The sequence below is a fragment of the Melospiza melodia genome, chromosome 11 (assembly GCF_035770615.1).
Source record: "Melospiza melodia melodia isolate bMelMel2 chromosome 11, bMelMel2.pri, whole genome shotgun sequence".
Taxonomy (NCBI): Eukaryota; Metazoa; Chordata; class Aves; order Passeriformes; family Passerellidae; genus Melospiza; species Melospiza melodia.
The window spans coordinates 17641429-17692554 of record NC_086204.1 but is presented as its reverse complement, the minus strand read 5'-3'; the positions used below and the strand labels follow the sequence as shown (position 1 = coordinate 17692554).

Sequence of the window (51126 nt, the reverse complement as noted above, 5' to 3'; positions counted from 1 at the left end):
TTTCTTTGAGCTACTTTCCACATACAGCTGTAAGTGCTTTTTCATATTTACCTAATGAATAAGAAGGCACATAGAGTAAGTTATCTCCTAGGGCAGAATTACTCATTAAGATTAATTTACTCTGTCTTAATGTGATGTCTATGATATGGCACAGCTGTATAGCTGAATTATAAACAGGCTCAAATTTTTTTCTGTTCTATTTCTGTTATGCTTCTAAGTATGGTCCTGCTGGAGCCTCATTGTTCTGAAGGACTGTTAACCCCAGGCAGACTTGCAGCAGCAGAGAATATTTACACTCCTCTCTCTGCTCTCCAGCTGCTACAGTGATGCACTGACTGTGAGGTGCCACCATGCCCAGAAGTTAATCCAATTCTTACAGTAATTTCAAGACCAGACTAAGTCAAGAAACTTTTATTTTTTGCTTGGCATATAAAAGTGATTCCCGTATGAAACAGAAGTACGTAACTAGCATACAGTTCATCTGGAGAGGTAGATGGTAAGAAGTTTGACGACAGTAGCACTTTTAGAGTTAGATTTGGCACGTTAAAGCTAAGCTTTTTTACAGACTTCAAACCAGGCCACTCCTTGAGGCACTCTGCCCATACACACATCAGCAGGTAGGAAAAGATGCTAAAAGATCTGAAAAACAAAACCAAAATCTAGTTAGAAAGGTATCACTGCTGAATGAAGCAAATCAAAGAATGCATATTTCAAGAGTATGCCATGGACAGCTGTTTAGGAAAAAATATCCTCTTTTTCCACAGCTGTTTTATTAGTTTAAAAAATAAACTTTAAATGAAGTCATGCTCAAAGATACAATAAGATAATCAAAGCTCTTACAGAAGAACTGAAGCTTAGTGTCTCCTTGAAACCAAACTGCTGAGTGGAAGAAGCAGCTGTTCCCAGTCACTTTCTGCTCACCAAAACACCAGGTTTCTACTTTGTCTTTGAAAAGCAGGGAATTTGTTGCGTAACTAACAAATTACACTTCCTCCTCAGTGAGGTGGTGCTGACTGTGCAAACACAAACACTACTGGCTCATCAAGAAAACACAAAGAATCACCTCTTTTCAGGAAGTGCCTGCAACAGATACTGCAAAGTGAAGGAGTTTCACATAGAGATAGGAAACATTGTTTCCCTACATCCACATCCAGGAATTTCCTAACCTTGGCAAACCTCGGTGGGGAATTGTACCTGTCATGGATTAAGTAGTTTATTTGGCTTTGTGTAAGTTTTCAGTTTACACTGCTTACAGATGATCTGATGTCTTCCTTGGATTAGTGCTTACAGCTGAAGCCACACTAGGGTAGGGTCCGAGAGGTTTTTTTTAAATAGCAGTAATTGGCAAAAATTCACAACAGAAATAATTGTAAAAGCTACAAGAACTGTAAAGCACATTTCAGTTATACTGTTGTAATTCACAGCTCAAAACAATGTGGGCTGTGGTTTTGCTTGTTAAATAGTTAAGGATCAACTTCTATACTGTTACTATTCTAGCCTTTAAACGTGGTTATTCTGCTAGCACACACATCTGTACCTTTTCTACAGTCTGCTTGAGGGGAGAATAATTTTATCAATCCAATCTGACTGTGGTCACCCTTCTATAAAGCTGCCTAACAGCACAATTTAAATCTAGCAAACTACAGTTCTTTGGATGATAGAAGTCAGCTACACAACCAGAATTTTTCAAGGTTAAGACTCACCATGAGATATGTAAGGATTGTGAACTATGCTAAACTGTGTATCAGGTGCTTTGAAATAACGTCTGTGCTCTCATCTCCAACAGATCCACGTCAAGGGGCAACAGGAAGAGGGAACATGGTAAAATCATCATGCATTTACTGTGGTCAAAATAACCAAGTTATTTGGACTCTGAATTTTGGTGAAACTATTGTGCATCTAAAACCCACCTTGCTAAAGAGGTTAGCCTAAAATCTAGTCACCAAAATGGCAGGTGAGTGAGTAGTCTTCCTGGTGATAGCAGCAGTGCTAACGAGCCTATGAAAGCTCAGGAATGAAAATCCACATGAGTATTCCACTGTTTCTAGTTATTTAAACTGCTACTCCTGTAGTAGCTTACTTGAGTGGCATGTGGAGTGAGTGGCAAGCTTACTTGAGGGCATCTCCTTTCCACAGTGGTCAGTGCTCTTCTTGGGGACCACCATCACTAATCTGTTTTTGGAACTGTTCATTAGAAGTTTAAGAACTGAAGTCTGTTTTATCTGCCACAATTAGGATTCACCACATTAATTCTAAGTGAGAAAAGGGAAATAATACCCTTATAGAGAGGAAGATACAGCACAATTACTGTTCAGCTGGGTTAGTCCAAAGAGCAACTCAGTAGTAGCTGGTCCCACCATTCTGCTACACAAACTGGTGGAAGCTGCACCAGCAATGTGCTGCTCATAATACCAATGGCCAGCACGTGTCCAGTACAGAGCTGTGACCAGAAAAAGGGAGAAGGGACCAAAAATGGGATCTAGACCAACACCACCTGCACAAGTCAGATGTTTCTGAGTGCCTTTCATAGAGCCTGTCTCATTTAAATGATAAAAGAGTTTATGAATTGTAATTCAAGAACTTACCACTGAAAGATACTGAAGTAGTTCACATAATTACAAAAAGGAACAAACTTTCTGGGGTCTGAATGGATTTGTACTTGATGATACTCCCGTCAGTAGGGGATCGTGTTGCGCATTCTGCAGGCAGAATTGCTTCAAGTCAGCTGCAGCTTGAGAAACCTAGTTATAATAAAAGCTGGCATTAGAATTCACTGAACACTCTTTACTGAGGATGTGTTTTTTACATTGAAAAGTACAAAGAATACTACTAAATTATTCTGCAATACAGTTTATGTAGATTTTATGCAATAATTTCATTGTAGTTTTTTTGTTTCTTAAAGACAAGAAGATGAACAATGTAAGAATGAGAACTAATTTGGAAGTTTTAATTTCCATAGTAAACTTTTAAGTATGAAGGGTGACAGATGAGCAAGATCTTGTAGATGACTTTATTACATATATGAAGATCCTTGTTCTGGCATAAGCAATTCAAAAATACTGTCTATGTTTAACATGTTCTACTCCACTGAACTCGCATTTCAGGCTCCCTTGGAAAGCCATCCTTATGATGAGATAACGGGGTTCTGAGCACCCTTATAAGGGGTTTTTGGCATGCTTGTGCCTTGCTAATAACTGATCAGTGAAAAAAAATCTTGCTTTTCTTTGCTGTAACTCTGAACTCCTACAATAGAGCGATCGAAGTTTCAAAAAGTTGCATCTTCCGCTGACACGCGGTAGGTATCTGCAGTTTGCCCGGTTTCTCTGCCGTGCCAGGCGCGGTCTGGCCCCGGCGCGGCAGGAGTTCAATGCACTCGGTGTGCCTGGCAGCGACATCTCCATCTTGCCGTGCCGGGCCAGCCCAGCCCGTTGCGCGCCCCGCCCGGGCGGGCTCCCCGCAGAGCCCGAGGGAAGGGCGCTCCTCGCTCCGAGGGCACGGCCGGGCCGCGTCCATCGCCCCGGGGAGCGCTTCGGCCGGGAGCGGCCCCGAGGGGCGGCGGGGAGCGAGCGCCCGAGCCCCGGGCAGGGGTGGCGGCGGAGCGGACGCGGCTGCGCTGCCGATCCGGGCTCGCCTCGGCCGGGGAGCCCGGAGAGAAGCGCGGTGGCCGCCGCCCAGCCGGGTCGGCGGGGCGGGGCAGGTGGGAGCCGGCGGCCCCGGCCCGGCCCGGCCCCGGCGCGGCGGGCGCGGCCCCGGGGCGGTGAAATGGCGGCGCGTCCGCCCCGTCCCGTCCCGTCGCGACTCCGCGCTCACCTTCACGCGGGTCACGCTGGCCTCCAGGCGCAGCTGCTGCACCACCTTCTTCATGGCCGCCACGTTGGAGGAGCCCGACATGGCGGGATCGGCGGCGGGCTCGGCTCGGCACTCGCAGCACTCCCAGCACAACTTCCCGGGGCGGCCACAAGTGCCCGGAGCGCGGCGCCTGCGCAGCCGGGGCCGGGCCGTGTGCCGGGACGGGCCCGCCCTCACACGCTCATCGTGGGGGCTGCCGGGGGGGCTGCGCTCGCACCGAGGCTGCGAGTCTTGGTAGTAATACCCACTGGGTTCCAATCTGGGGGCCATTTTGAGGTGCAATGAATGAAGTTCCTAACTTAGTTCGTGCTAGCAGTTTGAGTGTTGACTGTAGCCTGGAGGATCAGTTTTCTGGTGCTGTTCATTGCAGGAAGTGCCCGGGAGCGGCAGTGAAGCGGGGCACGGGGTGACATCAGGTACAGCATCTTCCCTGTCGGCGGGAGCAATGGCAGCAGCCCGTGCTGTGCCTGCCTGTGGCGGGCAGTGACCGGGGCAGTGGTGGGTGTCACACCCGGGCCATTTGAGGGAGCTCGCAAGTAAAGACGCTGACCCTGTTAAGCAGGTATTTCCCACTGACATGAGGAAATCTTAATTCCACAGCACCAGGGTGAGACTTGGAAGGTCTGGTCACTCGTGCTCAAAAGCAGGTGAATTAGAAGTAGCTGGGGTAGAGGCAGGAGGAGTGGAGAGATCTGCTGTTGAGAGTAGGAGAACAGCGCCTGAGTTTAGTAGGTGAAAATCCAGAGGAGGTTTGTAACCTCAGAGGGGCTGGAAGAGCCTTCAAAGAGAACACCAAGGAAACTCCTAACAAAAAGAGAAAGACAGAAACGAGCATTTTAGCAGGGCCTGTTGCAATAGGACCACGTGAATGAGTTTGAACTAAGAGAGGGTTGATGAGAGGTGAAAGGAAGAAGTTTTTTACACTAAAGGTGGTAAAAGCTTGGAACAGATTAACCAGAGAGGTGGGAGATGCCCCACCCCTGGAAACATTCAAGATTGGTCGTGGGGGTCTGGGCAACCTGGCCCAGTGGGAGATGTCCCTGCTCACTGCAGGGCTTGGACTAGCTGGCCTTTCAAGGTCCCCTCCAACCCAAACTGTTCCCTGATTCTATAACATGTTAGGACAGAACCACGGTTATAATTTATGGAAGTATTTTCCTGCCATGGTTGCCCAGCACAGTCACATTTCCTCAGAACACTGCATTTGGCTGGCACAATGTGTTTGCTGCAGTTCACAATAATCATCACTTTATCAGATCCAGGTCCTGCAAGAATCTTGTTTTATGGGGATTTAGGTCTCTGTCTTTAGGAAAACAATGGAATTGTATAGAAAATTGTATACTACCAAATTCATATTTTTATGAAAGGGGAGGAAATGTTAAGAGGAAATGCTCTAGGGCAGATCTCAGAGGCTCAGGGCTATGATTTAGCAATTCCCCCAGTTACTTAGGTGACACTCACTTGTGTAGAAGGTGTGGTTGGTTCTGTTTGCAGTTAGCTGGAAGCTTCCTGCCTCAGCACACGACTTCCGTTTTCATAAGTGGAATGAAGATCAGTAAATGAAAAAAGGATATTTATGGAGTAACTTCTGTCACAACAGATTATCATGAAACTCATTCTTAAAGAATGCTTCAATCAAAAAGAAAATTAGAAAGCCTTCCTGGCATTTGCTGTGGTCACACAGAGGGACCAACATGTCATTGAATCAAATGAGACCTCGAACTTCACAGGTGAGAGATTTTGTGCTTTTCCACACAGATTTTTTAGATTTCACAAACAAAATGTAAGAATACATTAAAGTTCTAGAATACCTGCTTTTAAAATAGTATATGTAGAAAGAATTATTTTCTAGTTCATATTAAGTAACTCAACACTTGCGGAAGTATTTAATATAGATTATTTGCATGGTTTTTAGTTAAATGGAAGTATATCACCCTTGTCAATACTATCTGAGTTTTACTAAAAATACCAAGAGCTGGAAATTAGCAGTACAACAACTGCCACAGGTCTCAACACAGCCCAAATGAACCTTGCTCAGAGCCAGCTTAGTTATTCTTTTTGCAGACATTCGCAGGAATATTTTTGTGTTTCCAAGGTAGCTAATATTATTTAAAACAGTCAGAAATATTTTAAAATTTTTTTTCTTGATTATACAGTCAAGCTGTGGTGCTATTTGAATCAAGCTTTCAGGGCTTTGCATTTTTTATGAGATGAACAAAGGTAGGATTTCAGCTGAGGGATTCTTGTAGTCATGACACTCCAGAGTGTCAACTGGTTTTGGTAAGATCTCTCCATTGCTGTCACAGTGATACGCAGCAGTAGCACAGGCTCTCCATTATCTCACTTCCATTGGGGAGCTTGTTCTAATGTGACTTATTTCAGCTGGCACTCAGTCACAAATTGCTCTGCTGTCACTGTTGTCACCATCTAGTCATCACTGTGAGACAGGGCCTCACTGTTCTAGTCCCTGTGCTAGTACCAAAGGAACCATTCCTGCTACACAAATTGGAAGTCCACCTAAAAAAACCAAAGTGTATAGGAAGAGGATGATAATACATTTACATCTGCTCTTTTTTCTAGCTGTTGGAACTTCATGTTTTTTGTGTCCCAGCAGAAGTGTGGAACTTCAAGCTGAATACAGTTCCTGTAGCTCTTACTAGCAAATTTGTCTCAGCTGGATTTATAAGGTGAGTGGGGTTTTAGGTTTCATGTACATGGTAAGTCCTTCACACTGTCCTTCAGTCCAACTTTTAGTCCAACTGTTGCTCTAGAGAGCACAATTACATCTGCAGCAGAAACTTGTTGTCTAATGAAATGTCTGGAGTGTAAGTGGTGACCATAACCAGCATTATGTTAATTTGTACTGTGTCAGGCATGGTGTAGACATTGAAAAGCACTTCCAGAGCAGTGTTAGTATTTCTGTAGAAAGATTTATATTGTAAAATCATATCTTACATTCTTTCTGTCTCCTTGAGTCTGATTATCAAAAGCTGGAATTCTTCTGGGCAATGGGCCAGCCTTCAAGAGAACGGCTTGATGAAGATTGGATAGCCTGTCAGTTCCCAGGAAGAGGGGTAGGGTGATCTGAGCTCTCTCAGTCCAGAGAAAGAGCTGAAGCCTTGTTGCTCAAGGGAAAGCCTTACAGCCCACGAACCAGCAGCATTTCCTCTTTCATCTTGAAAGAAGAAAGTGAAAGGCTGTGCACAACGCTGTGCACTGTGTGTGCTCTCAGGTAGCTGTTTAAAGGACTTAGTGAAAGAATACCCTGGTTCCCAGTCCTAGGCTCAAACCTGGCACAAGGAGGTGTATTTTTCATCTGTCAAAACTTTGATTTTTTTTTTAATACTCCTAAAACACTTTGCTCACAAAATTCAGTATCTGGTGTGGTGACAAGTTGTAGAAAAATCAAATAATGTAAAGATGTGTATTGAAACTGAGATTTTACATACACCTTGTCTACATCTGTGCAAAACCTGTCAATTCAGCTAAAAGTGCAGGGAATAGAGGTTTTAATTAGTTTAAATTGAGTCTTGTATTGTCCACTTGAGACAATATACAGTGTAGCTGAAAAGACTGACAGAAATCAGGTAGGAGCATGTAGGGCAGAATGCATTCATTCTCACAGCTGCTTCTTTTGAAAGGCTGCTCAAAACCAGAGAAAATAAGAGCATAAACTCATTTTGTTTGCTGTTCTAGTCTGCAGCAGAGGTGCAGAATACAGGTGTGAAGTGGTAACTTAATTTAATGTCATAGACATCTGCCACTGCCCTATATTTTCTAGTGGAAATTTATTTCACTGAGGCATGAAATTAAACTAGGATTCTCACTGATTTCAGTGGGTTTGTATCTACCTGGATAGTGTTGCTTGCTAGATAATTGCTAATTAATTCTTCTAGGGGTACTATGCAATGATAAAGGACATTAGCATCAACATAACTCGTACCTGGCCAGTGAATCACTGTCTTTAAAAACAAAAAAAATTTTAAAAACTTCTTTTATTATAATCCAGGAGAGGGAATTACTGGTACTCCTGTGACTTGGACCTGTTGATGGCTCTGTTGTTCAGTCAGCTTGACAGTCCCAGTGCTGTCTGAGTCAGCTTTCCAAAGGATTCTTAGGTCAAAGTACAGGCCACTTCCATTAGCTGTGAAATTAGAGGAAGATGTTAAGGGTGTAATTTTCTATGGCCCTGAGTTCTTGTTCCCATGAACTTGATTTCTTAGCCTATGTGAGCTTTTTTTTCCATTCCTCATTCCTCACCACAGAAGCCAAACTTTTATTTTTTCTGGATGAGATGCCTGCAATGAGCTCTAGTTTGCATTGCTTTTAAAGGGACACCCTGAAGCAAGTGACTTGTATGTGACTGTTTTGTGCCAGCCAGTGGCAGCAAGTGACAGACTAATATTATTGCATTTTCCTAGCAGCTGCACTGGCAAACAATTTTGAGCTAAATTTCTGCCCTATATCTCAGGATCTGGATACCTAGATACTTTTCCCCCATTATAAATTGTAGATGTGTCCACTCTGCAGACATTTTATGATCTTGAGGAGGGTCCTCTAAGTCCAGGGTATTTGAAATAATACAAGGCAAGCATGGTGTTCATGAGATGAAAATGGCAGTGTTTTTACTACATGCTTGAGCTGTGAGCTGAAGGCCTAAAGGGCTGCTTGCAAGTGCAAACAAACCTTGACAGGGTAATGTTGAAGACCTGGCAGGTTCTTGTCTGTACTGTTTGCTGAGAATGGCACGTGCTGTCCCCCAAGCTGTGTCTGTGCATTGCTTGAGGAGTCAGAGCTGCCTGGGCCAAAATCATCCTGCCACTTAATCAGAGTGGGTGATTAACAGTCTCAGGCCTGCATTTGTTCCCTGGTTTCTTATATGGCAGCTTAGAACAATTAGAATTGCTTGTGCTGTGCTGCAGTGCTTTGGTATGCCTCTGGCACATTTGGATTTATTGTGCAGAGATGCTTTTTATTCTGTAGTGATCTTTCTACTGAGCTCATTACCTAAATATTTGCATACTTTCAAGTAGTACATTAAATGATGTAATTCATATTTGTGTCAACATTCTCATCCTCAAATCATGGTGGAAATGTTCATACTGCAGTGTTTGGTTTTTATTTAAAATACATTTGCATGCACACATGCACACACCCAACTGTGAATTTGTGCTGGAAAAGACAAAGCAAAGGAATGTGCCTGCTGCTTGAAGTGGACAGTGCTGAAGGCTCCTCTGGCCCTGGATGCTTGAAGGGAATGTTCAACAGTCCTGGTCCAGCCCATGAAACTGTGTCACTTGTATGGAAGTGCATGACTGTAGCTTCCAGTGGTGTTGTTATTCATCTGCAGATGAGCAACAGCATTCTGAAGAAGTAAATTTCATGTTTTGTCTGCTTCCATGTGTTCCCTTTGTGTGTACAAGGTGAGTCTTGCTGGTTAATGTTAGGACAGCCCTTAGGGTGCAGTGTTCTGAGTGCCACCCCAAAACCCTCTGGCCTGTCTGTAACTGGCTTCAGTTCTAGGACACAGCTCCCAATTTGGGTCATTCTGGCTGTGCAAGCCAGCATGCACAGACCTTTACCTTCCCCCTCCTACTAACTAGCCATCATTATTTGGTCTTACAGATGTATTAATGAATGACAACATTCTAGGGTGTCTCCTCACATCACATTACGAGTGCTGCGGGAGAGGCTTGGAGAGTACCTGGGTGGAGTGACAGTCGCAGATAAATTCAGATTTTTAAAATGCATTGGGAAAAAACTAGCAGTGGTAAGTTAATTTTTTTTCTTTAATGCTTTTCTGTTATATAATGTAAAGCAGAGATTTCATTCCTGCAGATGAAATAATATCACATAAAGTAGAGATAATTTTAGGGGCACTGTTAGTATTTCTTTTAAACATGCTGCAGCCTAAGCTCTTATCAGAGCATATCTGCTTCCCCAAGTGCAAGGCCAAAGCTGGACAGTTGTATTACAAGTACCCTTTAAAGCAACAGGTGTAATTAGTCACCATCCAGGGAAAATATAATGGTTTTGGTGAGTCCATGGGTTAAATATGACAAATCTGGTTGCATTAAAATAAACCCAAACCCATAAGGCCATTACTACCTGTACAAGGTTGGGGATTATTCAGTTGACAAAGTGCAATGGAAGGTCAGTCAGAGTTCCTCTAATGGCTCCTGCTGTGACCTGTCAAAAGCATTTAAGATATTCTCTGAATGAAAGCTTCTCTGGAAGTTCCACTGTTTAGTCCAATAATACAGCCTGAGATGTCAGTAATGAAACCCCTACATGTGTGAATCATAACTGTTCCTCCATCAGTTCTACATATATATCTTACAAAATATAGCTAAAGATTAAATAAACTTCAAAATTAGTCCAACTGAAAGTTTGTTCATGTAACACACAAAGATATAAGTCATTTATGTAAGTATAGAATACCTTTTCCATGTCTCATTTCACCTCTTTCTCATGAATTTGGAAACTAACTACAAGCAGGAAATTTGGTGCCTTTCTTTATTTCATTTCTAGTTGAATTATCACTGAAATCACTCTCACAGAGACTAGAATAAATACTAAGTGATTTGCAAAAACTAGGTGGAAATACATGAAAAGAAACTTAAAAGAGTGTGATACAATCCAAATTGGAAAGTATTCATATGTTTCAGTGAATTGAGGCCTTCTTAACTGGATGACAATAAGTAAGATGATTCATTTTCATCCCCACATAGTTCAGAGATAAATGGAGAAATTTTCCTGCCTTTATAATGTCAGCAAATGAATAAAATATTTTATGTTAATAGAGAATTAAAGGTACTGGTAAACTACATGAGGATTTATAGAAGAGACAAATGAAAGATACAGTTTTTCTTTGAGATATTTACAGTTGCTTGATGTTTAACTTTATAGCAAAGTGTAAAGCAATAAACCAACTGCTTTATTTGTTGTTTAGGGTCATGGTAACCTCATTGAATTACATCTCCATGATCAAATATTTGTTGAGTGTTCTCTCCCCTTAGTCTTCTGTTTCACAACTCTAACAATGTAAGCAGAACTAAGAGCTATGCCCTACTTGCAAGCAGGGGTCTCTTAAATGAAAAGATAAACATAAACTAAAATCATGTTCATTTGCTCTTCCTTTTTTATATAGAACCTTTGTGTTTAATTCAATATAATTATTTGAATGTAAGCTCAGATTTCTTTTCCTTACATTGGAGCACATCTTTCAAATATATATTGACTATTTTAGACTTTGTTTTCAGGACAACTGTTTAAATGTGAAAGTGTATGTCACAAAAAGAATATGAAGGAAAATGATAAATACAAGAAGACATAGGATAATATTTGACTTTTTTTTTTCCATATACATTCCATATTTTGCATTCCTGTATTAGGGAAATAGAGAAAATTACATGAGACTCAGCATTTCTGTCCAGATTCAGCTTGAAGCAACTTTTGATAAAGAAAGTTGCAAATTTTCTTTTCCTGGGACTGTTGGATCAGGTGCAAAGGATAAAAAACCATTCAGTACGTGCATGTAATCTTGTGGGTCTGATTAAGATTTTGAAAAATAGACAAAGTTGCAGAACTCTGTCAGAAAATACAAATTTACTCTGAGATACTTTTACTCCATAAAGCCACTACAGATTATGGTGATGGTTATAAAAGAATGCAGTATGTAAAAAATGACAATAGATTGCATATGTCACATGCAACACTATTGATGAAAAAAGTATTTTATTTGTTATGTTTCTATACTTTATCTTCTGAGGTGAAAGCAAAGCAGGAAACAGAACTGGAACTGAAGTCATTTGCTCCTCCTTATGTAAGTACTGAGTGTAAGGTACCATTTTCTAAAACTTTACATTGCACATTTTCTTTGTGTCTGATGGATATAATCTGCAATTTCAGGCACTTTATCCTGAATTATATTTACTACCTGGAGTGGATTATTTTGAAGATGTTTATCCATTGCTATCATCACCTCAACAGAAACATCACATTAGTGAAAAAGTTAATAGGTTTGGTCATGGATCAAGATTATCCAGCCTTTCCCAACAGAAACCTAAAAAAGGCAAACCATTTTTAGAAAGAATACAAAGCAGGCATCAGGTAGAAAATGTGGAAGTGCCCAGTCCTGTGAAATGGGGTGAGAAAGAGCCTGTTCCAGTTTCACACACAAACAATAAGCAAGACAATAACAACAGGATTCCAGAAAAACAGTTTGAAGAAAAAGGTAAGCTTAACCAGTGTGGTGAAGGAGGGTGATGAATGAGAAGAAAAATAAATATTATGGTTAACATTTACAGTAAATGTTAACCATACAGTAAATAATATCTCTGACATATTATCAATTACTATACAGATCAAAGTGGATCTGATGGATCTCTCTTCACACCAAGTCATTCCAATCCTGCAGACCAGGGGTCTGGAAAGTGGGACCTGGTATTACAGACTTCTGAGCAGAATCATCTCAGCCAAGATGAAGAAGACTGCAATGCTCCTAGGTGGAATGACAAAGCCAAAGGAACTGCTCTCACTCATGTAAACCAGAGTGATGAACAAGACCAGGGTAACCAAAGACCCCAAAATCACGTTAAATATCAAAAGGGTACACATGTTTGTTATTGTCTTTTTGCTAAAGCAAAGTAAAGCTAAGTTTTAAGAAATCTGTAATTAAAGTGTAAGTTGGAATAGCACGATGAGAGCAATATTCCATTTTTTAAAAATAATGATGATGTGTTTCAGAGAGATGTGGTCCTTCATTAGCACTGTGTGCTGATATAGAGAAACACTTTACTGTAGTTGATACATTTGCCTAATCACCGGAATCAGTCAGATATAAATTCTAATAGCAAAAATACCTTTTTTTCCCCCTTGATTTCTTTCTTCTGTTATTTATGGAGCATTTCCAAATCCTAGAGATAACACCACTTGCTGTGTTGATTCACTGAATTTCCAATACAGGTTGGAAAGCCCAGTCATTGACAGTCAAACCAGCCTGATTTTTGCAAGTGTAATCTATGTATTTTTGTCATCACTATCCTGTCACAGAACTAGCAAACATGGAAAATAATGAGCACCAAAAAGATACCAAATTAAGAAGAGGCAGAATACAGGGTGCTGAAATTCTTAAAATAAGGGAAGACCAAACTACAGATTATGTCCACAAAAAACAAAGGTTAGCAAATAATACATCTCCTAAAATAATGGATAATATTAATTCACCAATACAAACTTACTTTATAGACTTCAAATAAATGAAAGAAAAGGAGGGAAAAAAACATTTTGGTGAACTTTCACTTGTTTTTTTGATTTTATCTTAGCTTGCAGCAAAACAGAACTAAGAAGACTAGAGTTGTTCTTGGTGAAAAACTGGATAATCAGGTATGTTTTTCAAGGTAACATTCCTAGTAATCTTGAGCAATAAATATAGTCCTCCACCTAGAAACAGTCTCATTTTGTAAGACTGGTGACTCATTATAAATATGAAAGATTTGAGAATAATTGAGAAAAGTTTATTCATGCTGTGCTACTTAGCTTAGATTTTCTAATGAATATCAACTATCTTTCTAAACAATTAAAATCTAGAATTACAGATTTTAGTTTAGAAGTTGGCAGGTTTTGATTTCATAATTAACAAACCAGGTGGCCATTTTAAGGCCCTTAGCTCCTGGTCTTGCATGGGACTATCAGTAACTTGGGGGTTGTGGGCATGGACAAGAACCAGTAGCAATAATCTGTAGTTTTGTCTGTGTGTTCTGTGTGATGAAGTGTTCAGTACTCTCATTTTGTTTGCAGAGATCCAGCTGTTTGTAATTTAGTGGTCATGGGTACTGGTAACAGACTAAAAAATCCTGCCTGAAGTCAAATTCAGCCCTCTCCTTCACTCAGGCCACTTTCAGGGCATGTATCTAATGTAACTATTCAGGATTATGGTGATGTACTTATAGTTGTGTCTTTTGACTCTATAGGCAGATGAAAACAAGCAAAATCATCTTACTTGTCCAAAAGAGTGTATTTCAGCTCCTAGTTCACCTTTTTTGGCATTTACTGTAAATCCAGCTCAAGTTCCTGTAATTCAGGCAGCAAGTGAGTACACGATTCCAAGAAATTACAAGGAAGTGAACTTTTAATCAAGACTGAAGACTCAACGAAGACATAAATACCTACACTATACATGCATTAATTCACAGTATTGTTACAAATTTTTATTTATTAATGGAAAATTCCAGGTATTTATGATTGCATGGACTGTCCTAGAGCTTTGCAGGTTCCCAGCACTAGAAAACCCAACTTGTCAAGTGGATGGAAGGAGAAAAGGAGGGAGATCAGATTAAATGCTGCAGGCTCAAGTGAGAATGTAGCAAAGAAAACCACAAGTAGTGTTGCTGAGGGGGACGATAGTGAGAAGTTAAGTGTTAGACCTATTGTTGCAGACTAGTGAAAGTCTCAGATATTGTCCTGCAAGCTGGAGTTTCAGGCAAGATTTCTCTACAGTTTCTATTGCAATGTATTTTAAGCAGGAAATAGTCTTTTGGAGGCTTTTTAGGCTTCATTGAGAAGAGTTTGCAATGTATGGAGTGAATATATTTCTTGCTTACATAGTTTTAGTGATACATTGTCTAAACATACAGAAATATGTTTGTTTGCATGTGTGTGTGCATGCCTGGATGCATGCTGGATTTCCCCCTTTTTCTAAAGCACCAGCCATTCTGAAAAGTTAGCTTAAAATGAAACCTGATTAAAATGAAATTGTTTCTATTGCTTGTTCTGACAGAGCTTTTGGCATTATTTGTGATGAGTGCATTACAAAAGTCTTGACTGATCCTTTGTACTTAGAGTATTCAAATGCTTGCTAAATATAATTGTAATATCTTTAGAAAACAGGATGGCAGAACAACTGCAACAAATGAAGGAAGACAGAAGGCGCATGGAAAAAACTAGAGAAGAACTGAGAAAAAAAGCTAAAGGGCTACTGGAGCAAAATAAGCTGAGGGGATACCATGGTACACTTTTAATTTATTTTGGAATTTGGATTGATTGAGAAATTACAGTGAAACCAATGTGAAAATATTTGTCTCCTTGTCAGTGAGCTTAATTACACAGAGATCAGTCTGCTAACCAATAGCTCCAAGAAGACTAATTTTGTGTAATATCATGCTAGAAATATTCAAGGTTGCAATGTTTCCTTACACTTTTTTTTTCTTTGTGGCATGTCTTATAAAGTTAAGGTTGTTCTGGCTTTCCTAAACTATTCAAGTTCTGTCTCATGTATGTGCAGTGCTCAGAGAGCTACTACAGGCTTTTCTCTGAGGCCCAGGGCAGCCTGGCATTTTCTAATCCTGCCTTTAGCTTACAAGAGGCTTGTACTGTGTTGATAGGGCTTCAGGTAAATTGCAGCATAATAATTTTTGTTCCTCCTATGCAGTGGTATTCAGCTTATGACATGAAGTTCCAAGCCTGTTGTGACAAGCTGGACAAACTTTGGTTTTTAACAAGGTCAAATCTCATTGAAATTTTGCATAAATATTCTTCATAAAATTATTTTCAAGTTTATACTTAAAACTGTCTTCCCTAAGTCACATCCCAGTTATACAGAAATGAGATTTAATAATTTTGATGTTTTGAGAGCTTTCTCTTTGTGCTTAAATGTCACTAAGTCATTACTAGTCTCAAATATTACTTGTAGCTCATTGAAAGGAGAGATCATTCTTTCAGTTATTCTCTAAGGACATGGCTGCACAACCTGGGAAATTTGTGTTTAAAAACCCCACACTTGGGTGTGTGAAGCAGTAACTCTGTAATAGCATGGAGCTGCAATTCAAGGTAGAGATAAGCCCTAAATGGCACCTGCATTGCCTTAAATTATGTTATCCAGTTAGGTAAAATAAAGGTTATTTCACAAGGATTCAAACAGCTTCTGCAGGTTGTGCAACAAGCATCTGTACCTCTGAATTTATTTTTTAATCAGACCTGAAGAGTTTTGTAAGTAAGGGCACATAGCAAGCATGTTTCTTTACAAGGTATTAAGGAAAGAGCATTTTCTGCAGTAACAGCCATCCAAGCCTGTATTTAATATCCTCCTAAGAGTGCCATGCTGACAGGCACTCTCAGTTACCTGGCACAGAGTCATCCTCCAACAGCTGAGCTGTTTTGGGTAAGTTTCACTTGTGCTGCTCCCATAAACTATGCCTTGAAAGAAGGGATTCATTTAAGACACTGCAGATTTGCAGTGGCCATAAGACTGCCACATTCAGGGGCATTTATGTGCCACCTCTTGATAGCACACTGACAACACAGGGAGAATCATAGTGAAGTGTAAAGGTAACTGACTGTTCCCTATAATTTGGGATGTCAAATTGAAGCTGTTCCAAATCTCTGTCCATGAGGAGCATAAATTTTGCTTAAATCTACAATGCTACATTTTCTGGTACAGTAGAGCTGTGGAATTCAGACTGTGCTGGGCATACCACTCTTCACAGGAGCACCTAGGTGCTGCAGAACAGCCAGGCTGAATAAACTTTGGGTTTGGACCCTGTGTTTTATCTCAGTGGACAGACAGAGCCCTTTGTTGCAGGTTTATGTGAAAATTCAATTGCATTTAGAGAGAATGTAACTTGAATGAAGATTTTTTTCGCTACATGTCTATTTTAAAGAAACCTCCTGCCAGGTTTCAGTGGGTGCATTGGCCAGCTGAAGCTTGTGGGATGAGCTGTCATGCCTGCCTTCAAGCAGACCTTATGATAAGGTGAACAAGACCAAACCCTGTTACTGTTCTCCTGTGCAGTGCGTGAGGAATGGAAGAAGAAGTACTTTGAAACCAAGAAAGCTACAGTTTCACTGGAGGACGCTTTAAACAAACTGCAACAAGATTTAGAGCTTTGCCACCAGAAATTGCTCTTGCAACTGGAAGCCAGAAATAGCCAAAAACGACCAAACAAAACAACAACCTCCAAGGTATTTGCTTGTATTATTTATTATCTCTTTTTTCACAGTCCGAGGGTTTTTTGTATAAAACATAAATTAAAGTAACAGATTTATCACCAACCAATAACTTGTAAACTACCTTTAGCTCAATGATCTGAGGGACAGAGTTCCTTCAGGCCATTTGTCTCCAAAAGACTGCAGAAGTGCTTGAGTTTGAGCATTTGTTTCTTTCTGCTTTCTGTTGGTACCTTTTTGTAACAAAATCCCCTTCTGTTCAGTGTAGTTAATGGATTGTTCAGTTCTACTTTGTTTCTATCATCCAAGATTTCATACAAGGAGGTAGTGAATGTTTGGAGCACAGAAAACACATCTGTAGCTTTTGAAGTGGTTGCACTTCAACTATTGTGCAACTGTGAGTTTCACAGGAAGTTCAGAGGGATTAAAAAGAAAAAAGATAAAAGAAAAGGAGGAAACACCCTTTCCAACACTTGTGTCTGCTAATTTTCTAAATGCATTAATGGAAGCAAGGCTGTTGAAAACAAAACTGAAGCTAGCCTAGGAAAAATAGATGTCCCTTTCTTGCATCTGAAAGATGTGTGCATGTACAATCTAAGAGTGTATATTATATACAAACATGTATTATTGGAGCTATCTTGAAATATCTACGAAATAAAAATAGGAGTAGGGTTGACATTGTGTTGTGGCTATGCTCAGATACATTATTGGTCCTTTTCTGTAGTGGGCAGCCCCCTGAGAAGGGAGCTGGGATTTGCAGAGCGGTGAGGCTGAGCAAAGGGTTCTCCCCAGCCCTCAAGGGCGACGTGCAGCCAGGCAGGCACCAGCCAGCTGGGCAGGCAGGGAATTTGGAAAGAGGTTGTTAGAGGATTGTTTCTGAGTGGTGAAGGAACACCCAGTGAGGGACAGATGCACTAATGCTGCACCTCGAGGTTTGTTGTTGTTTCACACAGAATTACACAATCATCCGGATTGCCACAGTGCAGCACGAACTCCATCAACTGAGGAGGAAGCTAGAGGATACAAAAATGAGACTCCTCATAGAAATTAAGGTACTGTGCCTTTTATTAGAACAGTCAAAATGTGGCAATGTATAGAAAAAAATTAGAACTTCTCAATTATTAGATGATGTAAATATTTGCTAAACAGTTTTTGTTTTATGCTGTTAGTATTAAGGTGTTAGGTGTTGTGACTTTAGCATTTGAGCTAAATTACTCCAGGACGCAGGTTATCAGATGATTTGGAATGTATGGCATCCAAGCAACTTAGATACTCAGTGTACTATGTAAGCTAAGGTTCACAATCTTGTTCATGAAATTCCCATTTCATTCAAAAGGTAATTGAAGAAATACACCTGGTGTGGTGAGGCACTGAGCAATAATAAATAGACCATGGCTAAAAAAAGAAAAATGGTATAAAGGGAAAAAAAAAATGAAAAAAGTCCCCCAAAAAAACTAAGAAAGAGAAAAAGCTGTCTAAGAAGATTGCAGACCTCTTCATCTGCTTTATTCCATATCAGTGTTGACTATGACCCTTTTTGGAGGGAAGAGGTGGTATAGGCCTTCACCCTGGACAGCTTTCCAGCTCTGAAAGCTTGAAATAGGAGTGTTCTACATCACAGAGATTGCCCATGCTCCTGTTCACTGGCTACTCCAGGGTGGTTGGAATTATTATGACTCCTCCATTGTCTAGCAAGGAGTGGAAAGAACAATTATTTTTGCAGTTGTTTCCAAAACATCAAGGCAAATTATAGAACAAAGTGGTGCTAGGACACATAAAATTTCACAGATGAAAGATGCATTCTGTATTCAGCCATCCTGTATAAAATTCAGTCTTAGTTATATAAACCTATATGCATGTCACCTCCAAAAAAAGCCTTCTTAAATTGGCATTCCTTAAATGATGGGTTCTTTTGCAGATGAGAAAGCAAGCAACATCTGATTTACAAGCACTGAGAGCAGAACTGACCCAGAAGAAGATTCATTCAGCTTTAATTCTCCAGTCCAGAAAATCAGGAATTTAAGAAGATGACATGGGTAACATCTGTGAAATGTACAGCTCTCTAGTGTATGGGAAAGAGAGTTTCAGAGCATTAATTTGTATGTTCTTGAAGTAATTTTGTAAAAAGGCATTAACTATATAAATGTTGTGGAATTTGTATACTAGGCTACTGAGGTAATGCAGCTCACTTCTTTTTAAATCTCACTGTAAGATCAGTCAACTACTTAAACATACAGTTTAGGCTAGTAACAGCTGAAACTAAGCTGTTATTTTTAAAGTGCAAATTAGTTAATTGTGTAACATGCCAGTGGCATGCTGATGTTCTTTGATTAACTACATACCTACCAAGAAATAAACCTAAAATCTATAACCTCCTGTCCTTTTTTTCAGGCTCACACATTCTATTTTTTAGACATTATTAAAATATAGTTTCTGTAGAAATACAGCAACACTTTATTTGGCTATTTACTGGAGAATGTTTTTGTCATTATAAATACATCTATCTATAAATTACCAATGTATCATTACTGTATTATTATGAAGCGTAAACAAAATCTCAGATAATCTCACTTTTTTCCATATCTAGCTGGTTTTGTTCCCTCTCTTATTAGGAAAGGCACAAAAACATTAAGTGTATTCTGTAGTTTGAAAGCTTGCCTGCAAGCTTTCTCTTGGGCCAGTAAAATGATGATCCTGGTCCAATTTACACTCCTGCATGTTCTGCCTTTCCTTAATTCCAAGATCACGCCTGCCCTGAGATTAACAATTCTCTGAAAGAGGAATTAGAATCCTCTTCATAGGAATTTTTTCTAGCTCTGCTGTTTGCCTCTTTGCAAACCAGATGTTATTATATTGAGCAGAAGAATAACATGCTAGAAATTAATCTCAGCTAAAAAGCTATCAAGGCTGTATTTATAACTGGAAGTGAAACACTCATGGGAAATAAGTTATGGGATAAGAAAATTATGCAGCTCTCAGAAGAACTAAGTTAGAAATGTCTTGAGTCAAACCACCCATTATCCAATTTATTTTCTTAAAGATAGGACTTAACAAAGATTTTAGTGCTAAAGGATTGAATAAATTATTAAAACTACACCCACTTTTGCTTAATTCAGGGTTGAAGCTCACATTCTCTATTTAAGAATTGTGTCTTATTTAAGATATGAAAGCAGGCTACCAGCTACTGGAAAATCAGCACCTAAATTTAAAGTATAGTATTGTTAATTCATGATTCTTGACTGCTACAGGGAGGAGAGTTTTGTAATTAAGTCAGCTGGCCCTCAGAATTTTGCAGGTCAGATATTCATAGCAGAAGACTCTCAGTTCAGCAAATATCCATTGCACGGTATTTAAGCATTTAAGATTCTGAAGTGTATATATATATATATATATATATATATATATGTATGTATAAAATGTAGGAGTTTCTCTTAAGACTTATAGAGTGGTGTTCTAGTGAAAAGCCACCTGATTTATCAAGGGAATTTTTTAGTTTCTGTAAGAGCAGCAGGCTTCACCTTCTGCTTTCCATCCCCTGTAATATCAAGCAGACACTTCAGATGAAGTCTTCCAGTCTTGGCCCCAGTAGCCATTATGGTAATGCTGCCATACTGTGGTAACTCTTTAGCAAGCAAAAAAACCCAACCAACCAGACAAAAAAACCCCAAGCCCCTCAGCCAAACCAAACAAAAATCCCACCAAGCCCACAAATGACTACATCTACCTAATGAAATAATTTTTTTTAATTAATGGAGTCACTTAAGCAGGGCCCAGTTGCACTTTAATCTGGTTGTGAAACAGTTCTGAGAAGCAGACAAGCAGTGTGGGCTGTAAGCTGTAAAACAAGTAAAGCACAGACAGAGAACATTGTTTACAAGCATTATCGAGAGCAGCATTTTATTCAACAAAAAAATCCTGTAAATACCAGCTAATCTTTACATCACTATGTGTATTTTAAAAAGTTATACAACTTCTTTAGGCAAATGATTTTATGAAAATATGAACTAGAAAAAAACCATAATCTCCTGTTATCTCAGATGCAACACCCCATAAAAACAAAAAACAAGCTACTGAATAAATCTTAGGGTATGTGGGAAAATAGATAGGCAGTTTATTAAATGAGCTTCTGAATTCTAGTTTTCAGGAAGTAAAGTAGTTTGAAATGGAAGGAAACATCATCCAAGTCACCTTCATATTAATGCTTCTTCTTCAAGCTAAGGTCAGAGATTTTCAGCTTTTGAAACTGCGGAATTTATGTGATACATAAGCACAGTGAAACTGGAGTTTATTGAATATTCCTTTCTAACAACAACTTTGATATAAATCTTAACAGCAACTAGTTCATGTTATGTAATTTCTTCAGTCCATAAAAATCTTTTCATCTAGAAGAATAACCAAGCTGGATATAATCAATAATCTGTCTCTCCAGTATTCTGTTTAATCTGATTCTAGAGTGACTTAGCTAAAATACTGTTTGGGTTGGGAAGTCAGAAGGCTGAGACTGCACCATGTAACACAGGAATAAGTATTTGCTGCACCTGGCAGCTTTTGCAAAGCATCATTATGAGACTGCCCTGTAAATCCATCAATTGGTCTTGTTACCAGACACACACCGGGTGCAAGCATTAACCAACTTACAGTAAGTGTGAAAAATTAAAAAGATGAGCAGTCTTAAAAAAACCTACTGATACAAGGATTGTTGTTCCAAAGCAACAATGGAACTTTCTGAAGAATGAAAATACAGCTTTGCATATAAAACAACAAGATTGATTTGCCTCGTTTTTAAAGTTTTTTTAATCACAATATATTTATATAAAGTTAAAATGTGTGATATTGTAAGCCAAAATAAAAAATTACCAATTTTCATCATTCTAAATCAAGGGTTTACACAGTTCTTATGGTGTCAGAGCTTGCCACATTGCTTGAGTTTGTTGTTCTGCTGCAGCTTCCCTGGAATAGTCAAGACTATTTCCATTCCACGTGCCAATGCCCCTTAAGCCTCGACTCTTCACATATGCTGCTTTTAGAGAGATGCTGTGAGGGTCATCAAACCATACCTGGTGGAACTGACCAACAGAATCCTAGAAAAACATTTAAATACCAGTCTCAGTGATCACATTTTCTCTTGAACACAGTTAAAAGTACAACTAAAAACTGAGAGAAACAAGCTAGGTAGATTTATTTAATATTTTCCTGATTTATCAATTCTTTGTCACATGGGACAATTAAAAATTCTAAGCCAAATATTTGGATTTTTTTAAAATTGTAGAATATTAGTTATAAAGCAGTGACACAATTTAACTGAATCTATTTAGATAAAAAGGCTTATCTAATTTGTATTTTAATATTTTTTAAAAATACAGCTAAAATTTCAGATACAGTATCTAAGATAACAGGTGAATTTAGTTTGAGATTGTGGGTTTTTTAAGCAATAAGCGGTTTTAGAGGAGGTTATAAAATTTTATCAAGGTTATGCTGCTTTTACCTGGTCATTGCTTACAACATCTTTTTATCACCAACATATGAAACTTAAATAATGTTTAAAGAAACAAGACAAAATGGACACACTGTGGTGTTCTTGTAAGCACAGTCATTTATGGACTCTTTCATTGTGTCCATGTAGAAAACAAATGCAGAAGAGAACATGCACACAAGGCATCAAGCTAGACAAAATTAAGAGCATCTCAGAATAATTTTTAGTTTAAATCATTTATCAACTCATGAAAGTAACTCTAACAGTGAAGGATGGAGCTATAGGATGTCTTTGTGCCAAAATGTCCTTTTCGACATGATGCAGTATTTCAAGAAGACTAGAAAGTAATAGAGATTGTTATTATTCCTGTAGTCTTCAGGCACTGCATCCCTCTCTCAGACTAGGAATTCAAGACAAATTTGCAGCAATCCTTTACGGTACCCAAAAAACCAAACCAAACCAAACCAAACCAAAACGTAGAAAACATAAAAGGAAGAATCTAACCCAAATAACTTCATAGTCAAAGATCTGTGGTTCATGAATGTTTACTCCACACCTCAGGGGCTTGGAAAAAGACTCTTACCTTGTACTCATAAAATGGAGCCTTCTGCACCTGATCCCACAGCAGCCCTGAGAGAGAACTGTTCACCTGCTTCATGATGGCTGCGTAGGGCACCTGGCTCCCCGCAGCGTCACTGCAGGGAGCCCCACGGAAAGGCACCTTGGGGAGGGAACAAACATGCTCCTGGAAAACAAACAGGGAGCCACGAGTGTCAGGTGAGATACCCTCAACTCCAGAACAGCCAAGAACAATTCACAAAAGGCGTGAGGGCCACAAAAATTCCAAATCTTCAAGCAAATTCAGCAGATACTATTTGTAGAATAAAGTAAATTAAAGCAGCTACATTTTCTTTTATCTGCAGTAATGCAGGACTGGATGGATGCCCTTCAGCTTAAACAGTTGTCTTATCTTTTCCACCTTTAATTGACCCTTACATTTTTCATAAGTAATATTTGAGACCTCATAAACTGCTATGCTGTAACAGTCGTAGGTTTGCTACAGGTTGTTGCAGCTGTCTTTACAGTGGTGTTCAGAAGGCACATACAAGTGTTGTAGGGCCTTTGGACTTCATCTCTTCTCATAGAGATAACATTTATAGCTCCTTACCCAAACACAGGGCTTGGATGTCATGGGGTTCAGGCTGCCTAAGGATCTAAAATGTCTCGTAACACACTGCTCATGAATTATCAGCCAAGCAAAAGATTCTGGTTTGTGTCCCAGCTTGATGCTCTTATCCATCAGACCACCGTATTTCCCAGTCCAAAAACAAGATTACCAAAATCTAGTTACATCTTTCCAGGGAAAAAAAATTAACAGTTTGATTGCAACCAAATAATCTTCACCTTACCGTGGATAGGTTTTGGCAGACATAGTCATAGCCATACCAGGGGACACCCATCACAAGCTTCTTAGGATCAATGCCCATAGCAATGTACTCTTCATATCCTAGTTTTGAGGGAAACAAAAATTAACATGCATCTTTACTTTTCCTATGCTTTTTATTCTTACAATTAATTTAGGGCCAGAGCCACTGCATGATACCCAGAAGCCAAGGTGCAAGCTGTCCTTTGCCTTCACCTGCACTCTCCAGTGAGTGAGAGGCTTGCTCTACTGAGATCCCAGTAACTGCTCCAGTTTCTCACACTTAAAACCATCTGCCCTGAGCAGAGGTTCAAAAGATGAGAGAAATGTTTCAGGTTCTCTGCAATCCCAGGCAGACACCACTGCTGTGGCTGCCATTTGTCATTCCAAAAGCGTTCTTTGCACTCCTGAGGTTACAGGGACCAACACACAAGGCTGAAGGTCTGTCTGTCTGTCCCTGCATAAGGACCAGGGACACTGTCTTCATACCCTGACAACACACATCTGAACACACTCAAAGCCTTACTGCAACAATAGCAAAATAAACCTGTCTGAGAAAAAGCCCTCTTTTCTATCTACTCATGTGAGCAAATGGCAATGTTCTGACTCCTGGGGAGATGTTCTGTCCTCACCAACTAAAGTCTGCAGGTAAGGAGCATTGGCTTTTGCAACACAGTCTGTCCAGATCTGGCTCTGTTCATCATATGACATCACAAATAAGAAGTCACAGGCATCTGCAATCCCAGTGTAGTTGTAGCACCTTTTATCTATGCATGCTGGAGACCAAGCCACATCAAAGGTTACCTGAAGGAAAAATGCACAATTTAGTACCAAGTATGGCACTTAGGTGCCCTTGTTATCTCCTAAAAAAAAACCCAAAAAAGCTATGACTTTTAAAGACAGTATTTCCCAAATGGTAGTTTAACACATCTTGATAATAATGAACTATAGAAGAAGCTGCTCATATGATCAAACAAGCAAGATAATAAAGTGAGTACCCCATTAGTGAACATATACCACCAAAGAAAATATAACGTGAAAACCCCCCAAAATATGAAGCATGGTGCAAATCTTGAAAACTTGCATGATAGGTTTACCAAAAATCTATCAAGGTTTTGCCCCAGCAGGCTGTATTTGCCCTACTTTCAACAATTCATTAAGGGACACTAAAAACTGCCAGCTCACACATAGCAGTAACATTGTATGTACAAATCTCAGCAAAGCCCATCTCTCATTGAAATTCACACAGGTCAAAAAGAGTGATTCTTACAAGATTATATCACAGCTAACATCCATAATTAAGCATTCACTAGAATATTATATTTAGATCTGCATAAACTTTTTCATCTGCTAAACAGCACTGCCAAAAGTCCTTACATTTCATAAGAATAAATTTAATGTTTGCATAAAGTACATTATTATTACCTGTGATCCAGCTATTTCTCTGTGAAAAGCATCTGTAGTTTCTTTAACAAGTTCGGTCAATGCATAATACTCAGGGGAGGTTTCATTAACTTCTTGCTCTATATCTAAGTTAATTCCATCCATATACTGCTTTTTTGCAAGATCCACCTGTTGGGATATCCATGCTGCTCTTTTAGCAGGATCAACAATTTCCTGAAGAGGTACATCACCTGGACAAGAGGCCTTCAGGAGTTAACATGCATTTGCACCACAGTAATAGTAGGAAGGAAAAGTTTGTCTTTAGTTAACCAACAAATTTAAACACAACATTAAAAATGCCCATATCAATACTGGTAAAACACAAAGGAGTTCATTTTTTCCTTGAGCATAATTTTGAGAAACTACCCCAAAAAAGATTACCAAGGTTCTTTGAGAGAGTGGTGTTAAAATTAAGTTCCTTTCTTTTTCTATAATTTTAATCTTCTTGCTTCTGCTTAATATTCTTTTAGCTATTGTAAATTACCTTTCTTGAAATCAAAGTACTTTTAGCATTTGAACTGGTCATATTTAGAGGAAAGCTACTTTTGTGTTTAACATTTGCTGTTTTCCACAATGTAGTCCTGGATTCTGCTTTTTCTCAACAGAGCCAAAAGGTATTTACAACATGTAAGCTAATGAACTTTGTCTTTCTAATCAACATTTGTACCTGCACAGAGTTCCTGAGTAAGCACGTTTTAAAACTCAACCACTTCCTAATACAGAGGGATTAATTTAAGTGCAAAATACTAATTACTTAAAATCCCTTTCCTTACATTGTCTTTTGTGTACTCCACATAAGATCCAGAATACAGACCCAAATATCCGGCTTTTTCTTTCCTCCCTCTTTCCCCATAGCAATGATGCTCCCTGTTAAGAGAACTTTCATTAAGATGTCACTGGGATGGTTTGGTTACTACTGTGGCACAATCCACTGTTGGTTTCAATACCCTGCATACCAGCACGTGCAAAATGTCAAGGGTTCATTAAAGCCTTATTAATTAATTCTCTTAATGATTTTAATACTCTGCATACAACTGAATGTAAAATGTCAAGGTAATATAGCCCTGTGTACCTTATCTTATTCACGTATCATAAACACCCATGTTTCTCCAGTGTAACCAACCTTTCAGTACTACCCTCGCGCCTTTGGAGTGGGCATAGCACACGAGCTCAGGATCGTACTTCCCAAAAGCCGCCACAGTGGTAATTTTGGACCAGTCATAGGATTTCCAGGCTTCCTTCCCCACATCAAACACGAATACCTGGAAAAGGGGTAAAAAGCACCCTGGTTATCCCTGAACGCTTCTCAGCAGGAGCAGCATTCTCCCGCGGCTCCCGCAGCGGCACATCCCCGCTGGGCACGGATGGCAGCCGGGGCCGAGTGCGGAGCAGCACCGACCCAGGCACTGCCCGGAGACACTGCTCGGCCCGGGGGCACTGCCTGGGGACCCTGTCCGGCCTGGGCCAAGCGCAGGGGCCCCGTTCGAGAGCGGCGCCCGGGGCGCGGCACTTGCTGCGAGCGGCGCTGCCGCCGGGCCCGGCCCCGCCTGCGCCGCCAGCGCCCGCCCGGGCCGGGGCGCGCACCTCGAAGCCGGCGGGGCCCGTGACGGGCTGGCACAGCCGCGGGTCCCGGCAGGGGCAGGCGCCGGCAGGGCCCAGCAGCTGCAGGAGACCGACGGGCAGCAGCCACCCGCCCCACGGCCGCCCCATGGCCGCCTGTGCCGGCCCGGCCGCGCAGCCTCTGCCCCGGGGCGGGCCCGGGCGGAGCCGGGCCCAGCGCGCCGCCTGTGCAGAGACAAATGAGCTCGGCCAGCGTTGAGAGAGCAGCTGTTTATTGAAAGGTCACCCCGGGGCCGGGTGCCCGGGTTGTTTCCAGGATCCCCGGGAGAAGAAGCAGAGCAGAGCGGCCTCCCCGAGGACACGGGGCCGATCCCCGCCGCCCGAGCTGAGCGGGGCCGGAGCGGGGCTCAGGCCGGGCACTGCTGCTGGCACGAACACGCCGTGTGAGCGGACACCGAGCTCACGACATCCTCGGATTTCTGGTCCAGCCGAAGCTGCCCGTCCAGGCTGAGAGCGGAGTCTGGAGGAGAAAGGAGAGCGGGGTTGGTTTGACATCGGGGCGCTCCTGTGTCTGTGCGGATTTTCACAGAACCCCGGTGACACAGCGTGGCGTGCACAGCTCACCAGACTCACCGGCTGGAACGCAGTGGAAGCCCACGGACACGGAAACAGTCTGGGTTGCTGAGCAGCCTTTCACACAGCGAAGGACTGGCTCCACGGAGAAACATTTTTCTGCTGCCTTCTCAAATGAAAGTGGCTTCTCACTTTTGACAAGTTTATGCTGCAGTTTACAAGCTACAAAACATGAACCCTCTTAAAGCATGCACAGAGTTTAGACAAATAGCTTTCAGTAGTTAATTTGTAGAACTGGCAAACACTAAGACCAATGGATGAACAGTGTGACACAGCTAGATGAAGGTAATCAGGTTGAAGTGAATCAATTTTTTGTCAAAGGCTCAGGCTTTGAGAAAATGAGGCACGTGGAGCACAGTTGCAAGGACAGAGATGGGATCTGGGTGGGACACTGATGTCCAAATCCGAAAAGATCCATGTGAAAACCTTGGTCAGCTGACACTCTACTGAAACTGAGACAGCACTTCATTTTGGAGCAGCAGTGGCTCCCAGGCATATCCTCTCTGTACTGTGAGCAGCACCACACCTGCTTTGCCGTGGCTGAGTAGCTTAGTCCTTAAGTCTATAATCCAGCCAACCCAGAGAAGCTTGATCTAAGAAAACATTACAGAAAGGCCAACACATGCCCGCAGGGTTGTGTTCCACACAAAATGTGTAGTGCACCCTAATGTAACCAACACATTCATGTTTTTATGTAGGACCTGGATGGCAAGAACAATCAGTCATTCCCAGGCTGAAGTTTTCAGACTGTGTTAATCTTCAGCCTGAGGAAATTAAACCAAGTTTTTCCCACCTCAAATGCCCTCTAAATTTGATAGTCAGGGCTAGATATGATATTTTAAATCTAATATAAAAGTCTGTAAATAACAGAATTAAAATAAAGAATGAAACTGCTAAAGATAACATAAAATTACTTTTGTCAACAGTCAAACTTCCTCCTTTTCATACTAAATTATCAACTTAGAGAGTTTTAAGTTGAACACACAAACTCCAGGTAACTATACAGTGCATAAGATGTTGATATAAAAGCCCAAAAAAACTAGAACTTGCAGTGAACTACCAAACTCAGGAAAAAAAAACAGATTTTTTTTCTTCATTTAGACTGTGGCCACTAACCACAAAATTAGCAAAAAATGAGATGACTGTGCTACAATTAATAGAAACCAACTATTCATGTGATTGATTGATTGATTGATTAATTATATGAAGGCAATTACATTAATATATGTTGAGATCTTAGTACCTCCAGTACAGGGGTCTTCTGAGACAATCCAAGAGTGACCAAAACTCACAGCATCTTTAGCTAAATATCCACTGGGTGTTTGATATTCTCTTTCTATCTCAGCATCATATTTTCCACAAATGCCACACGTTTTTCCAGCCATCCAGAAAGCAACTTGAATCTTTGTGGAAATACAGAAAAGATGCATGTAAATGCTTTTCTTCTAAAACTAAACCCACTGAAAGTAACTTAAAAATTACCTCAAGTCTGTGCCCATCATAGTATATTTTATCTATGCCATAATCTGGGGCCTTTAGTGTCAGTCCTTTCTTTTCACTGCTGAGCAGCATGCTTGCAGCTGCAACAGAAAAGAACAATGTGATCTTTCCTAAAATGAAGTTACTGTTTTAGGATCCACCCTGAACCTTTTGTTAATTTCCTGGGGACATAATGCACACTCTACAGAATCCCAAAAGAGATGGTGGGAAGTAAGAAGACTACTGCTCCCTGCCCTGGGAAGAGCTGAAGCCGCTCACAGGGGTGGCTGTGACAGGGGTCATCTAAATGCCTACTCTGTGGGTCTCTGGAATCAGCAAAACATACTGCAGGCCTGCATTTTTGGTCTGTGCAAAGATGCACAGGACCAGCATCTCATTCTTTGCTCCTCTTTCTTGCCACCCATGAGAAAATCTTGCATGAAGGCATGTTAAAGTCTCCTAACTCTTTCTCAAATTAGTCTCCTAACTCTTTTATCTTGTGATGTGTCTGCAGGATCATGTCCTCTCCTTCATCAAAGGATCAGGAAAGATTAAACAAAATCTAAATATGAGTCTCTTACCAGTATTAGATGTGTATGGAAAATCTTTTGGGGCTTGGACACCATTAATCTTCAACTGGATGAGTCCATTGGAAACATACATGTCAATCTCACTTTAAATAAAGGAAATTAGTGTAAACAAATGCTTCTCCTTTGCCCTACTCAGCTTATAATTTGCTGTTCTGGCAGAACCATCACTGCAGGATGCTCGTATCACCCTGGCATGAATGTGCCCTTTAGGGGGAAGGCTGGGGGCCCAGGTGAGTGTGCCAGCAGGAGGGCTCCCAGTGCCCTCCCCTGGCTGTGCCCATCTCTGGGGGGCTGCTCATGGCCATGGCACAGGCAGGGAGACACCAGGCTGCAGGAGCCTTGCTGCAGAGCCACCCAATTGCTATTACCTTCACATAAATGGAAGGTGCTTTACATTTCAAAGGAAGATTGGGTTTCCTAGGGCAGTTCTCTTACAGCCTGAACAGGCTGTGTATTGTAGTATTTTCTTCAGAGCAGTGTTTGCTCTAATAGAAGAAATATGAAGCTCAAGCACATCAAAAGCACATCCATACAATTACATGAAACAATCAGGCATGATTCAGTGATGAGGAATGTCTTTATCTACAAAAGATACAGTCTATAAAACAAGCTTCTTTGTGTTCTTCCATAAAACAGGTGCAGGGAATACTGGATTCCCTCTGTTTCTTTAACACTATGGCACAGTTAGGCACACATTTTTCAGAAATAAACAATTACTTGTAATGAAACCTTACAGATCAAAGTCTATTTATGTGCTTTGAAGAACACTCCCTGCAATGATTTTAGTATGCATAATCCCATGCAATTTAGGGGTGATTGCTCCAGGCTGAAACAAAGTGTATCTTAAATGAATTTCAAATAGATTAGAATATTATGTACCAACTGAGAGATGTCCTAAGAGAGTGCCTCTAATCTGGGATAAGTAATGCCCTTTTTAGCTATGTCCACTTTTCAGCAACTCTGTGTAATGACTCTGGGTTCTAATTTGTTCTAATTATTAGCTTAGTGTAGAAGGCCAGACTAATGATTACAATTTATGTGTCTGCCTAACCACTAAGTACTGAAATGAGATGGTTAAGTTCTAACAAATTAATGAAGAATTTGTGGCATTAAAGTCTTGAGGTTGCTATGAACCTCAGATATATTTCAGAAGCACTTTTAAAAGACAAAGTCCCAAATTTCAGTGACACTCCTAGATATCTTTCCATTGACATCAGTACTTCCTGCATGAATCTAATGCTGCCCTGCCAATCTGATCTTCATTTATAGCATATTCAGCTTGGCATCTATTTTTTATTAAGTTTTCAATTACTTACTGGCTGGCGACTCTGACATTTACTGCTATAAGGTCAGCAGCCTCTTCAAGTCTTTTCACCGTCACCAGGAATTTAAGCTCTGGACTACAGTCCTGCACCAAGACATGGTAGCACTTTACCGGCATTGAATAGTTAAATTCAACACCATTGAAAGTTGTGATCTTATTTTGGAAAACTGTACAATGACCTGGAAAAAAAACCAGTAAAAAGTAAGCATTTTATAATTTATATGAGACAGATATTTTATTCTAGTTTTGTAATTAAAGGAAAAAAAATCTCATTCTGCATGTTCTGATGTAGAAATTAATTAATTCTGTCAGATGAAATTTTAGATTTTTAGTAATTCAAAAGTAAAACTTTTCCAGTCCCCAGGCAGCAGGACCACACCCCTGTGATTCAGGCATTGTGTGAGATGAATTGTGCTCACAGCTGGTGCAACTCTCAGTTTGTGGCATTTTGGCTTTTCTAACTTTGTTGTAATCAAAAGAATTTCACAAGGGTTGATAACAATTCACATACCATTACCACTATAGAAAGTTTACTGAAATGCAGATACCTTTATGGAGTCATAACCAGGATTAGAAATAGAAGTTGGGAAGGAAAAAATACCATACTACATTTTTGTCTTTTTCACTGTGATGGCATTTTGTGGGAAATCCTACCACAAAGTTTCTAGCCCTGATTAGAAACTATTTTGCAACAATTGTAGTTAATACAGATTAGGTCTGGTGTTTACCTAAGAAATACCACAGAATGGCTCAGGCTAGAAGGAACTTTAAAGATCATCTAATTCCAATCCCCTTGCTATGGACAAGGACACCTTATAAATATGCATGGTATGATATTATCCCACTGATTCCATGCAAAATGTGACTCCTTATTGCAGGATTACATAAAGCTTTTCATTTTAAAACTTACCCTAAGTAAGTATAATGTGATTAGCTGTTAAGACAGCATTAATAAAACAATAATCCCTTCAAACTCAAAGTGCAGGATTTGAAATTAATGAGTACACTTTTGGAGCTGTTTCAGCTTCAACATAACAGTGCTAATCAAGCAGAGCACCCTAAATCAGTGGTCACTTAGATGTTCCTCTCACAGATTTCATTTTGTATTTTCATCACAAACAATTTTTGCTGTGAAGCTGAAATGGATGCATTTGGGAATGGAAGTATTTGAAAGTATTATTTGGCATGGAACTGAAAGTTTAATCTTCCTAGTATGTCTCCATTTCTTTATATCTTTGCTGCTTCACAGATTTTCATAGAGATGTTTTGTTTCTAACTGACATCAACTGATTTTTAAGTGAATAGATAAGTAAAAAAAATTACATCAAAAGTGTAAATCATGTTTACAAAATTTACAGAGTCAATCAATGGTTGTGCAGATAGTTACTTGCTGACCTTTAAGACTTTCAATGAGTGAAAATGTTGCTTGGGAAAAGCCCTTCCAGCCAGAGGATGGTGATGCTGAGATGGCTGTGCCCGGATGTGAAGGGACTGGCAGGGGCAGACTGATGGCTGTGTCGTAAATTGTGAGCTGAAAATCAGGCAGGAAACAAGCATGAATGGGAATGGAAATGCAAAGTACAGTATAGAGATGAGGTAGCATTTTCCTCTAATTTTCCGAGACAACTGTGCTGACTGAAATCTAAATTAGCATCTGGATTTCTGTCAGAGAGAAAAAGAAATCAAGTCCTCTGTCTACAGCATGAAATAGTTGTACAGTGTGACACATCTGCAACCAGTGGAACAGCAGTGCTAGAAATGAATTTGGATAGTCACCAATTTGCAGCTTTTTGGGTACCTGGACATCACATTTGTTCTCAGGCGGAACAGTTTGCTCACCTGAGATACACACATTCTTTCTGCCTGTACATCAAGTGCTGCTGTTTGGCTGTCTCAACAGCCTGGTTTTGCTGTCTTTTCCAGAACACAGGAACACCTGTCATCTTTCTTAAGATTTTGGGAGGAGTGGGCTTTTTCATAAGTTATTTTTTAACTTGCTGTCAATCATGATGATTATTTTCTGTTTATTTCATATGCTTGTAAGCAAATGAAATAAGCATACATGCGAAAGACAAATATGTTGTAAGATATTTTCATACTAAAACCAACTGCATGAATATAATGTCTTCTGAAGGCAGCTTCTTTATAGTTTTGATTTGTTTTTTTAATCAGCAGGTTAAAAATCCCTTAATAATCCATTTCCTAGGTATTGAGTGCTTCAGGATAAAAGATGATGGAAATTGTTACCTCTGGCAACTTAAAGACAACATCACAGGTTCTTGGGGATGTCAAAGCCATAACCAAGGTTGCCTGGTGAGAGGGACTAAGCTGTTGCCTTTGGGAAAACCCAAGCAAATAGGCAGCTCCTGGGAGAAATGAGTAAAACCTGGGGGAAAAGAAGGAAGTTACTAAAATGAACTGTCTTTGAAAGAAATTATTATTATTTGTTCACACTAAAATACCTCTGTAAAGTAATATGCATATGTGTTAGCATCAGGGCATGTTTTGCATCAGGGTTTGGTGATACATGATGTTGTATATTGAAGGAGAGGCAGCAATTTTATTTTTTAATTGGTATAAAATTGGTACAAAAGACTCTGGATGGGAGAGTAATATGAGAAGAAAAGTGTGGCAAATTTGTTTTAAACACATTCAGACTTGAAATAGGCATCAATTACATAAGCCACCAAATACTAACATGCTAAAAATATGCTAAATTCACTTTAGTAGGTCAGTCATGTAGTGGTAACTTTAGGCAAGGATCCTTTCCCCACTAAGACTGTCAACAAGCTGATGGAAGGATCTCTATGAATGAGTTTCCAAATAAGCTTGGGACTCAAACAGAGAAATACGGAAAATGTTCCTTTATAAAAAGGCTTAATCTCTGAGCAGAAAAGAAAAGGTAAGTTCTGTGGCTTTGCTCCAGTATTGTCAATTGGATGGTTTAATCTCCTCTAATAAGAGTAGATAACAGCTTTGGGTAATTCAATCTAATGTAAAAAGCTACCTTCTTCAGGAGACTTTAAATCAAATCACCTGTATGCCTTTAATGTGAAAACTTGTGTTGTAAGTGTATTTAGTTAACTGAGTTGCTGTACATGACTGTATTTTAGTAGCACTACGCCAAAAAAAGAGGCCTCAATGTGTATCTATATGTTATTGCAGGCAGATGCATGGAGGGATACAATGAATGAATGCAACAGATATTTCATTAAAAAGGTGAAACACGTGAATGGACCCCAGAATGTAAAGTTTTCAGTTTTCTTACATTAACTGTCATAAAATATTTGTTATTTAATGTGAATAAATTTTATGAGAAGTATTTGTATCACCTGCTTTAGAAGCCAGAGGCAAGTGTCTGCATTAGGAAATTAAGCAAGAGACTGATTTCATCAGAGACCCACGGTCAGGCTTCTGCTCTGAGCCTCCATGAATCAGGAAGCATGACAAGAGCCATCTCCTAATTCAGGCACTTAAAATTACAAGTCTGCAATAGATTAGGTGAAATCCCATCATCCCAAGTGGTTTTCTTGCATACAAAAATGCAGTAATTATGCTTTGAGGGAATGAATACAGAGAAAGCAAACATTTGTAATCTGATTTTATGAAATCCTACTGATTGAAGGGATTTTTTTCTAGCTTGGAAATTGCAGAACTGAATCTGCATTTATTTGGAGCACTGAGATATATTTTTCAAAGACTAAAGTGAAATCTCACCATCTTGCAGTAGTTCGGATTATTGAAGGCACTTTCAGCCACTCCAGCTTCATCTGCATAGCTGGGTAAGCAGCAAATTGCCCTGCTGCAATCTGAGTAGCAATCTGGTAGTCCTGGCAATTTTTACCCCATTTAAGAGAGCCCTAGTAAAGGAAAATAAATAAATTTTTACATAAAACATAGCAAGATCATTATGTTTCATTTAAATTTGGGCTGATTGATATTTTAAACTTACTGATATTTTTCGGTAATTTATTACTGAAGCATCAGCACAGAGTTTCCATCTGCTTGGTCCTGTGATGCTTGAACCAAACATCTGTATTCTCCACCTCTTGGGCTGTGTGTCAGTGTACAGGACAAGCTGAAATCCTGTTGGCTGCTTGTTTCTGTAGATGGCACGAAGAACTGCAGCCAGTATTGGTGGCTTTCTGTCTCCCAGGAATTCAGGCTTTGGCGAGTAGAGAGGAAACAGAGACCAAAGACACAAAGAAGGCATTAGAATTACCATAGTAAAACCACTGGCATGACCAATGTAACTAAGACTATGATGGGAATTTTTTTGTAAATTTTTTTGTAGTTTCAATGCCTAATGAACAAAAGAGTAGCAGAGTCAACTCCTAAACTTTTACAGAAAGATACACAAGGAAAATATCCCTGAAACCAGCTTCTGATCCAGCAGGTCAGCACTTCTAAAGTGTTCTGGTTTTTATAGTGAATTATTTGCTGAGCAAGACAAATTTCAACATATACAGCAATACATTCATGTTTCATTCAAAAAAGTAACCTGTATTAAATGAATATTAAATTACAGTCAGTGATTATCCAACGTGCTCACCTTTATAAAATGAGAAACAGTTCAATTTCTTTCTATATACCTTTTATGCTAAATCATTGTAATTTTCCTATCTGTTACAAATATACAAAAACTGGAAATGCAAAGTAAATGTTTGGGTTTCTTGCAGATTAAGACATTCACCTGAGATATGGCTCTGGAGAAATCTTCATCACTAGCTGAGGAAGAAGAAGAGCTGATGCTGATGTTCAGGATTTCCCCTCCTGTGTCCTGCAAAAAGAAAGAATCACCTTGAAGCAGGTGCCTACCACTGGAAGGTGTTGCAAAATTAATTTATCATATTTTCACTCCCAGAGAACTAGGATCTAATTGCAGAAAGACAGCAAGACTAGTTGTACATGCTGCATGCAGTAAATGTACCTGTTCATCCACTGGCTTAAACAAAAGCTGGTAAACAGGTGGGTTTGCCTGTGAAAATAGATAGTATGTAAGATCCAAGGGAAAATAAAGAACTAATTTTTGAAAAATGCATTAAAAATTTCAGTTCTGAGTATGGAAAAAAAAAGGCAGAAAATTACATTTTTTAAGCATTTTATGGTGAAAAATTCTGAAATGTCAAAATTCTGATCTGAAATGCTTCAGAGAACCAGGGTTACTCTTTCTTTTGTCCACAGTCTATGAGCTCAATTTTCTGATGTACAAAAGCAGTCACTATAAGAAATATAAAGGGTCCAGCCAGAGTGAATTACCTGTTGGTTGGAATATTCCCTGTCCCCACTGCAGTGCCTGTCCCCAGAGTGGTCCTCCTGGCTGCTGCTGCTGCTGCATGCTGTGCTGCCAGCAGAGCTCCCACTGCTGCTCCTGCTGCCACGCTGCTGCCCAGACTGCCTTCTCTCATCCTTCCTGTGATGATCTCCAGGCTCTCTGCCCTCAGCAGAGGAAGCAGCAGAGGAGGAGGATGAGCTGGAGAGGTGGGGTGTGCTGGGCTCTGCCCACAGGCCTGTGTGTTCAGTGTTGTACTCTCGGTTAATCCGTTTTGTGCGGCGCCGTGTCTTATTTGCAGCCTCCAAAAACAGTTGAAAGCATTATGAATTTATTGCTTGTTCTGCTACATTTCCCTGGCTGTCAGATAAGATGCTCACCACAGGCTTTCAAGGAAAGAGAATTCCTCCCAGCCCACCTCCTTGCTTTGCCATGCCAGTTTCCCACAATGGAAACCCTTGGCTTCATTATAGGAAATATTTCCCTCCCTGATGCTCAAAGTCTCTTACCATGAGCACCTCTTCAATGCCTAGAATCTTCTTCAGTTTAGCTTGAATGTCCTCGTATGGAGCTGCCTCTCCCTCTTCCTTTGACCCTGAGCTTGATACCTCAATTATTTTTGAAGCTGCTTTGGGTCCTGCTTGAACCTCCAGCTGTATTTTGTCAATGTCAGCATCTGTACGAACTAAAGGCAAAAGCATTCCAGGGTTTGCTGCTTGAGCATTATCTACAGTGATTGTCAGAAAAACTTGTTTTTATGATTTTACCTGGCTTTAAAATTATTTTGGCTTCAAATTCTTCATATAATTCATGCAGATAGGTATTTCTTAAGGAAGCAGAATTTTGTGATTTAAGGCTGAGACAAGTAGAGCATCCCAAACTTTCAAATTTTTTACAGAACCTGCGTGTGTGAAATCTTCTTCCTGCATTGTTGTGACGTATCTCTTCTGGACCTTTCTGGTATCCTTTGGATATTGCATTAGGCATGCTGCTTTGCTGTATTAAACAAAAATAAGGCATATAAAGTAATTTTCCATAAAAAAAATAAAATTGTCCCAGCTCTTAAAATAATCCCTCCAGTTAATGAAGAGAATGCTGACAGTCCTGCTTCAAGAAGGAAGCAATGCTTAGAATTAGAGATCCAGGCACTGAAAGCAGTGTGGTTTCCTACAAAGTTGTCTCTGGAAGAATTAGAGATCCAGGCACTGAAAGCAATGGGGTTTCCTCCAAAATGCTCTGTGGAAGAGGACATCTCTCCTGCCCACCCTTTCTCAGGCAGTGCTTCACAAACACACTTCCAGTGAGAACCTGCAGGGCTCTTTGCAGGGGCAGTCCCTCTGCATCCCTTTCAGGCTTCTGGTCCTCCTGCTGGAAGCCAGCGCAGCCTTCCCATGCCAACTTCTGAAGAGCACATGACAGAATGTGCTCCTGCAACCCACTAAGAATTATCTCAGGATTTGTGAAGAAAAATCTATATCCTGCCCAAGAACCATATTTTTCACATTAGTCCGATTCAGGAAAAATAATTTTAAAAAAGAGATATTGTACAGAGGATGTGAATTTCAGACACCTTCCCATGACTGTAAAGAAATAGGAAGACATGCTGTCAAAGCAGCCCTGCCTGCATGCAGTGAAGAAAGTCAGCGGACTGTGAAGGATCATGTAATGAACCCATTGGGTTTTAGGCTTGGTGTGGGAAGTATCAGGCCCCTGTTGAATTTCACCATTCCTGTGTTTGTGATCTGGTTGGCCAGCTCCCATGTCAGGGGTGCCCAGCCCTTCAGGGGAGCTCTCTGCTCTCTGCCTGTCTGCACTACAGGTGGCAAGAGGCTTCCTTACCTTCCAGCCACCAGGTTTTGATGATCCTTCTGTTGACTCCTGGTCAGAGATACTTGGTATTTCTCCTTTGGGGAAAATCTGGGATTTCTTTTCAGAATTTACCTCTTCCATGTTCCTTGAAATAGCATAAACTTCACTCCTGTGGAGGTGATAAATGGCACACAAATAACACCTTCTGATTTCACTCTACCCATCTTTCCTGGTGCAAAAAAGACATTACAAAGCTTTGTTTGACTGCTGAGGTATGGCAGACCTTAACAAGTAGTTGTATACTTGTTATTTTATAACAGGGAACTCAAAATCAGTAACACAGAGCAAGCAAAATGAAAAAAGCTCTCCTGTACCTCGCAGCTGCGAGCTCAACCTCTTGATGGCAGGGAAGGGTTTCAATCTTCAAATTTTTCTCTTTCATATTTATCCTGGCATCAAATTTCATTGTAGTGTTGGCACTGAACTCTGCATGATATTCAAAACCACTCTGAAAGTACTGTGTATTAATCCCCATCATTGCAATCATATGAAAATATGCTCTGAAAAATTGGAAATAAAACCAGGCATAATTATATATTAATATGCAAAAATTTAACTTTGAAATGCAAAAGTACATTTTCATGCTGTTCTTTTATTGTAAGACCCACTACAGATGGATGAAGAGATTTATCACAACAGGATAAGAAAAAAGCTAAGATGCCACTGGAAAACGTGGTTTGTCTGAAAAACAAAGCTAACAGGAACCTTCTGACTGCATTGTCACTGGTATTGTCATTGTCTTTGTTTGAGGACAAGCTAACTCCAGAATCTCATAGCTTCAGATTCTGCCTATTTTTATAATATTATCACTCTTATTATTGTTATCATCATTGTTACTATTATCATTATTAGTACTGTTGCTTTTGCAGGTCCAGAAGCATTTCTCCTTGCTCCCTGAAATACTTCTGGCTTATGCCAGGTGATGATGCCATTCTATGCTGAAATTGTAAAAAACTTGATACATAAGATAATGTATTTTCATCTCTTAGTATCTTTAGTCATTGAACAGGTACAAATGCAAGCATTTCTTGCAGTGGCAGAATAGCACAGTATCCTGTGGGATACTATGCACGTTGCTGGATTTGCAGGGTTGTAAAGTATCAGGGGATTGTGTTACTTTCTCTAGACTAGCAGATTTGTCCAAAATCTGGGACAAGTAAGATTCCTGTATAGCTACACGTAGCTATACATATCTATGTCAGATGTGACTGACATATATCTGTGTCACGACGTATCTATGTCAGATATAACTATAACTATAAATATTTATTTTTGTGTGTGTGTATGTGAATATATATGTAATATTTACTTTGGCCTGATGTCAGCATGAATATCCGTCTTGGATTCCCACAACTGTGAGGGTTTAAAATTGTCAGATACTGGGGGTGATAACTTTACATCCACTGAAAAAGACAGACAGAAATTATATGAACAGAGAAACAATAAATTCTGGGGATAAAATACTTTCAATAAGCATAATAGTTAAGGCAAGAGCAGTGCTTTTACATTTTGAAATACTTTACATGGTTATTTAAAGGTTGCTAATACCAAACCAGAGTTATACAAATATATCTCAAGTGAAATATCCTAATTATTTCTCAAACGCTTTGGAGGCAGCTGGTCACTTAGGTTTCAACATTACTGGGGTATCTTTCAAGATTATAGAGGATTCAGTTTGAGCAGAGGGATTGGACACACAGTTGTGTGTGGAACCTGCTCAGTTTGGCTTCCCACACTCACCATCAGCTGCAGCCTGGGCCACTGTGGCCCCGCACAGCCCGAGCTCCAGGGGCAGCCCAGCGACGGTGGGGACGATGTGCCTCATCTCAGCCACCAGCACTGGCAGGGTCCATCGCCCTGAAATGCCTCTCTGGACCTCCTCCACCACTTTTTTCACTACTGGCTGCCAGTCTGATGATCCAGTTAGACTCTGGAAACAGAGAAATAGGTTAGGTAAGAGGAGACACGGAAGGGAAGTTATTCAGAATTGCAGACAAAAAGTCAACAGCCTTGTCAGTACCATCATAGTCTGTTGAATGGCCTCTTTGTCAATGTCAGCAAAGGCAATCTCTTGACCAAATACTTTGATGTAAGCAGATACCAGGGGGTCTTCTGGCGGCAGTTCTTTCCATCCCAGAAACTGTGGTGTTTAGGAGACATTGGGAGAAAGGGAAGGAGCAGAAAATATCATTTAAAGTGAAGCAATGTATTAACAAAGAGTAGATCCCATCTGAAGGATGAGAACTGTGGTTCCTTAGCCAAAAACCCAATAGGGATGTTATGGGTCTGAACAAATGTGGCCTTTCTTAATTGCATAGCTGATTTCAGAAAGAGTTTCCCCATGTAAGGATGAGGTAAGGGCAAGGTAATTTCTGCTGCTGTAAGTAGTAGGTGACACCCAAGGAGTCATGAAGGAAAAACCTTATTCAATTATCATTTCAAAACAGAAGAACAACCACTTAGTGTGTTCTAACATACACTTTAAAACATTTTGGCTCTCAGCAGCAGCCTCATCTTTTGTTCTATACATTAAGAGCTAACGCATGTTGAGTGAAAAGGTGGCAGCTGTTGAGAGAGTAAGTACAATGTAAGTGCAGCTTTCCATGACTGAGCAGGATGACGGACTCCTTTCTTCCAGAAACATCAAAGGGATGGCTCAGTGGGTGGGTGATGCAACCCTGGTTCTGTGAGGAGCTGTCTGATGCAGACAGGTCAGAAAGGTGCCCAGACATACCGATTTACCCAGCTCCTTCAGGGTCTTGTACGTGTCATAGTCAGCAAAGGGAATGTTCTGCTTCCTCAGGAGCTTGGTGAGGCCTTGTGACCGGAAAGCCACCTGTAGGAAAGAGTCAGGCAGCACAGCCCCAGTACAAGAGTGCTCAGGAAAACTCTTGTGCCTGGGATTAACTCACTGAGGCCACATGAAATACTTGTTTCATTAAGCCATTGCATTATAAGGACATGTGTACCTGGTGGGTGGCTGCAGGCTATGGCTGCAGATGCTGAGGACGTGCTGAGCCAGCCAGCCTTAAATTAGTCAGCAGGGATAATTTTAGGGTAGGGCAGAACTCAGCCCAGGCTACAAAGCTTGCTCAAGAAGCTGTGTGAATTCCTGCATGCTGTTACATGGAGCTTTGTGCTGCCCTGGCTGTGCTGCTGGCTGAAATTTAATTTCCCTGTACTTATGCAAAATACCCTGGATCCCATGTGACTTTAGGTGGGCAGATGGATGTTCTGCTGCATAAGCTTTCCTCCGCTCCTAGACTTACATGCCTATACTGGATGTGTTCATTGATGAATGTGTGTGTCAAGAAGCCCAAATAAAAGAAGTAAAATCATAATCATTATCTAAATTTTCCCTTCGACGTCCACCCTCACAGCCAGAACTGGAGTTAAACACTACATCACAGTCCAAAAGCTGGCTGCCTTAATGCAATACTTACCTCAATAATATCCATTGCAGTGTTTGCATAATAGCCTCTTACTTTTGTGATTATGTCAGATGGAAACATGGTGCTGGGACTGTTCATTAGATAGACCCTCCAAATGGCACCAGCCTGATACTGAACTGTCACAGGAATAAAACACAGCAGAAATTAGGGTCTCCAAGGTTCTGGTGCACATAAGCCACCTCAGCTATGTGCTGGGGGATCAAGATCACAAGGGGCTCTGTCAGGGTTCAGTCCCATAGGTCCTCAAGCTTGCAACCTCAAGAGGAGGACTTTATTCTAGGGCAGAGTCAACACAACCCCAGGGACTGAAAAAGGAGGCCTAAATCCATGTGCAAGCACCACTTTCCCCAGCAGAGATACCAGAGATTTGGATTTGGAAGAGTCACAGGAAATTTTGCATGTTAGGAAGTTCTTCTGCTTTTTCTATTTCAAGAGTGCACTAAATTCACAGTTCATGATTGGATTTTGGATGAAAATCACAGAACACAATAGAGGCATTTGGCTACCTAAGCTGAGGAAGTGCACAGGGCAGCTGGTACTCACAGGAATAGTCACTGATCTGAATGACCTTGCTGTAGCGATAGCTCAGCCTGTCAAGCCTGGGGCCCAGGAGTTTAATGGCAACGTTGCAAGCAGCAGATCTGAGTAAGAGAATTAAAATCATATGAAGAGAGTCGACTGTGACCAAATTCTTAGAAAACTGCATGGAAAAAAAAAATCTCAGTTTTGTACTAAAAATATACTTCTTCCTCTACTTACAGTTTATGGAGCTGTGGGATCCTGCCTGCTGCCAAAGCCTTCATGTGTGAATATGCAAAACTGGCTACTTGCAGGCTGGGCTCTGTCAGCAGCGAGGTGGCCAGAGCTGTTACTGTTGGAAGAGCAGGCTTGGTTTCGAAGAGAACGACACAAGCCACCATTCGGACGTTGGGAGCAAGCGTGCTGTCCATAAACACCTGCAGGGTGAGCTCCCTTACCTACAGAGGGGAGAGAGAACCTCTGAGAAGCCCATAACTTCCTGTGAGCAGCGCTTCCAGAACAGTGCATATGTGCTCTGCAGAGGATGGAGAACAGAACCCTAAACAAGAGATGTGGGCACGGCAGCTGTCACCAAAAGTGAAGATATTGCAGGGTGCACAGTGAGCAGGGCTGGGAGAAACAGCCATTAGGATGAGCATTACAGGGACTAAAGCACTCTTTCCCAGGATATCAGCAAGGATGGGATGATGTCAGGAGTTTGCAGCATGGCAGGAGGAAGACCAGTAACTGAGAAGCCTGTCCAGAGTTGCTAACATTACCTGATGGCTTTGTTATTCCTGAATCACTAAGCAAACCCAATCCATACCCTTTAAGACGTTTGTTTAAATAATAATTGCAGTTACTTTTGCAGGGTCTTTTCTTGCAATTTTCCTTAAAGCCAAAACAGCATCAACATGAATTCTGTTTGGTAATGAAGCTGCAGCTGCAGAAAACGTCGGCAAAAACTTCAGGATGCGTTTGATACTGGCTGGCTCTCCTGCATTGCCCATGGCTTTCAGGGCCAAGGACATGTCTTTGGCATCACCTCTGCTGGTGGCTTCAGTAGCAAGGTCATGGAGTGGCTGAAAATGAAGCAGACACTGTTAACCTCACCAGGTAATGGTCAATGATCTTGTAGTAGTGCATAAAAATGTGCTGTCCATAGCAAGCAGAACAATTACTGCTGCAAATCCCAGAGCTGAGCTCTTCAGGCTTTTCTTCCAGGAAAATCCCATCCTTATCAGGATGCTAAACATGGACCATACAAATAAACTTGGTTTTCTCCTTGCACGGTGTTGTAGTTGATTTTGAATTGTGCCTGAGCCTGAGTGTAGGAGACAATCCCAGGTGGGTGCCTGCACCAAAGAGCCTTTTGCAAGTCCAAAGGCAGTGTTGAGCTCATGCCAAGCTCAGTTGTTCCCAGGGCCACCTCTGCCAGCCCTGCCAAATTGCACTTGCATTTTTCACTTCCTACAATAATTTCAAGTTTACTTGAACAGTTCTGCTTTTCTGAGAAGCAGAATTACAATTCTGGTGGCGTGGCTTTATTTCACTTTATTTTGGAAGACTGAAACACATGTTAAACACAGCAAGGCCTTCTCAGTGCTGTGGTCCTGCTGAGCAAGGAGCTGGGACTGCACGGTCCAAGAACAATGTCCTGAATATTTCTGCAGTTGTGTAGCAGGGCTTCCTTGGAAGCCCTAACCTATGACATACCTAGAGCTTTGCTTATATTCACACTTCACTGTCTTTTTAAGTATATTCTACCTAATGTCAAAGTGGAATCATAGAATCATGATTATTTTGCTTTAATCTGAGTTTGTCACAACTTAACTCAGTTTCAGGCTGGTTACAGGATCCATTATCCCAATGGGCTTCTAGTATTACATTTGAAATTCTGAACTATTCCAGCCTGTTCTCTCAAAGGCATCAGCTCAGTGTTTCATTCTGTCTTTGCATTGCTGAGTGAGGCATGCAAATCGTGAGTTACCTAATTGTCAGCATTGTGAGAGCTAAATTAAAGGCACTTTAAAAAATTTTTCACCTTTTATGAGTAAGAAATGAGAGTCACATACCTGAAGAAGTTCATTTGGACACAGTAAAGCGTGAGCACAGTATTTATTCACCATGCTACCATATCCTAGGTAGACAATTATCCTATGCATCAGTACTTTCTGGATTTGGGGACAGGTCAGAAAACTCTGCAGAAGGAAGAAGTATCATTTTTTACTGTTTCTAATAATTAGAGCTGTATTTATCAATAAATGGATGTGAGAAATAGATAAAATTGATTTGTGCTGTTTCTAAATAATTTCAGGAATTAAATCGAATGCTAGACATTCAGCTACAAGAAAATTAAGTAGATTTGCCCCAGTTATGCTGTATGCTCTTTAGATACTGATTACATATTATTTTCTTGAGTTTGTCTTTTTTCTTTTTAACTTCTGATTTGGCAAAAAGAATCAACAGTAGTTTTTTTATAGTTTGTGGTGTTTAATATAAAATATAATTACAAACTTTTGGAAACAAGTGTTTGGGAACATTTTATGAAACATTTCCCATTTTTGTTAGTACATTGCATTTTATAAGTTTAGATGGAAATGCGCTGTATCTTTCACTTATAATCCTAAGAATTGACCTTTAAAAAGGAGTGAGAGGGAAAACAAAAGCACGAATGATCTGTACTCACTGAGGCAATTTCCAGGGTCTTTATGTTTGGCGTAACAAAATGGAAGGCGAGAGGGAGAGTCACTGCTGCTTCCCAGATGTTCAGCTTCTTGTCATGGATTTTTTGCTTCAGGAATCTGAACGTGTCAGTGGCTCCAGCAGCACAGATGGCACTCAGGAACCAGGGCCTGCCAGGGAAAGGAGCACTCATCACCTCACTGCCCAGTGTGCCTCTGGTCAGAATCCCTGGCTGAAGGACATAGTTACCTGTAGGGGAGTTCCTTGACAAACTGCAGCCACAAAGACTCGATTTGATCAAGGGTTGCTACACGAAAAAGCTGGATCACTTGTAAGAACTTGGCTATAGCTTCTTTGGTGGCTCCTTTCTCGTTATTCTCAACTAATTGCCGCAGCGTCTCTGTTAGCTGGGGGAAAAACAGACAGCTGGAAGTATTCATTTCTAAAGTAATTATGTGATGACCTGTTAACCTTATAAATAGTGAAAGTGGATGAAAGTAAGCCTCTAATACCTGTAAATCTGGATTTTTTATCCTTAATAGAGGAATTGGCATCTGGAGTAGCTCTCCTGAGAAATGGTAACGAAGACTCCCCTGTTTATGCAGCTGAACTGTTGGTTCACTGAGAGGAGGCCTTTTAGTGCCGACCAGGGACAGCTCTTGTCTTCAAGGGAAAGAGGGAAATGCATCAGTAGACAGCAAGCACACTGTGCATGAAGGGCTTGCACAGCGTTGGAGCAGACTGAGGGCTACCCAGCAGGACTGCAAATGGAGGGGCACTTCCCTGTTCATCCATGGCTCAGGATTATCTGGAAAAGCCATAGACTGCAAAAGCCTTTGTGAGAGCTTGTTAAAGTCTCTGAGAGGTTGGACAGATGTTTTGGGTGGCCTAAACAGTAGGGCACAGGCCAGCTGAAACACCCTGGGCATCCTGGGCTGGGCATCCCAGGAGCTGTACAGTGTTTTGGCCCTTGGCAGCGACAGGCCAGACACTTCTTGTTCTCTCACAAATCAACAGCAAATACATAATCAGTTTTAAGCATCTCCTCCTGGCTGTGATAATGTAAGGACATGCACCTACCTCACCTCCACGACTGCTGCCCCGTTGGGTTCATTGAAAGGAGAGATCTGGTACACCTGGTCCGACATAGCGGACATCAACGATGCCCCACTGTCGTCATACCTGATCTTGTAGGTGGATGTCACCGTGCCCTTAATGTTTCTGGCTTTCTAGAAGTGCAAAGAGACCACTCAGAAACAGGAGTGGGCTGGTGAGCCCAGAGGAGCCAAAGCCCCACGAGCAGCAGTGCAGGGGTGGCTCCTGCCCTCGTACCAGGGCGCAGGTGGGGCAGGGCCGCACGTAGGCCATCCCCAGGTTCCTCACTGCTTTGTCCTGGCAGTCTGTCAGGTCCTTGCTTTTGGAAACTGTGGCACGTTTATTCATGCTGTCGTCCTGGATAACGTATCTGGTTTGGCAGATGCCTTCAATCCCAGCCTGCAAGTATGGGTTAAACACAGTGAATGCCCACTTGAAACAGCAATAAAAAGGTCAAAGAAAATGGTCTGGGAAGTATAACTTACTCTTTAATTTGAAATTAGACTAAAAGTAAAATCAGAATGGAAAAAACAAACCTCCTGTAGCTCATACACATTTTGTGTCTTTTTGATGGTTATCTGCAGCGTGTTCAGAACCCCTCTCGCTAGGTTAGTGCACAGAACAGGACAGTCCTCAGGGGCAAAAATACTCCCAACCCTTCCTTCAGTGTATTCAAACTTAAAGGGCTGGCTGAGACAGGCAGCAATGGTTTCTGAGAGCCTCGAAGACGGAGTGAAGGAGTCAATGGGCCAGAAGCCATTGTGTTCCTCCAGCTTTGGAGATCGAATCTGTGAGCAAAAATAGGAGAACAACCATATTTTTCACCATCAGATTGAAATAGTCTATCATACAGAAACTGGACACTCCTCTTCCATGGCAAGACAAAAGTCACTTGTCTAACAGTGCAGGAAACAATTTCCAGTTTGGACTCCTGTGCTCAGCCTAGGAAATGCAAACTTCCATGAAGGATTTCTGCCAGAAAAATAAGATTATGTGAGCAGAATTCAAAAATTCAGCAAGTCTGATTAAGTTTGTAGACTGAGTGAAATACCAGCTACCAACAATCAGTACAAGCAGGATACTCACTCCTTTCCCACAGATGACAAGTGAGATCTCCCTTCAGTCTGCAAGGCAGCCAAGCCATTATTGCCCAAGCTGCCTGCCTGAGCACACAGGGACTGTTCTGGCTGCTGCTCCAGGTCCAGCACGTCCCCGAGCACCAAAGGCACGGCAGAGCTGATGAGGGAGCAGAGCTCACACCTTTGGAAGTGGCTGACATCCCTTGAGCTCCTCTGGCTGTAAAGCCTGTGCTCAAGTCCTTGACTGCTACCTAGTGGAAGTGTGTGCCTGCAAGCACAGACCCATCCAGTCCCTCACACACACACCTCCCACCCTCGTGCATTAAAGTACATGTTCCTGCAGAGGGAAAAGGTGTGGGCTCAGTGCTCTGTTTTATTTTAGGCATTTATAATCGATGCTGTAAGGGTGGCTTGCCTCTTGTCACATTTTCTCAAATCCTACTCAAGGCTCCTGTCTCAACTCCAGTGAGGTTACACAGAGCCTGCAAGGGCAGCCCTGTGCAAAGTTTGACAATAGGTATTCCTTCACTGTTTCACTTACATATGTGCAGGATTACAGACTGAGAAAACCCCTAGGTGAGTGCTAAGGGCAGCTCCCACAGCTTTTTCTCCATGTGCTGTCTTCTCAGTCCCTAGTCTGTGGTCTTTCGTGCCATGCCAGTATTTTAAACTGTTTGGTTTAATCTTTTTGATGAGTAACAATATCAAAAGGGGGATAATGGAGACAGTTGGGTCTTTCTCATGTGATATCTGAATTCCAGTGCTGAGCTTTTTTAGGCAATGGACCAGGTTAAAAAACATGGACATTTCATTCTAGAATGCTCATGTTCATACCCAAGCTTAGTGTTGCCTTAGTAAAATCATGTTAGGACATTTGTTTAAAGAGCTGCCAACCATATTTTGTATGGAGGTGAACCCGAGGCAGCTTTGGCCAGGGGGCCCAGACCCTGATGGCAGCAGAGAGAAGCAGCTCCAGCTCCTTCCTGCAGAGGAGCAGGCTGTGAGCAAGCCTGTGGTGCTCTCTGTAGGTCCCTGCCAGTGACCAAAGCGTTCTGGATGAGCTGTAGACCCTTCAGCAGTGCTCTCCCCACCATAACCTGGTGTGCAGGGTGCAGAGCTCAGTGCCCATGTCCACACCTCTGTCCCTGCTGGGGAATCTTCACTGCCTCAGGGAAACTGCTGGGGCCTGGAGGGCCATCTCAGCAGTGGGTAGGGCCCACAGCTTTTGTGAGAGCTCTACATCTTTTGTCACTTATTCTGCCAGCCTGGAGGTATGAATGCAGCATCTTTAGCTGCATGATCTCAGTGGGAGGGTGGGAGGGCTCCTATGGCCATGGTGATTTACCTGCAGAAGGTGCTCACTGAGGGACACACGGCTGATCTCCACCTTGCTGGCCAGCCTCAGCCCTGCCATGGCCATGCTCCTGTCAGGGAACCCATGCATAATGATGCTCTCATAGCTGTACAGGTAGGTCTTGCCCATGTGAAAAACAGGCTCTGTCAGGGAAAAAATATAACACAAACACTTTCATGACTGTTGTGATGTTACTTGAACCAGCCCAGCAAAGAAAGATGAAACTCTCACTGCCACAAAACAGGGGCAAGCAGTGGGCAAGGCAAGGCTGTGAGGGAAGGCAGCAAGGGAGCTGCTGCATGGCAGGGGAGCCACTTACCAAGGTCCTGCTTCTGGCCTTCTGCGATGAAGGAAAGAGAAGTGTTAATGAAAAAAAAAACATTTCTGTAGATCCTTTAATGTATTATTCATTAAGTCAGCATGCTAATGGTTGGCAAACCACCAGAAATGGGGCTCACCCCACACCCCCAGGACACCAAGCCCATGCCAGCCCTGCTCACTCGCTGCTGCTTGCTTGGCTTTTCTCTGCTGCTGAGCTTAGCACAGAAATCTAACAGTTTACAGCTGAAGCTATTAAAGGGCTTCAGCAAATGAAGTTGTAAATATCCCTGAAAAGCCCCAAGGAGATGCAATTTGCTCAGGATCACAGTGGCTGTCACAGCTCAGCAGTGATGGTAAAGCTTCTACTTACCCACGAGGGCGAGCACCAGGGCCAGGATGAGTCCCTTCATGCTAAAAGTGACTGAAGTACACAGGGGAAACCTGGGGCTTTTATAGAAGAATTATTAACAGGCACAGTGAATTTTGTTGAATTATCAACTTCTTATCAACCACCCAAAAACCCTTTGAGGGAGAGGGGGTTGGGGTCAGGGCAATGGATATTTTTGCTGAACCAAAACCATCACAAGTTCTCTTGTTCTCACTTCACCAACTAAATGTCTTGAAAGTACCTTTAGAAACAACTACCTAGAAGTATTAAAACATAGTTAAAGCCAAAATTTTTATTATGTAAACAAAGCTACTAATTATCCCTACTCCCTGAGAGCACCTGGTGCTATTGCAGTCTGTGCTGACTCTGTCTGGGTTGTCCTGACCTGACCATAAGACACACAGCTTATCTAAGTGATAGTGCCCCAGCAGGATTATGCAAACCCTGGCCAGCTCTCCTGTGACACCGTGCCCACCCCTGCCCTGCTGTGAGTGGGACAGGCTGTCAGCACAGAGCTGCTCTCTGGGACAGGGACTTCACCCAGTGACACAAACCTGCTGTCATTGTCACGAGGGCCATGGCTTAATGCTGCTGACGTCCACACTTCCCTCTCCCGCCTTCTCTTCCAGGGCTGATGTGCCAGCCCTTCCACTGGTGTGTTTAGGCACAGAGAGGTGTTGGTGGGGGCTGCCTGGCAAGGGGGACAGAGAGAGGCTGACAGGTGTTACAGATCAGACCTCTTGGCTTAACAAAGGTGGACAACGTGCAGGCCACCCCAACTCTTCACATCCCACAACAAGGGAACATCTTCAGCCCATGGTGGAGCCCCCTTCTCTCATCAGAAGGCATTTTCCCTGTCCCTGTGTAGGGAAACCCACAGATCTCTCAGGCTGCTCTGGGCTCCAGGTTTGGCTCTGTTCCCAAGCCCACCAGTTCCCTGCAGTCAGGTCATGGAGGGCTCCATCAGGAATCAGCACAGGGAGGGCTGAGGCAGCCCAGGGCTGGGGGATTCACCTTGGCACCGTGTGGCCACTGTTTCCCCACCACCCTTCTCCTCTCTGGGAGGGAACAAAGCCGCTGCAGCCCACCTCTCTGTGGGGAGGGACTGGATTCATTTTCTCACCCACAGACCAGTGGCTCCTATCCAGGACAGCTTAGTTTTTGTAATGTTCTTTAGCTGATGGGGTTTTATAATTAGCCTTTGGGACATAATTTATAATGTCTGACAAACAGTGGATTTTCTTTCTAGATCAAAGACCGCATCTGTAGGGAAAAAAAAACCCAAAGAAATTTGAAGCATGACAAATCCCTCACCGTGTTTTTACTGACTCTGTATTCAGGTCCTGTTTTTTTTAACCCCTTCCCTTGTAAAACTAGTAGCACGTAATAGAAAGCCAAGCTATCCACTGGAGAGTTTTGTCATGTCTTTGGAGATTTGGTAAATGTATTTAAGGGTTTGAGTATACAGCTACTGGCCACTGGTACTCAAGGCTCAAAAGCCATTATGGCATAGCTATAGCAGCTGCACAGGTTTAGGTTTTTAAAAAAAAAAAACATCTTGCAAGAAGCAAGGACTTGAGGTCAGTGGCAGTACAAGTAGAAAGCTGCTGTGATGGTAATATTAAATGCAACAATGCTTGTATTCTCAAAATTATAACACTATATCCCTGCAACATCACACTATAACAGTGACTTCTCAAAATAAAGGTCAAACAGCATTCCTCAAAATAAAGGTCCTCACTGGCAGCTGTACAGGCTGCACCCAGCTGCAAGGGCAGGGTCTCCCCAGAATCACCTGCACTGCAGAATCTTGTCCCCATCCCTCCCTCTGGGCAGCAGATGCTGCATCCCTGGTCATCCTAGCCATGCTGCTGCCACAGGGACATCTGTTCTTCTGCTTCAAGGGTCACCTAAACCCGCTGGCAAGGGCTTTGTCTCTACTGACTTCTCTATGAAACTGAAACCTCTCCTTTTCTGGGTCACTTCTTCAGTACCTCAATAACAAATCCCAGTCTTTGCCCCCATATATTCACAGCCCTTTTACACTAGTATTTCTCAGAAGGATATGATCTGAATTAAAAAGAAGAGAGGAAAAAAATCCCCAAACTAAGAAAATTGTGAGGGTGACAAACAGTTTGGCTGAGCCCATTTCCCTCGAGCTGTGGCAGTGGAGAGAGGAGCAGAGGCTGCTGAGGGCCCTCCACAGGCTCTCATGAGATGGACACCTACACCCACCTGGCCTGCAGTCCCACAGAGGCTCTGGCTGCCCTGGCTGATGCTCACCCAGGCTCTCCTGCCAGGGCAGTGCTGCTGGGGTTCAGCACACCTGCATGCTGAGGCTGCTGGAAAACAATTCCCCCAAAACTCTGCTCC

The 51126-nt window shown here is 41.5% G+C and overlaps 4 protein-coding genes across 6 annotated transcripts; 1 reads left to right on the top strand and 3 right to left on the bottom strand.

Moving 5' to 3' along the window:
• Positions 1-396: 396 nt before the first annotated feature.
• GNG5 (G protein subunit gamma 5) lies at positions 397-3969 on the bottom strand. Its single transcript, XM_063165805.1, has 3 exons — positions 3811-3969; positions 2586-2741; positions 397-639 (listed from the first exon to the last, which is right to left on the bottom strand). The coding sequence occupies exons 1-2, from the start codon at positions 3889-3891 to the stop codon at positions 2616-2618; spliced, it is 207 nt and encodes a 68-aa protein (XP_063021875.1). The 5' UTR covers positions 3892-3969; the 3' UTR covers positions 397-639; positions 2586-2615.
• Positions 3970-4071: 102 nt separating this feature from the next.
• SPATA1 (spermatogenesis associated 1) lies at positions 4072-19308 on the top strand. Of its 2 annotated transcripts, none has more exons than XM_063165800.1 (14): positions 4072-4265; positions 5450-5579; positions 6430-6536; positions 9502-9619; positions 11621-11674; positions 11761-12085; positions 12215-12460; positions 12904-13030; positions 13176-13236; positions 13824-13941; positions 14733-14858; positions 16640-16809; positions 17748-17846; positions 18713-19308. In XM_063165800.1, the coding sequence occupies exons 2-14, from the start codon at positions 5544-5546 to the stop codon at positions 18815-18817; spliced, it is 1692 nt and encodes a 563-aa protein (XP_063021870.1). In that variant the 5' UTR covers positions 4072-4265; positions 5450-5543; the 3' UTR covers positions 18818-19308. The 2 variants fall into 2 exon arrangements, with proteins under 2 accessions (XP_063021870.1, XP_063021869.1); XM_063165799.1 differs by lacking the exon at positions 4072-4265 and adding an exon at positions 4327-4411.
• A 1207-nt stretch (positions 19309-20515) lies between these two features.
• On the bottom strand, positions 20516-26858 carry CTBS (chitobiase). Of its 2 annotated transcripts, XM_063165801.1 has the most exons (8): positions 26718-26844; positions 26257-26395; positions 25116-25324; positions 24323-24494; positions 23677-23774; positions 22851-23012; positions 21652-21875; positions 20516-20629 (listed from the first exon to the last, which is right to left on the bottom strand). In XM_063165801.1, the coding sequence occupies exons 1-7, from the start codon at positions 26841-26843 to the stop codon at positions 21690-21692; spliced, it is 1092 nt and encodes a 363-aa protein (XP_063021871.1). In that variant the 5' UTR covers position 26844; the 3' UTR covers positions 20516-20629; positions 21652-21689. The 2 variants fall into 2 exon arrangements, with proteins under 2 accessions (XP_063021871.1, XP_063021873.1); XM_063165803.1 differs by having other exon boundaries at positions 20559-21875; positions 26718-26858.
• A 242-nt stretch (positions 26859-27100) lies between these two features.
• On the bottom strand, positions 27101-48778 carry LOC134423116 (vitellogenin-A2-like). Its single transcript, XM_063165798.1, has 35 exons — positions 48736-48778; positions 48364-48384; positions 48036-48187; positions 46148-46399; positions 45849-46010; positions 45597-45745; positions 45029-45179; positions 44766-44923; positions 44521-44686; positions 43907-44032; positions 42695-42913; positions 42072-42289; positions 41856-41953; positions 41304-41428; positions 40595-40696; positions 39881-40000; positions 39601-39790; positions 39170-39263; positions 38175-38360; positions 37831-37969; positions 36759-36987; positions 36501-36676; positions 35979-36293; positions 35650-35697; positions 35413-35499; positions 34672-34884; positions 34437-34579; positions 32967-33105; positions 32115-32250; positions 30712-30898; positions 29387-29478; positions 28809-28906; positions 28570-28729; positions 27327-27488; positions 27101-27213 (listed from the first exon to the last, which is right to left on the bottom strand). The coding sequence occupies exons 1-35, from the start codon at positions 48773-48775 to the stop codon at positions 27101-27103; spliced, it is 5166 nt and encodes a 1721-aa protein (XP_063021868.1). The 5' UTR covers positions 48776-48778.
• Between the last annotated feature and the right edge of the window lie 2348 nt (positions 48779-51126).

Bases quoted from the DNA above. Each gene is read 5' to 3' on its own strand.
- GNG5 (XM_063165805.1), bottom strand. From the start codon at position 3,891: ATGTCGGGCTCCTCCAACGTGGCGGCCATGAAGAAGGTGGTGCAGCAG. The intron at 2,742-3,810 runs GTGAGCGCGGAG...TATTATAACTAG, and splicing joins CCAGCGTGACCCGCGTGAAG to GTTTCTCAAGCTGCAGCTGA.
- SPATA1 (XM_063165800.1), top strand. From the start codon at position 5,544: ATGTCATTGAATCAAATGAGACCTCGAACTTCACAG. The intron at 12,461-12,903 runs GTACACATGTTT...ATCCTGTCACAG, and splicing joins TCACGTTAAATATCAAAAGG to AACTAGCAAACATGGAAAAT. The intron at 13,031-13,175 runs GTTAGCAAATAA...ATTTTATCTTAG, and splicing joins TATGTCCACAAAAAACAAAG to CTTGCAGCAAAACAGAACTA.
- CTBS (XM_063165803.1), bottom strand. From the start codon at position 26,843: ATGGGGCGGCCGTGGGGCGGGTGGCTGCTGCCCGTCGGTCTCCTGCAG. The intron at 26,396-26,717 runs GTGCGCGCCCCG...CCCCTTTTCCAG, and splicing joins CGGGCCCCGCCGGCTTCGAG to GTATTCGTGTTTGATGTGGG. The intron at 25,325-26,256 runs GTTGGTTACACT...CCTCTTGTCCAG, and splicing joins CGCGAGGGTAGTACTGAAAG to GTGATGTACCTCTTCAGGAA.
- LOC134423116 (XM_063165798.1), bottom strand. From the start codon at position 48,775: ATGAAGGGACTCATCCTGGCCCTGGTGCTCGCCCTCGTGG. The intron at 41,429-41,855 runs GTGAGTACCAGC...TTCCTGTGACAG, and splicing joins TCAGATCAGTGACTATTCCT to TTCAGTATCAGGCTGGTGCC. The intron at 27,214-27,326 runs GTGAGTCTGGTG...TTTCTCCTCCAG, and splicing joins CTTCCACTGCGTTCCAGCCG to ACTCCGCTCTCAGCCTGGAC.